Below are 68,561 nucleotides of genomic sequence, written 5' to 3' on the forward strand. Positions count from 1 at the left end.
ACTTTCTGGCTGCTTTCTCAAGCCTGAGGTCTGCCTGCCTGCACAGTCCTCTCTGATGTGCTTTCACCCTTCCTCCGTGACAGCACAGTATTGGGACATTGGTGTGGATGTTGTCAATGTGAATCTGTATCGTGTTGGGCTGATGTAAATTACATGAGACTCATTCTCAGTATGGTCTCCACTGCCCTGGGGTTCCTGTCCTCTGCACAGGCTTTACTGAGACAAGCCCTGACATTTACTTTGAAGCAGGTTTTGTGACCCAGAGCAGACAACTGTTTGCAGTGGGAGGTTTGCTGCGTTTATAGGAACTTCTTGCCTGTGTATGTGCCCAAAGTATTTAGAAATGGGCCAGACGTGGTCGGGGGGAGGCCTCTGGCTGGGACCCCGCAGCCCCTGGTTGGGGGTGGGCCCAGCCGGGCCGCTGGGTGGGCGACCCAGCATGGCAAAGAAGGGAGCCCTCTCTTCCCACCCCCAAGGGTGCCCTTAGGCTGCAAGGGGGAGCGAAACGGGCTGCTCTGGGCTCGGTTCCTGCAGCACCAGGGCTTGGGCTGCCGGGGAGCGACAGCGCTGCGCTCAGCGCCGCCTCAGCCCAGACTTTGGGGGTCGGCAGTCACAAACAGCACCCTGCACATCTAGCAGTGCCCGTGCCCCCCAGCATGACCGGTGCTCCCAGCAGGGCCAGCACCTGCCCCCAGGCGGGTCCTCGGCGTTTGAAACCGCCCTCAGCCGCACTTTCCACATTGCCACCAGACTGTGGCTCCCCGTGACTCAAAATGAAGCGTCGGTCGCTTTCTTCCTCAAAACGTTTTAGCTCATACTCACAAGATTGCTATCTGTGTCACGGTGTGTGTGTGTGTGTGTGTGTGTGTGTGCACACGTGTGTGTATATACGCAGGGTCGTGTGTGCGTGTAGGTGTGCGGGGCAGGCGTGGGGAGCGTGCGTGTGGGCCTGGGTGTGTGAGGCGAGGGGCTCCCTCCTGCCCCGGGGCCCCGGCCCGGCCCCGGCTGCGGCTCCTGCAGGCAGTTCCCCTTTCTGGCGCCGCCTCGCCGTGGCACCATGGCGGCCCTCATCTCGGTGCGCGACTTCGTGCAGCAGGTGCAGGAGGACCTCAGCTCGCCCACCACCTCCGCCTTCGTCAGCCACATGGGCCGCTGCAAGGCCGCGGCCAGCAGCCTGGAGGAGGTGAGCCGGGGGCCGGCGGCTGCCGCAGGGGCTGAGGCCCGGCCCTGCCCCCCAGCGGGCTCCCTGTGGGTGAGGCCGGGCCGCGACACCCCGTGCCCACCAGGGACGCGGTGGGGTCCTGCCCGTGGGGCCCTCGGCCTGGCCAGGGCGCCCAGCACACCCCAGCGAGGGCTGTTGCGCCCCAGCAGGGCGGGCGGCAGGGTGGCCTTGGGGAGGGCAGGGTGGCTGCAGGGGTGGCAGGGTGGCTGCGGGGACAGCAGGGTGGCCACAGGGGTGGCAGGGTGGCCATGAGGACAGCAGGGCAGCTACAGGGATGGCAGGGTGGCTGCAGGAGTGGCAGGGTGGCCACAGTGATGACAGCGTAGCTGCGGGGGTGGCAGGGTGGCCGTGGGGGCAGCAGGGTGGCCATGGGGATGGCAGGGTGGCCAGGGGGGGTGGCAGGGTGGCCATGGGGATGGCAGGGTGGCCACATGGGTAGCAGGGTGGCCATGGGGACAGCAGGGTGGCCATGGGGGCGGCAGGGTGGCCGCAGGGGCGGCAGGCTGCGGGAGCGCTCGGCCAGGCCCTGCTTCCCTCCGAGCTGCGAGGAGCAAAGGGTCCCTTTGGGGGCTGTCTCCGGTGGGGAGTTGGCGTGGGTGGCAGGCACGTCTTTGCGGCACGGGAGGACGCTGCTGGTGCGGTCCTGCAGGATTTGCGCTGGCTCGGGTGCCAGCGTGTCGTTTGGTGTAACGCGTGAGCGCCCTGGGGGACCCTGCTGCGCTGTGCAGGAGGATCCAAGGCAAAGCTGGCTGCAAAGGTGTGTGAAAGGGTCTAGCAGTATCAAGAGGCTTGGTGGGAGGTTGACAGCTGTCAATCAGTGGCAATAAGTGCAAAGGAGGAGAGGTTCATGAGGAAGGGTTGTATATCTTACTAGGCTGACGCAGAACTGTAAAAAGAGTATTGATTTTATTTTATTTTTGCCTGGACAAGCATCAAGCTAAAAACAAAACAAAAAATTAAAGGAAGTTCTTTGTGGGGGGTAGGTTATTTGCTTACTTTTCCCAAGTTAAACTGTGGGATTCACTGATGTGGGCCATTTGGAAGCCAAATGTATAAACGGTTCAAAAAATTCCCAAAGACTAGATCAGAGCTGGCTACTAAATGCAGTGGCCAACACAAAGCTACTTACTCATGCCGAATGCCTTCTTTGTTTCTCCACCAATGACGAAAAGCAAAAGACCCCAATACTCACTGTCAGTCTGCTGTGCGAGAGGGGAAGGGTTTGCTGCATGCTGCCAACATGCACGAAAGAGAGTGAGAAACAGTGCTTCGTGCCCCCCAGGAAAACCCAGGGAAGGGATGAGCAAGGGAAGGACCCCGGTTCAGCAGAGGGTCTGGCTTTCAGCAGCTTGCTGGCCATGCTCAGCATCTCTTTGCCCAGCTCGAGCTGCCTTTACATTCGTGGCTTCTGAGGACTCAACTGAAAACTGAGACAAGTACAATGTAATCACCATGCTGGCCTGCTCCCAGGCTGATCAAGGTCCTGCTCCCTCACAACAGAGAGATTTTTGCTGCTGTCTTGGGGGAGAACGGGATTATTCATGGTTGGCTACCCACATTGGCTGACTTTCCATATGGCTGGGTGGTCTAGAGGGCCCCAAGCCCCCTTGGTGCCTCCTCCTGCTAGGTCTAATAAATATGCTGGGAGCAACCGAACAGCATCCTCTCCATGCCACATTCCTCTTTATTTTGTAGTTTCAGCACAGAAGGGGAAGGTACCCAGGACTTCACCAGGATCTGTTGGTGGGCTCTGACCACTGCACTGTACTGAAGTCCTCCAGAGCTTGGGATCAGCTAGCAGACCTCTGCAGGCTTTGAGTGGTGTGTGGAGCCTGTAGATCGTTTTGTCAGAGATGGTCACTGTGTTTTCTGTACAAGTCCTCAGGTCTCTGGAGGCCAGAACTTGCTCATGAGCCCTAGACGTGGGGCAATTTCCTTGTGTTGCTTAATTTTCAACTGTTACTCTATTACCTCTACCCAAAGAAAAGCTAAAACTTCAGTCATTCAAAATAGAGCTGCTACATCAGGAAGCTGTGGTTAGAGAGAAAAGTGCATACTACCAAGTTTGTTCAAGTCTGCAGGGCTCTCAGCTTGGGACTTATCTGTCAGAGTGGACAATAAGCTCAAGATAAAAAAAATCCTGCTGCTGTGTTGTAGCCCTTGGCTGAGCAAGGAGAGCCCCAGCATGGTGTGAATTGAGCCTGGGAAGTGTGGGCCAACAGGGTAAAAGAGAACTGAGCTGTAGGGAGTTTAGCTGCAGGAGAAGGAGGTCAGCAGCTTTTCCACTGCTGACTCTGGAAGCAGATCCTCAAAGGAGAAGGCATGCAGCTCAGCTGAATGCAGAACCAAATCCATGCCTTCAAGGCAAACTAATGCAGGTAAAAATACAGCCAAGGAAGGGAATTTGGGGATTCCTGCACTGAGTGCCAGATATATAATTTTGTGCCTTGTGGTCAGCTGCTGTGTGCAATTTAAGCAGTTCATGATCCTTGGAGAAAGTGCTGCTCTTGAAGCTGGGCTGACTGAACTGGGGGAGCTCAGAGAGGTGGAGCTGCTGATTGGTGAGAGCTTCAGGGTTGTCATGGAGCAGCCTCACTGCTGAGGCAGACACCCTGGTGCTGCTCCTTAGAGGGAGGAGAGCTTCCTGGCCTGAAAGCATCAATCTAGCAAGCAGAGAATGGTCCCAAAGGTGGGGCTGAGTCACTTTCGGAGTTAGGTTATACCTTCAGGGAGGGGATTGTCAGGAGAAAGGAGGAGGCAGGCCCAGATGTGGGAGATCAGAGCATCTGTGTGGAGAGCTGAACTTCTGATAACAGATGACATGTAAAGATGAGTGGCATCACAAGGGACCTGGACAGGCTCTTGCAACAGCTTGGGGAAGAGGTAGCAGGAGGGAGTGAAGGGGGAGAGAGAGAGAGAGAGAGAGAGAGAGAGACTCTGGAGGCTATTAGGAAGTTGAAGACCAGGGTTTCCAAAATGCCCCCTCCCAGTGCCAAGCGCAAGGCCAAACAGAGTCTGATTGATTGTGTGGCTAAAAATCTGGTTTACGGTGGAGGAGATCAGAGATATTTGGAACTGGGAAAACTGCCCAGGTGGAGCCTCTGCAAGAGAGACACACTTCGTCTAAGCTGAATGGGAGCTGACAAATACAGAAGAGTGCTTGGTTCAGAAGTGTGTGCTCTGAGCAGGAGCAGCTCGCTCCCTTCAAGTAAAGGAAAGGGCAGGTGGCGACCAGAGTGAAATTGGAGCTGACAAAGAACTGTTGGGACAAGTAAAGTCTCATTTAAACAAGGAACAGAAAACGAAACCCACCCTGCTGCAGGTCTCTATGCAAATGCTCGAAGTCCAAGAATATAAGGAGAAAACTGTTGTGTCTAGCTGTAAAGATGGATATTGACATAATAGGAGTACCAAAACTTTGTGGAGGGACAGCAGGACATGATAGTGCCAGGGTATGAAGTGTTCACGAAAGACAGAGTAAGCAGCGTTAACAGAAGAGGGGTGCGGTAGGATCACTAAAAGGCTCACTAAGGATTTTTTTTTTAACCTCCATCTGAGTAAAAGCCACACTGGTGTAGGATGCTTAGACTGAAGATGTAGCTCTATACATTGCTCTGTAAAGTATCCATGGACAATCAGGCATCCACAAGAGAAGGAAAACTTGACTTAGTCCTGAGCATATAGAAATGACCACAATGTCATTAGAATTGACTTTGTTGCTGGAGCAAGGGAAAACCAAAATACTCACCATTATTGTACTTAACTTTGAAAAGGAAAACAGTATAAAAGTTAAGAAGCTAGAAAGAACTTAAAAGAAACATGCAGAAGGGAAAAATGTCTCCAGCTGGCATGGAGACCTTTTGAAAACACCACCTGGAAGGCTCAAAGCAAACATTTTCCACTTATCAAAAGAGACTTTAGAAGGATTCCCCTCTTCCCTCCATAAAAAAGAAAGAAAAGTTGTGATGGGTAAATATTGGAAATAAAAATGAGTGTTCACTTGAGGAATGGTATGTCCAAATGAGAAAAACCAGAAAGAATCATAGACTAGCAGAAAGATGTGGAAGCACAAATATGACTGTCCAAAAAAACTTTGAGGAACAATTTTTAAAAGGGATGGAAATTACTATTACTAATTACTAATCAGTAATCCTTTTCAAACACAGGCAGGAGCAGGAACCTCATCAAAGAGGCAGTAGGTCTAATGGATATTCAGGGCATATAGGTCTGTTGGAGGAGAGGCAGCATGGCTTTTACAGGGGGAAATCAGGACTCACCAATGTGTTGCAGGTTTATGAAAAAATCTGCAAACTTCAGAGCAAAGGATATAGCTGGCTGGTGTTGTCCACTTGGATTTCCAGAGGTGTTCAGTTGGATCCCTCATCAAAGGCTTTTAAAAGAACTCAGCTGCCACAGGATAGGAGGGAAGGAATTCCCATGGTTAAATATTTGGTTAAAAGACAAATCGGAGAGTAGGAATAAATGATGCATTTAGAGGGAGTGGCCCGTGGAGTATGAGACATAAAGAGGTGAGGGAGACTGCAGCAATGTCAGGCTGGCAGGCTGCTGAGAGGGGCATGGATCACACAGACATGCAGGCTCCTGATAAGATGGAAAGAATGACATTTCCCAGTAACCTAGGGGGTTGTGCAGGATTTGCTACAGTCCAACAAGTAACTGGTTATTGGCCTGAGAGCAAGGAAAGTAGCACCCTGCAACACCAGAGTGGGAAGGGAAGGGATGTTTCACAAACTCTGTTATTTCCGATCTGAGTTTTCTCTGTTTCAAAAGTTCCTTATTCCAGGTTTGTATAAGACTTGGCCTTCAAGGTTCAAGCCCTCGTCTTCCTACCAGCCCTCATTTACCTTGCTACTCTTGTCCGGCTTTACTACCAGAGAAGGCCCTCTGGTCCATGTTCCTCCTCTGCATCCTCCCCTGCATCATGTAGTACCCAGCAATGCCCAGTACTGTGGCGAGCTCCTCTGGATCGCAGTCTGATGGACGGTTCAGCTCCAGAGGCAGTTGTGTGGTTATTCCTGTGTGAGAAGCTAACAGCATTAGTGAGCTCTATGGCCTCCTCACATCTTGCCTCCACAGTCTGTGCCCATATCATTGTCCCCTGGCACATCCCTATACTAGGAACTATGTTGAAGGTGGCATTGGAGTCTCGCACTGAAACTTTTGGAAACAGATCACGGCCAACTCTTAACATCTTTGCCAGCTCTGTCTGTGAACTGGCTATTGCCAGGAAGCGCTTGGTGAACTTACGGCCCCCACAAGGTGCCTGAGCTTCTGGGAGGAGGCGGGGGGGGGGGCATGTGTCTGGAGGATCTGGAGAAAAGTCCAGGTGTCAAAGAGGCACCACAGCAAGTTGAGCACACAGCTCAGCTGTAAGTATTGTGCCTCTTTTGCTGCCTCTGCTGCACAAAGCAGAGCTGAGAGGGGGTTTGTGGCATGTGTTTCCTCCTGCTTGTTTTTACATTAAAGCCAGGTTTTATTTAGACTCTTTGGGCAGTGATCTGGCTGGGAGGAAGGCACCTGTGCAGGACATTAAAGCAAAAGGGACTCTCTGGTGGCACCTTGTAACTCCTCTGGTTGGTATACTGGGAAAGTAGCCAGTGCTTTGAAGGGTCCAGGTGATAATCTCAGCTTTTGTCCCCTTGGCTTTCTTCAGATGCTGTTTTATCTCAAATGCTCCATGAGGCTCCAGTGCTCCTCTGTACAGGGTCAGAACATTCCCAGGCTGCCCTCACACTCCCACTCAACCTTGCTGCAAAACTAATGACATTTCTGACTGCTCCACCTCCAGGAAAGGAGCATGATCACTCCAGGCTGCCTTTCTCCTTCATGAACAGGAGAGAAAAGCATGAGCTGCATTTTGTGCCCCCAGCTGAAGGAGGAAATCAATAACTGAAAGGTTATTTTTTTGCGTCAAGACTTTTCAGGAGATTAGACTATGTTTGTGACAGTTCATCTGACTTCTGATGCAGGGATTTCCCATCAAGAGTGTGCATGAGTGAGAGAGATTGGGGTGTGCAGCACCTGCAGGCCTGCATGACATGGGCCCCTGCATGCGTGAGAATGGAGGGTGAGCTCCCTCAGCACGTGTGATAGTGCCAGCTTGCCCCTTTGCCACACGCAGTCCTTCTGAGGTTGCCGCTTTTCCCCTGTGTGGCGCCGGGGACTGGAGGGTCCACAGGCACCATCACTGTCAACCGCCACCAGTGTGTATAAAGATCTGGAGATAAAGTCTGTGTTCTTGCCTTTCTGTGCTGCTAATGTCTAAAGATAGCCTAGAGGTTTCTCTGAGGTGTTGATCTTCTTGTAGCCCTTCACAAAATGGTTGAGGTTGGAAGGGACCTCTGGAGATCACCTAGTTCTCCCCCCCCGCACACACACACTCAAGCAGGGTAAATGCTATGGTATTTGAGGGGCCTGTGGTTGGAGGCCTGAGGGCCAGAGAAAGCAATACAAAGAGGAGGTCAGGGATGGCTCAACCAGAGCTTGGTAATACTGGCCCCGAGGGCAGAAATGTGAGAATAGAGTCATCAGTCTTCAAAGGTGTAATGAAACCCATTGTCTAGATGTGTAAGACGTTTCTGATTTCTAAACAGATTAGAAATGAGGTGCACAATTTTAACAGGAAATGTCATTAATCACAGAGACAATATACCAAAAGATGAGATGGAGTCTCCACCAATATAAATTTAAATCCAGAGCACATGTTTTTCTGGCGTTATATCCTCCCAGCAACTGCCCCACTCCCCAGCATGGCAGGAGCAGCAGCAGGAAGCACTGTTCTGGATTCCCGTTGGCATCTCTCTGCAGGTCAGGGTGGCTGGTCACGGTGGTCCCCACTGGCTGCCGATGCTCTAGTGCTCCTCCAGATGCACCACTGAGTGGGGCAGTGTTTCTCCCACCATTACCCAGGGGAGAGCCCCCAGGGCACGGTTCATGTCCCTGAATTTGAAAGTCTGCAGTGGATGCCCTTTGCCTGGGCTGGTCCTCCCTTGACTGTTTGTGCAATTGCTGGAGAGAAACATTGGACCAGCAGTACCGCCCATTGTAAGCTTGTGCTGTCTGAAAGAGGCCATAAGAATTGTGTTGGAGACATGCCTGTTTGCTTCTGTTGCCTGTGAAGCAAGCCCTGGGTGACATGGTTGGGGGCTGTCTAAGGTTAGTGAGATGAATCCCACAAGCTGTGGCTCAAACAACTGCAGCGAGCTGCAGCCCGGCAGGGGACTGTGCCTGCCCTGTGGTGGCACTCACAATAACCATGTGGTTGTGCTGGGATGTTAGTCCTTGAGATCTTGGTTTAGTTTAAACTGATTTTCCAAACACAGGGATGAGTCCCTCCAACATCATTGCCAAAGAGCAATGGTCAAACATGTCAGGTGCCTTATCCCACCTTTTCCTTTCTTACCTTAACTCACCGGGATTTCTCTGAAACATAACACTGAGTTCCCTGGATTTGTAATGCTTGGTGTGAGCACAGTCAAGCTGGCCCTAGAGGTGTCTTGCATTAATTACCCCAGGAGTCTCAGTCCTGGAGCCTGAGTGTTTGGCTAGAAACCTCAGTCCCATAACTGGACTGGACAAAAAGGTGCAAGTGCAAAGGGTCATGGATGGCAGCTCTTGCCTGGCTAGCTCTAAGCTCTGCAGGGAGATGCAGCAGAAAGTCTGGTAACCCCTATTTGGGGATTTAAGTCCATAATTCAAGATCTCAGCATCTCTGCTTCACTGCATTGAGCTCTGGAAACATGCAGTTAAGTTTCCAGCACTAATGGTCCCTGGGTACTTATATGTTTGTTTATGGCGAAGTCCCAAAAATGCCATGGTCTTGACACTGCTGTTCAACAAAGAGCCTGACTCATGTCCACCTGTTACAGGGGTTCACCCATGTGGCTTGGCTGATGTAGTGCTGTCAGTGAGGCGTCAGACCATGCTTTGCACAAGGGAGTACAAAGACAGCTGTGGTATCTTTCCCCTGGGTGCTTATCCGACACCTCCTTCCATTCAGTTGTTAAATGGCCTTAACTGTAGCATGAAACTCCACCCTTAGTTTTTCTTTGTGTTACCAAATTGCTGTAAAACCATTTGTATGCAAATATCAATGTTTCTGGTTTTTAAAAGCTGGGCCCTGTCTTCCAGCTCTGGCAGTAAGGCCCATATGCAGAGCAAAGTCCTGTCAATCCCCACAATGCCAGTCTGGCCAAGGAGCTGTCAGGACTCACATCAGTCTGGTGAATAGGCCACACCTGAAACACTGCTCTGGAAATCAGGAGGGATGTGGAGAAATTGGAGAGGGGCCAGTGGATGGTGATAAATAAGCAGAGGTAGAAGTAGCTGGGCTGATTTAGCCAAGCAAAAAGGAGACTGGGCAGGTTGGGGGGGGGGGGGGGCTGATAACCTACAGCTCATCAAAAGGCAATTACAGAGGCAATAGTGCCAAGCTCTTTTTGGCAGTGTCAGATGGTATAACAAGGAGCAACAGCTACAAATTGTGGCTCAGGAGGTTCAGACTGGACGTTTGGAAAAATTGCTTCCACAGAGGGTGGGGCACCCCTGCAAAAGGACACCAGAGAATTGGGGAATCTCCGTCCTTGGAGGGTTTCAAAACTCAAATAGGCAAAGTGTGGCCAACCTGATCTAATATTGGCAATAGTCCTGCTCCAAACAAGAGATTGCATTAGAGCCCTACCAACCAGCACTTCTGTGAATAGCATCTGTCTCATTCAGTCTCTGATAAGCAGAGAGTTTAAATGCCTCCAAACCCTTCCCCTCAGCCACCCATGCTTCCTCCTTCCAGCCCCAGAAATGGCTTGGACAGTGATAGAAACACAATTTGTGGCTAACAGATTTTCTTGTCTCTTAAACCCCCTGCTCTACAGTCCTTTTTCTGATATATTTTCCAATTTGCTCTTTATGCTTGATCACTTCTTCCAGAAGACCATCAGGAAGGCTTGTTGGCATTTATGATACATATGGATTGCTACCACTAGGCCATCATCCACCTGCTGGCAGGGCAGTCAGGCATGGGGATGTTGAGACTTGTGCTGAACTCTGTGGGTTATGGAAGTGTCTGCATGGATGTAGGCAGTGACTGTCTTTTCTGTGTTTCTAGGCCTTGGATGCAGACCGAGTTGTGCTGCAGAAGATGAGGAAAGCAGCGAAGGCAGAGCATGCCTGTGGACAAGGTCAGGACAGAACAGAGACCAGGGAGTGGGGAGATGGGTGACAGGGGGCTGAGGGGAGTCCTCACAGCAGATTGGATTGATGGCAGCTGGGAAGTTGGGTGTGGGAAATGTGTCCACTGTCTGAGGTGTGTGTATCTCCCCAGGCCTGCAGCTCTCAGGTCTCTGTAGCTGCTTTTGTTCATGCCCTTTGCCAGCTGGCAGCAGAGCGAGCCGCAGTGCCCATGGGAGCTGGGCAGTGGCTGCAGGTAGTAGGATGGTAGGCAGTGGAAGGCAGCAGGAGCCACATGCTCTGGTCCTAGAGCAGAGCCAGGCATGGTGACTCTTGGGAGGGAGGCGGGGGGGGGGAGGGGTGGGCATTCATCCGGGCCTTCCCTCTGGGCGCACTCGGGACTGTCCACATTCCTCCAGATCTCATCAGCCACATCGAAGCCCACATCGCTGCCCAGGAGAAATTCTCAGCCAACTACCAGCTGGAGGGTGAGGAGCAGCTGGCCAACGCCTTTAGCACATTCGCAGCCTTCTCCCAGGAGCTGCTGACCTCTGTCAGGAGCCTGGTAGGCAACCCTGTCCTCCACATGTGCATCTAAGCAGGGTCCCATCACAGGCACCCCAATTCACAGGGGTCAGGAGGACACTGGTGGGGGCCTGCCTCTGACACACACCCCAGGAAGAGTGGGAGGCACTGGTCTGCAGTCTGGATGGCTGAGCTCATCTCCTTCCTGAGAGAGAGGTAGGAGTGTGTAGTGTGCTGTTTTAGAGCAGGTGATACAGCCTATATGGCTGAAGCCATCTTTGCTGACTGGCAGCTAACCTCTGATGCTGCTCAGAAGAGGCAAGTTCACATGGTGGCCGGCCAGGAAGGAGGCTGGGTGTTTCCCGTTCTGCACACAGTGCTTACAGGAGCCCAATGGGAGTCCCAAGGAATCATGCCCATTGATCAGAGCCAAGGTTTGGGCCAGGTAAACGACAGGCAATGCTTATTACATGGTGGTGAGTCAGTCTTGAAGGGCTTTGGGGGATGCGGTGCAAAGCCTCTTCCAAGGAGCCGGGATATATCTCCTGCACCAATTTCCAGAGGTTCAGGGTGAGCTGGGGTACCTCTTGAGCTCTTCAGAAATAGTTACAGGAGCTTTCAGGAGAAAGCAAACTTTGCTGCAGTGACACATTTGATTAAACCTGGCCCTTCAGCTATGTTGAAATGTCTGGCTGGGGATTAGCAAGGAGCTGGGCAGTGCCTGGGGGAATCGCAGAAGAGCTGGCTCTTGAAGCCATGCTATCACCAACACTAGATCAGGCTAGCTGTGGCTTTGCCCAGCTCAGTGTTGAAAATCTCCAGGGGTGGTTTTTGGGTGACTGTTTTCTAAAGTGGTTTGTTTCACAGCCTCCCAAACAGCTCCGCTTCCTCAACACAGGGAGTGGCGCAGGTGCTGGCACCAGGCCTGGGACTCAAGCCACTGAAGCAGGATATGTCCGATGACACCCTTAGGTGGCCTGGATGTAGCTATCAGTAGGGAGCAGCGGTCTGGAAGAGGGATAGAGCTACTGCAAGTAGGTCTCAGGGCAGCAGGAATGCACTGAGTCCACAAATGTTTTTTGTGGCCCTGGGTCTCACTCCCCCTCATGCAGTATTAGCACAAAACACTCTTCCCCCACGCAGGGCTGGGGGGGCTGAACATTTTGAGACATAGAGCTGAGGGCTGCATCAACAGCTGGATCCAGCTTGGCATTTCCAGGGGATCTCATGCTAGTCTGACCAGCCTGGGCAGTGCTGGCTACATAATCTCTCTCTCCTTTTCAGTTGCAGAGCTTGTACCACAACATTAACTTTTCCCTGGAGTCACTAATAAAGGGCGACTTGAAAGAGCTCAAAGGGGTAAGCAGAGACTGAAAGGACTGCAAAAAAAAAAAATGGTGCTAGCAAGCCGGGGGATGGAGACAGAGAGGGTGGCAGCTGTGGGGTCTCATCCCTGGCCCACGTCCCACTCTCTGGCAGGGTGTTGCAAGGATATGTGTTGGCCTGCCTGAGCCACCTGTGCGCCAGGTCCTGCTCGCTCTCCCGAGGCTGGGGCCTCACACCAGAAGTCAGGCTAGCAATGCCCCTTAGCTGGTCCCTCTGCTTGTTTTGCAGCTGAACACACAGCTGAACTCAAAGGAGTCTGGAAGAGTTCACTACACTGGGAAAAACAAAACTGTTGTACACCAAATAGTTACAGTTTCCAGGTGCACAGACTCCCCCACTGTCTCTCAGTGAGGTCCATCCCTTGCAGGCCCACCTGTGGTTCCTGCACATACATGTGTTAGGATACAGGTGTTTGTGTGAATCTGAACATGCATGTGTATATCCACATATGTCTCAGAGATTACAAGATTGCAAGTATTAAAGTGAATGTATAATTTGCTTTTCCACATTGTAGAACATTCATAGAACTTCTCAGTATTAATCAGTGTAGATTTTAGGAAAAGCATCAAATGCTTATTTAATTTTGTTTTTTTTTAACCAATGGAAAGGTCATGGTGATCCTTGGTTCTTGCACGTACCTGTCTCTGTGACTGTACTCAGGTCTTCAGCTCTGTGTGTTTGTCGCTGTGTGTATCTGAGCAAATCAGTGCAAGTGCCTGTGGATGTTTTAGGGCGGAGAAGGCTGTATGAATGAACTGACTCTGATTGCTATTCTGGAACTAGGTCACTGTAGAGGGATTGCTGGTTCATAGCTTGCATCTAACATGATCAAGCAGCTGCCAGTTGTGATCTGCTACCATTGCTCTTTGGGTCACTTTGTTCAGGTACTTTTAGCCTTGGGCACAGGGTCTCTACAAGCAGAATATGTACAACTTGCTGCTATAGAGCAATTATTTATTAGCTAAAATGTACAAAAGATAGCTAGGATTTAATGAGCTACTAGACTAAGCATTAATGTGCTTACCACCCTGATAAGACACCCGAGGAGTCTGTGCTGGCCAGGCAGATCATGTCAGGAGGAGCAAGGTCAGCTCTGCTGCTCCCTGGAGCAGATTCTTGGTATTGCTGAGTTGCTGTCTTCCACCGAACCCGACACTGATGACCCTGACAACACTGACAAACTCTCTGTTTTTTCTTCCTTTAGGATTTTATACCTTTCCATGTTAGTTTTTTTTCTCTTGAATCCTTGATCCTGTTTCAACAACCCAGACTCTGTAATTTTATTTTTCTTATTTTGGACTCTATGGACTTTCTCACAGCTTTTCCCCCAACTTATCAATTGCCTCAGAAGTCTGTGCCAAAGTTATACAGCTCAGTTGTATCAGAGCTGGGCCTGGGACCCTTGGAACGGGCAGTTGAACCTCTGGGAAAGCTTGGGAAGACTATCGGCAGGATTATGAAAAGAGAGGGTTGAGACCTGTGACAGAACTTGGGGACTTCCAAAGGACTAATGGCCAAATATGGAGAAAAATTAGGAGCATTTAGGCAGAAAATTGGGAACTAGCACTATATAGGAACATGAAAGTGGAAGGAGAGAGCAAGTGGAGTGTAGTAAGTTGATAAAAGAATATAAATATGTGAAGGAAAAATCCTCTATTTGCATTGTTATAGACAATGTCAAGAAGATAGAGAGCCAAGAAAATCTGGCAGAGAGAGATGAAAACAGCTGTCCACAAGAAGTCATGATCAAGCTGATGATATTTCTAATGGTGTCCCACAGGAATCAGTGCTTGATCTGAATCTATTTGGTATTTTCATCAGAAGGGAGAATTTGTCCTGGCAAGGTTCTGCTTTGACATAAAGAAAAAAAAAAATCACCTTGAGGAACAGTGGAGCATTGGAACAGACATCTAGAGAGGCTATGAGAGATCCATCTTTAGGGCTTTCAAGGTCTGCCTGGACAATGCCCTGAGCAACCTGGTCTGAATTCAATATTGCTCCTTCTTTGAGGAGGAGGGTGGACTAGAGACCTCCTGAAGTACCTTCCAACTTGAATTAGTCTGTGTTTCTATGACACAGAGGTTTGCAGAGCAGTAAACAGTGAGGAAAAGGGCAGAACGTGGGTGATCTGAGTAAACAAATACATTTGAACATAGCAAAATAGTAACCACTGAAGAGAAGCTAAAGCCATCCAGTCAAATTAGAAACAGATTATGGCTTTTTAACAGCAAGATTAATTCACCATTAAATGAATACATAGAAGAATAATTGGATTCTCTTGATGCTGTCAGGTTTAGACACGTTTCTGATGTCTTTGTGGGAGGTGTTTTAGTCAAACACAGTGTTCTGGCTTCAACAAATGAGACACTGGTAGGTACTTTCTGACTTGGGTGTTTCAGACCAGATGTCTTAGTGATTCCTTCTTCCCTTAAAAATGTGAGTCTGTGAAATCTGAGTGTAGGTATGTACATGTCTACCTGATGCACATGTGTATGATATATGTTGTGGTGCCTATGCATGTGTGTATTTGCATGCCTAGTGCCTATTTGCACGTGTATTAGTGTGTATGCAAGCAAGTACGTAGTGCCTGTGAGTAAACCTGCGCTGGAGTGGATACTTGTTTGCTGTATATGTAGGTGCAGAGACATGTGAGGATACTTTTCTGGGGAGGGACAGTCTTATGGACAGTCATGTACTAGTCTGCAAGGCCCTTTCTGCTAGGGTGACCCAGTGGGAACTCAGTATGTTAAGGCTCAAGAAGAGCCTGTCCTGGACACAGTCATTAAGTGGTGCCTTTGGCTCTCCCTAGGAATTCAAAAAACCATTTGAGAAGGCCTGCAAAGACTATGAGAGCAAACTGTAAGTTGTCATGCTTCCTTGCCCCAAGGTCATACTTGGAGGCTTGTTTTTATCCGACTTCACCAAAGAACAGTCAGATGGAGTCTTTCATGTATCCTTCCTCTTTCTTTGAGTGCAAAAATTGAGAAGGAGAAGCGAGACCTGGCAAAGCAACATGGGATGGTGAGGAGTGAGGTGAGCGGAGGTGAGATCGCAGAGGAGATGGAGAAGGAGCGCAGGACCTTCCAGTTAAACATGTGTGAGGTAATGCAGGACGGGGCGGGTTGGAGCAGCAGCAACACAGCACAGGACCCTGGGAGTCTGCCCAACTCCTCCCTGTCCCTGTTCTTTACACTCTGCCTGTGTAGTTCCTCTGTGCCAGTGTCACTGCTCATGTCACCGAATAGCCTCGGCTGTCACAGGTGCCTCCTGCATCTCCCTGCTTGCTCCCCAAAAGGCTGAGCTGTGGCCATTGGCTCAGAGTCCAGGCTAACATGCCCCATTTCCAGAGATGAGTGAAGCTGTGATCCCAATGCTGTGCTCCCCGTTTCTTCCTGCCTGAAGCTAGGCATTGCCTCAGTCATCTCCTGGATTACCTTTACTGTAACCTGACTTGCCCTGTACTCTGCTTGCAGTCCTTGGACACCAGACTCTGAGTTTTGCAGTCCTCCCTTGGGGTTCCAGGACAGTGCTGGTTGCTGGTGCTCAAGTCTGCTCCTGGAGCTGTTTCAGAGTCACTGTATTGGCATTCAAGGAACGAGTTTTCCTTCCTTTGGCACACAGCAGCCACATCATAGCCCTGGGAAACCCCAGGCTGGAGCATGCAGACATCAGCAGTGATTCCCATGGTGGCGATTCTCACTTGTCTTCTGACCTGGGCTTGTTCTCAAGTTGCTTTGTTGTCTGAATACACACTGATTTTTCATTTGTGACTATCTTCTATCCCTGATCAGTCGTGCTTGTGTCTGTGGTATGGCTGGTGTTTTTCTGCCTTTCTGAGATGCTGAAGCACCCTGGGGCCCAAGGCTCTGCCTGGAGAACTGGCAGCATTGCTCTGCTCTGCCTCTGGGGAGCAGTACTGAGGTGGGCTGCAAATCTCCAGACCCCACTGCTCAGCAGGTGGAGTCCATTGTGCTGGGCCCATTCCCTCAGCTGGTGAGCTGCTCTGGGTGAGAGGGGCTGATGAAGCAGTTTATCTGAAGCCTGAACCTATATTAACCTGGTAGTAGAGATGCAGATTGAGAAAAATCCCACAAAGCCCTTGGATTGAGGCTTCTTACCAGCTGCTTCTTCTTGATCCTGGCCTTGGGGTTGCTGCAGATCCTGACCACTTAAAGCAAAGATATGAGCAATGGCTAGAAAATGCCTCTGCAGAGGAGAAAAGGGGGAGGATTAGCCAGGGTACATCTTCCCCAGCTGCTTCTCTTCTGCCAGGCACTAAGGATTTTGGTGCCGAGGCCCTGGCAGGCTCTGGGAGAAGGATGTTCCCGGTGGGAAGCACCCCCTACGTGCTGGTCCCCACTTCAGCCATGTCTGAGCACTTCTGGGCAGCTTGGCGGATGACTCTCATTCCCCCTGTTCCCTTCTGTCCCTCTTCCTCCCGTTTTGGAAGTGGTTACTGTGTCCATACCAAAACTACTGTTCTACTGCAAATATCAGAACTCCTTGTCTTACAGAGCTGCACTGTCCTTAGAAAGAGCTCGCAGATCATGGGAAGGTTTCGTTCTGTGTTGATGTGAGTCCATGTGTGGCATTCAGGTTTCTAATTCAACATGTAGGCCATTTCTGAGGGGCTATCTTCTAGGAAACACTTCTGATGGATGGAGGTTGTTTTGAATAATGCCCTCAGAATAAATACAGGGAAGTTTGAGGTTGGCCAGCGTAGCCTGTATATATTTAGAAGCTAGCTTGCTATATTGCCCTGTGGATCTTCTGTACGTGGTAATTTGTACGTTGTCTTTTCTATGGTAGTTGTAATGTCTAGAAAGCTGATGCTGTTGTAAGAGTATTCCAGACACTGATGGAGAAATACACAGAACAGAAATTTTCCTCATTGTCAGCCCACCGACTGAAAAGGCCATCTCTGTATCTTAGATATAGCACAGGTTGAGAACTAGTTATTTTGAATCACTTCCTCATGGTGGGCCACAAATAGGTGGGTATATTGTGTGGCCATTTTTCTGCCTACAGCCACACTTTTATTTTGGAAAAAGTGTTTGTTTTTGAATGTGAAGTTGTTATGGGTGAGAACAGACTTTGTGAGGTGGCAGATAATTTTGGGCTGCAAATCTGAGTGTCAGCTTGCTTCTGAAGGTCCTCAAGATAGGCTGAGATGCCAGCCACATATAGGATGTAGGGAGGCAGGTTGGCAGCACTGGCGGTAGCAGTAGGGTCAGGCTGTGTATGGGTGAAGTCAAGTGTGTCTTGAAGGAATCTGGCTCTTGAGTGATGAGGTTTGAAGGTTTATAGCAATGCTGGCAGTTCTTCCGTGAAAGCACCACGGCTCTTGTGTTGGGTTGCCTTTTGGTGAATCTTTTTAGGGTGTATAAACTGAGTGTTTGTCCCAATAAAGAAAGCCCAGAAAGCCCACCTCCGAGTGTCCACCACTCTATTGTCCAGATCTCAACTGGTGCTGAGAAGGGTAGTGAAGTGCTGGAGTGTTGATGATAGGCCATGGGAGAGCTGCTGGCAGGGTGCTTTTAAACCCTTGTCAAAGCACTTGTGTTCATGGCTCTGCCTGCCACCAGCTTCTCACCCCATAAAAGCCACGTGAGGCGCTCACATCAGGACAAGACTGCCAGAAAGGGCCACAATGCACTGCTCTTCACTGGCAGTGGGGGGGGAACATGAAAAAGTACATAAAAAGCATCTCCTCTCTAAGCTACAAATTCAGTCCCTGTGTCCTTTTCTCTTCAGTATCTAATCAAAGTGAATGAGATCAAGACCAAGAAGGGGATCGGCTTGCTGCAAAACCACATCAAGCACTGCAACTCACAGTTCAAGTAAGAGCAACCGGTAACCTTTCTTCACTCCCTTTCATTCCAGAAGCACTAGTTTTTAGAGGGGATCTGGGAGGTAATCTAACTTGAAGGACCTAGAGTTCCTTTGGTTAGCTCTGCCTGGCTTGTAATATGCTTAAATTCCTCTTTTCCTGGAGGTGATGGAGGCAAGGATCTGAATGAGATGTGTTTATTTTCTTTAGTCTGACATTTTTGTAAGCCAGACAATTTGTGTATAAAGCACACCACAGAAACCTGGGATGTGAGGGAGGCAGAGTGCTGAGCATTCTGCCTGAATTTAACTGTCTCCAAGTGTTGTTAAAATATGTTTCCTAACAAAATTTTTGTACTACAACTATAAAGGAAAAGTGCTAGCTGCTGAAGACACGATGGGTACTGAGGGAGGAGTTCAGGAGGACCTGGAGTGTGTATGGTTTACAGTCACTGCTAATAGCAGGATTTCAGAATATATTCCTACGTTAGCTTCTCCTATCAGTTTTTTCCAGGAATGTTTAAACACAACAATAAAACTTAAGAAGTTTACAGAGAAGCTCATCCCAGAGCTGCAGAGTGTGAGTATGCATCTTAACTTCAGTGCTCCAAGTGGGATGCAGAGATAACTATCCCCGGGCCTCTTCTTCCTCTACAGAAGCAGAGCTGAGGGCTTACGCAGTTCTTTGCATCTATTAATCATTATTTCTGAGGCTCTAACATGTAGTGGCCCCACTGCAGGAAAACTTAGCCATCAGTGTGAATGGGGAAATTATGGTGCCTGTGCCCCAGGGCACAGAAGGGGAAGAACAAGCATAAAAGAAGCACTAACATGTTCATCTGTCAAAGCCCTTGTTGCTTTTCAGGCTTTCTGGTTTTTCATTTGTGCTCTTAGTTTTCTCTGTCCATTGCTGCCAACTCAAGCTCTTAATGTTTTTCTTCGAAGACTTTATTGAGCTCTAGAGGCCATTCTTAGAGGGCTGTGTAAGCCTTGTGACCTCTAGCTTTTGACTTTGGGCTCTGTCAGTCATATATGGCCTGGAGACAAAAAGAGTTTTTCAAAATGGCAAGGCATAGGGTGTGTTTTCAGAGATAGTCTAAATGCTCAGGTCCCAGATGGCATGAAGTCCACCAAGTGCAGCAGAAAGTTTATGTTGGTTTCCCAGTATTTCTAGATCTGAGTTCCAGTTTGCCTGGGCTTGCTAGGCCTTCCCCATACGTCCATGAAAAGTCATAATTTGCAGAGAGGCCTGGGATGTGTTCATCACACAGATACTGTGTGTCACTTGTACTCATCTCCCCTGGTTCTGTAGCATAGGTCTCCTTTGGGCATTTGATATTTTGTTTGAATCCATTTGCTTTATCAGAGTTACCCTGTTTGCTCCATAATTTATGATCATTCATACTAAAATTAAAATTCAGTACATAACGATCAAAAAGAAAGGAGATGCCAGCCCACAGCCAAGGTGAGGTAACTGAGCACAGCAAGCAATGTCTTACAGATTCCTCATATAGACAAAACCCCAGGTTCCATTTCAGGGCCACATTCCTCCTCCAAGCTCCCTGATGGAAATAAACTTTTTGATGACTTGGAGTCCTTTTAATTATTTTAATTACTGATGCTACCAAAGTTAAAAAGAACAACTACAGTGAACGTCAAGCTTTTTGTTGCTTTTACACTGTGGAGAGCTGAAAACAGCTACTTTCTCAGAAAATAACATGGTTTCTAGAATGCAGGAAGCTCTCCCTGTGGTCCAGGGTTGCAAGAGAGTGCTCCAGGCCCTGGGGACATGCCTGCTTCCCTCCCTTTGTAGCTGTTTCTGTTGAAGTACTTTTGCACATGCTGCATACCATGGAATAGGCCTCGGTGCATCCCACAGAAACAGGAAGTCATTGAGGGCAGAAGGTTGCATGGAGGCACCTCCGCTTCTCCCAAGAGAATGAGTGGGATGTGGCAGCTGAGGCAGAGGCCTCCTCCTCCCATGCAAGGGGCTCACTGTGCTCTGGCGCCTTTCAGATGAAGATTGGGCAGGATGAGGAGAAGAAGCAGCTGTGCTCCCTTCGGGATCAACTGAAAACAGCATTGCAGCTGGAGCAGAAAGAGGTAAAGTCTAATTCTTCTTCCAAGGGAACATGAGACAGTTGCACTGCAGTGTCCTTGAGGACAGGACACGGCAGTTGCTTATCTCTGCCCTCTGATGTAGGAAGTTGTGGGGTTTCTAGTCAGCTATGGGGGGGCACAGGGACCCTGGCAGTCCCACAAGGGCATGCTCTTCATTGGGAGTGGTGGGGCAGGTGTAGCCATCAGGCTAGCATGCTCCTGGGGCGCCTGTAGCTGGGTATTATCTGGTTACTTCCTCCCTTCTGCCCTAGGCAGTCTCTGTCCCAAAGCAGCTTTATCAGAGCAGCTGCCACCTTGTGTCACCCTGGCAGCGTATCCCAGACATGCGCAGGCCTGGTTGCCGCATCCCTGGGAGACACCCAGACTGCCAAGGCACCAGCGGGGCGATCCCCTGAGAGGGGGAGGAGCAGGGAGCAGGGGGACAGAGCTGGCATCTCCCATCCCCAGCACAGTAGCAGCTGCCCTGCTCCTGTCTTTGCCTCTCTCCCCAGGGGCACTTGTGGGGATGAGATGGAGACTTGCTGCTTTTTCTCTTCTGCCAGGATTCTGGGAGCAAACAGGCAGGGTACAACATGCACCAGCTGCAAGGGAACAAGCAGTACGGCACAGAGAAATCAGGGACCCTCTTTAAGAAAAGTGATGGGTAAGTTAGGATCCTGTGTGCCCCTTTTGATGCTTCTTTGAGCAGGTAGAATGGCTGAGCCACAAACCTGGCCTGACTTCTGCACCCACCTCCCCCTCGTGGGAAGGAAGAACCACCTCCCTCTGTTTGCTTTGAGTGGGGCTCCCACCACCTTCATCCGATGCCCCAAGTTCTTGTGCTCGGAGGGACAGGGAACAGTTGATGCCTCTCCCCCTCTCTCTTGACATCTCATGACTTTTCAGACCTCCCGCCATCGTCTTTTCCAGGCTGAAGAGCCCTGACCCCTGCAGCCGTTGCTTGTGTGGGAGCCATTTCACACCTCGGGCTCTGCTTGTTACTCTTCCCTGTGCCTCTCCCTGCCTGCTACGGCTCTCTGCTGTGAGGGCGGACTCGGGGTGGCTGCACTGGGGATTTATGCACTGGCCTGGTGATGTTTTCTGCTCTCTTCTCATTTCCTTTCCTCCCCAGTCCTGACTCGTCCTTTGCCTTTCCATCCTTTGCCTCTGCCCTCATAGTTCATGTATTGGGCTCAGCTGTCTGCACAGTGAGAATTAGGGGAAGGAGCGGAAATGCGGGGTGGATTAGACACAGTGTGGGTCAGTGTTTCCTTGGAGAAGGTATCATGGACCAGAAGGGAGAGAGAGCCGGCAGAGAGGCCAGGTTCCTGTCACACTCCTTTGGACCAGCTGTAGCACTGCCTGTCCTGCGCTCATCTCCCAGGAGCTATATCGTGAGCTGCTGGAAACTGCTCTGCTGCCTTTGGAGAGAGGATGTTCTCCCAGTGAGTGGGAGCATGGTGGCAGGGAATTGCAGGGTCCTGCACTGGGAGATTTGCTCACATGGAAAGGACCAGGAACGGTCCTACAAAGACCTGAAACTGGGCAGAAAATAGTGAACTGGGCTTATGAGTCATGTTCACCTCAGATTAAAGTTCAGTGTCTTTTACCTTTCAGGCGGATCTTTTCAAACTCTTCCCTGTATTTTGGTCTGCTCAGCGTGACAGTCCCAGAAAAGCCAACCTGGGCAGCCCAGCATGTAGCAGTTCAAATGTAATGGTTATGGGTGTCTGCTGAGGACTCCTGGCAGGACGAGGGTGAGCTGTATGCTCTCCTAGCAGGTTCTGTTCCTCTGAGGGATGCTGTGTGCCTGTATCACCTCCACAACAGCTGTGCTGCCCACCTGTACAAGCCTCTCCTTATGCCCTTTGCCATATGCCAGGATCTTCTCAGCTCAGAGCAGACCAAGAGTGACAGATCCCATCTGTGGCAGCCAAGCCAGCATGCCTAATGAGGAGCTGTGGCCCCCCGCTGTCCCTTACATGGCTCTTGTGCTCACCGATGCTGCACAGGGCTGTACAGCATGGTCAGCTCCTCTGCACAGTGGGACTCCGTGTGGGTCCTCTCGATTCATCCTCTGTTCATTTCCAGGTTGAGAAAAATCTGGCAGAAGAGGAAATGCACCATCAGCAATGGCTACCTGACCATCTCCCACAGCACGGTAGGAACCGCTTTTTCCAACCCCATGCTGTTGCTGCCTGGGAGCTGCTGCCCACCACTGCAGCAGCCTCACAGAATGCTGGTGGCTTCCTGAGAGCCTGGCAGAGCCCTTGTGCCTGTTGCTTGCCATGCTGGGCTGCCCCAATGTAGCATCTGTGGGGGTCTTTCCACTAAGACCTAAGTCCCTGGGACCTGAGAGAGTTTTAGACAAACACAGGAGGGCCTTTCCTGCCTCTGTACATGGAAGAGTGTGAGCCTGGGGACTGGGTGCTCCAAGTATGGGGTGGCAGTCCAGTAAGAAAAGGTCGGTGTTGCTATTTCTTGTATTGCTCTTGAGAGCGGAGCCAAGGGTGAAGTGCTGGGCACAAGAGAGATTCACTGCTCTTCCACCTGTGCAGTGGTCTGAACCACTACAGAGCCAGGTGGTGATAGTTAATGCTGGGCCACAGCCCTGTGATGCTGGGAGCATTGAGTCTTCTTCCTTCCGCTCATAGCTCAACCGCCCACCAACCAGGCTGAATTTACTGACATGTCAAGTGAAGCCGAATATGGATGACAGGAAATGCTTTGATCTGATTTCACGTGAGTCCTGGTGCCTGTTCTGTGGTTCCTCTGGGAAGAGTCCAGAGAAGTGGCAGCAAGTTGTGTTCAGAGTCAGCGTAGGCTGAGGCGAGGTGAAGCTCTGCAACTCTGAGCCAGCTGGGAGGTTTACCCTGGGAAATTGTGTTGAGAGGCAGCTCTGCTCACAAGCAGCAGTGCATATGCCAGGTGTGAGATGAACAGCACTGCCATTGCAGCACAGCATTGTGGGGGGGGCACATGTGGACCATGCAAGCATAGCTCCTGAGCAGAAGCTTAGCTAACATGAGCGTCCCTCTTTCCTGATATGGGAACAGGTCCCTTTGCCTGGGGTGCACCATGGAGGGACTGGGACCAGCAGAGTCATAGGCGGTGGTCACCCCAGGTGCCTGGGCTGGAGTTTTCTATCCGCTGTGCCTGGCCTTGCTGAGCCCAGCTCAGGCTTGTCCTGCTGTGAGCCTGCTGGATGAGATGGAAGTGCAGGGCGGCTAGCTCCCTGCAGTCCTTCCAGGCAGCCCTGTGCTACTCTCACTAAAGTCAAGCCCTTTTGGACCCAGGTTCTTCAAGGCCTAGAGGAAAATGGCTCTGTGTTTTTCAGATAACCGCACGTACCACTTCCTGGCAGAGGATGAACAGGAATGTGTTGTGTAAGTACTGCAGGCAAAGAATGCTCACTGGGGACAAAAAGTGGTCCTCTGGCTGTTGATGAGGAGCCAGATCTTTGGCTAATGAAGCAGCACCTCACTGCCCCTTGTTTGATGCCCTTCCCATCCTCACTGTGTCCAGTCACCCTGGGGGACTGGTCAGCTGGCAAGCAGGGCACAGGGCCCAACTGAAGCCTTTGGCACCCAATTTGCTGCTGGATTCACCTTCAGGAGCTTTGTGTTCAGTCGTTCTGGGCAATGTGGGCTTCCACCCTTCCTTGCAGTGCCTGCCCTGGCTGTGCAACAGTGGGACAAGCCCTGCTGCCGTCCTTGCTCAGCTCCCTGTAGCCTGAGCATGTTGGTGCAGGGCCCCACCCCTAAGAGCAGCTTTCTGCCCATGCAGCTGGGTGTCTGTCCTCAGCAACAGTAAGGAGGAGGCGCTGAACGTGGCCTTCAGCAAGGCACAAGGCGGTGGGGAGAGCAGCAGGGAGGAGCTGACCCGGGCCATCATTGAGGAGGTTAAATGCATGCCCGGGAACAGAGAATGCTGTGACTGCTCAGCGCCAGGTGAGAGCCAGCTCAGGACTGTGGTGGCCATTGCACAGGCTGCCTATGTTTCCTCTGCCTGGGGACAGGCAGAGCTCTGCTCTTCCCTCTGCAGCATCCAGCTCTGTTGCAGCCCAGCCTGTAGACACCCTCAGGTCTGGGCCCTTGCCCTTCGCCATCATGCTCCCACAGCTCTTTGTTGACAGTTTGGTACCAAAAGCAGTCCTGCTGCGCACATGTGTGCCTTGTGCCCCTGTGCCCTGAGGCTGCAGGGAGGGCCAGCGGGTGGGAGAGACAGGAGATACACACTAGCCCAGCAGTGTTATTTCTACAGATCCCACTTGGCTCTCCATTAACTTGGGCATCCTGATCTGCATCGAGTGCTCTGGAATTCACAGAGAGATGGGTGTGCATCTTTCCCGCATCCAGTCACTATCTCTGGACAAGCTAGCAACCTCTGAATTGCTGGTAGGATGCTGCCACAAGTGTGCTCTGTCCCTATGCCTTCCCCCCTCCTGTGGCCCTCCTGAATCCAGGTGGAAGCGAATTCACTGCATTTTTCCCTTGTGAAATGGGCCCATCCTCAGCTGCAATTCTGGGGGTTTAGTGGTCATTGCGTCAGGAAGTGTCATCTTCAAAGAGAAGAGGAGGGTGCCATTTCACCTTTCCTGGGTCATCCATCTCCCACGCTCAGTCCCTTCCCCCTGCTATGGCATCTCATGCAGGGGAGCTGCAGGGCAAGCCCAAGCCCAAACTGGGGTAGAGCAGAGTGTGGGAAGGGCAAGGGGAGGGAGGATTTGCAAAGGGCTGTGATGGTCTGGGTGCTCATGAATGACATGGATGTAGGTAGGTCTGTGATGAAGGCTGGCTGGGAATCTGCTGGCAGCTGGTAAGTGTCAGGTCAAGGAATGAGAGTGTTTGGCAATGATCATTCCTTGCCTGGATATAAGCCCAGGAGTTGGCTCTGGGGTTACACTGCTGGGGTTGGCAGATCTCAGCAGTATGTGGGGCAGAGTCTCTATGCCATTGGGCGTACTCATCCTGGGAGCCATTCACTGCCCCTTGGCACATTGTCCAGCTGAAAATAAAGTGCTGAAGGTCAGGATCTCTCACCCTGAGCTCCCTCTCCTGCTGCCAAGCATGTAGTGCTGCATGTCCTATGCCACCTGTAGCTTGGTTGTTTTGCAGCTGGCAAGGAATATTGGCAACTCCGGCTTCAATATCATCATGGAAGTGAATATCCCCAGCTCTTCAACGAAACCCACAGAGCACAGTGATATGTAAGTTGCACTGCAAGAGCTGTTCTTTGTGGGAGGTTAGGTATGGGGCCCTTGTCTGTGTGCACATGCTCCATGGGTCTCTTATTTCCCCATGATAACCAGGCACATGGAGGCTGCCTATTCTCCCTGCCCAGATGGTAACTTCTGTTTAGAAGCAATTTCATCAAGCCCAGCAGAAAGGGTCTGATAAAGGAGAGTGGAGGGGCAAGGAAGAAACAGCAGGATGGCACAAGGGGTGACTTCAAGGTCAGGACAGGGATCAAAAAAACAGCACTAGAAAGGGAAAAACATGAAGAGAAACAAAAAAGAAATGAAGCTACCAAGCAGGATGACCCTGGCCGCACACATTAGCCAGGCAGGAAAGGACAGAGTGATGCAGTGGGATGGAGGAAAATGAATTGCATGGTGCAGAGCAGTTCACACCGTCCAGGTTCAGCGGGTTTAGTGTAGGCATCTAGCAAAAGGGAAGAGAAAACAAGAAGCTTGTGGGCATGATAACATGTGTGGCCAAGTTACTTGTGATATAAGTGCAGAGAGACAGAAGTCTCTGAAGACTTGCAGTCTGTGTTAGGTGCCAGCTTCTTTCACCGAGTGTGTGGGAACTTATCGCTTGGTACATTAACTGTGGATGCAGGCCACAAAGCCCTCTTCATCTCGGAAAGCACTCCAGCCTCTAGGTTCTGCAGAGGATGGGTGAGAGCTTGGACAGCATAGCTGGTGCCAGGAATAACTCTGGGCTTCTCCAGGACTTAGCACTGCAAAGCTGGGGTGCAGCAGAGCTCTTGGGAAAGCAGGTATTGCCAGGTGCTGAGGGGACTTTCAGGAGGCTGGAAAGCAGGCAGAGCAGGCACAGTCGGGGACTTAGGCTCCATTACAGGCATTTAAGTCCGGACTAGGGCAGCATTTAGACAGATGGGACCCACACTGTGGTAAATAGATGGGTAAGGAAGAGGCTTGGATGATGAATGTGCAGAACTGAAACTGGATGAAATGAATAATTCAGTTCTTCTGTGGCAACCTTTTCTGCTTGGAGTGCTCCTTTACACCCTGGGCATCTGCCCCATAGATCGTCCAACAGGTCACTGCTTCTGCTTTCCTTGAATTCTTCTCTTCTCCAGCTGGAGGTTCCCAGCTTACTAAGTCATTCCTTGTCTGGAAGCCGTTCCCTTTCCTTGATTGTTCTTGTCTAGTCTGTACCATGTGGTGCTTCTCACTCCTTGTTATTTCTGCTCCTTCCCCTAATTCTCACTGTGCAGACAGCTGAGCCCAATACATGAACTATGAGGGCAGAGGCAAAGGATGGAAAGGCAAAGGACGAGTCAGGACTGGGGAGGAAAGGAAATGAGAAGAGAGCAGAAAACATCACCAGGCCAGTGCATAAATCCCCAGTGCAGCCACCCCGAGTCCGCCCTCACAGCAGAGAGCCGTAGCAGGCAGGGAGAGGCACAGGGAAGAGTAACAAGCAGAGCCCGAGGTGTGAAATGGCTCCCACACAAGCAACGGCTGCAGGGGTCAGGGCTCTTCAGCCTGGAAAAGACGATGGCGGGAGGTCTGAAAAGTCATGAGATGTCAAGAGAGAGGGGGAGAGGCATCAACTGTTCCCTGTCCCTCCGAGCACAAGAACTTGGGGCATCGGATGAAGGTGGTGGGAGCCCCACTCAAAGCAAACAGAGGGAGGTGGTTCTTCCTTCCCACGAGGGGGAGGTGGGTGCAGAAGTTCCCCTGTCCCAGCACTGCAGACATGCACAGTTAAAATGTATGCAAGTCAAGATCTCATTTAATTATGTAACTCCAGGAGAAGAAGCTTTAAGAAAACCACAGTGTTTTATAAGTTATGAATGCTGTTATAGAGGAGTCTGGGGAATGGAGCAGAGACAGGAAAGGTGTGAAACTGCCTAGCAGGTCTGAAGGAGAGAGAGAAAGTAGCTGAGGCAGTAGAAAAGGAGGAGGAGTCACTGTGCCACTAGATGCTTGCTCAGTCTCTGTGTGGATCCTAACTTTTGTTCTGTTGGTCTCTGCCAGGGCCTTTCGGAAAAATTTCATCATTTCCAAATATGTTGAAAAGAAATATGCAAAGAGGAGCCCTGCTGCTCACCGTCCAGGCCTCCCAGAAGCCGTCATGTACAAGGACATATTTTCTTTGCTCCAAGCTTATGCTGAGAATGTGGATTTGAGCAAGCCTGTGCTGGCACCTCTGCAGGTACAGCTTCCTCTCTCTAGTGCAACAGAGGGCACAGGAGCAGTCCTGGCACCTTCATTGAATGGGGAGACTGGAGGCATCCAAAAAGGAGGTACTCACAGGGAGCAGAAAAGCAGTCCTGCTCCCCTGATGGGAGCCCTGACTCCAGGGGAGGCTGAATTGCCAGGCTCCATGGTCAGAGCACCCAGCACCTCTGCCCTCTTATTCCCAGCTCTAGCTGGCAGGTACCACCAGGAAAAGGGTGTTTTGGGGGGCTGGCAGGTTCTTCACCATCTGTTTCATCTTTCTTCCTGCAGCAGCTTTGACTGGGAAGGCAGGCAATTAGACTGTTCTGGGGAGCTGGACACATACTGTGGCACAGCTGCCACTGTGAGGGATGCCAGCATGCAGCGTCCGGACCGTAATTCTATTGACTACTGAATCATCCAAGCAATATTAAAACAATCCTTTGCTTGCTTAAAGCAAAGATGAATGTAACAGGGATCCTGCCCTTCATGAGCCTCCCTGCCTGCCCTGCCTCAGCAGTGTCCTCCTTAGTCCTCCTCTCCCTGTGAGCCTGCTGTCCCCCTTGCAGACACCGGGCAGTCCTATGGACCTATATGAGAAACAGCTTTGCTCTATTCTCTCCAACCTGTCCACAAAGGTCCCTGTGCTTGTGAGGGAACAGAGTTTGCCAGGGAAAATGTTGCTTTCTGTGGTCTGAGTGTAACAGGTAGATTTGAAGGGGGTAAGTAATGTCACAACAGAGGATAGTGTTTTAACCTAGCGAACTGACTGTGTCAGCAGAGTCCTCCCCACTGTCTGCCTGCTGGGGACCAAAAGTCATAACCAGAAACCCAAGATTTTTTAAAGGCCAATTTGTAACCAGCTGTTACTTGTAAACTTCTGAACAGATTTCAGATGCTCAAAATGTCCAAGTCTTACTTGGAAATTGTAGGTTGAAAATTCAGGATAACATTTTTTTTCTGAAACCAAAGTGTAAATCCTTGCTGTAAGTGCAACCCTATTTCTGGAGGTGTTTGCTATCTGCATCTATGGGAATGCTGCTGTTTCATCCCCTTTCCCAGCAAGGATGCTTGTGGGTATTGCCCAGAGAAAAGCTGAAGGAGCAAAATGCTGGAATGAGCAAGAAACACTGTCAGAATTGGAGGTCCTGGGGCAAACTGGCAAGCGAGAAGCAGCTCTACAGAGAGCGGCTGTTGCACATCTTGGAGCACTCAGTGGCAGCCGATGAGATTGTGAACTCAGCCAAGTTCTGCTGCTGACATGGAAAAAAATCACCTCTGGTTGCCTCAGTTTCTAAATGTGAAAAGGAGATGGTTAATCCTTCTTCATGAAGCTATCAGAAATGAAAATGAAAGGTACCAGCAAAAGGGCAGATGTTAAGAAAATAAGTGGCTCAGCCCCTAATAAAAAGGTGTCAGTTGCTTAAAAAGGACATAAGAGAGGATGAGAAGAGTGTGATTAGAAAAAGTTTCCTAGAGAAATGTGGCTCCATGGATCTACCTCATGTTAAGACTGCACTGGAGTTCTAGTTGACCTTGCTGGATGTGGCTCTGAAAAGGCACAGTCAAACCTGTTTCTGTTCATCCCTTGGAGGCTGTTAGGGATGTTGTATGTGTAAAGACACCAATGCAGATGGGGGAACTGGCTGATTTAACTTTTTGTTTTGTAAGCAAGCAGCTCCTACTCCTGCCTGTGGCATCTGCTTAGTATTGAATTGCACATGCTCATGGAATTTCCAAAAGCCTTTGACTAATTGTTCATGAGAAGTTCCTAGTGGAAACCAGCAGCCAGTGTCTCTCATGTTTGCAGAGTGTCTGATAGGTTGGATGCTGGCTAGGCGGTCCTCAGAACTCCTCTAGTATCATGCAGTTCCTAAAGCACAGGAAGGACAGAGCTCTGTTTGTGATGGAGATGCTGGCAGACACAGTCTCATCCTGTTGCTTGCTGTATTTTTCTTGTTTGCAGGAACCTGGAGAGACCATTCTCCACCTGGCAGTGCTGTTGTCTGATCGAACCTCTTTGCATATCGTTGATTTTCTTGTGCAGAACAGGTAAGCTCATGACACCTGGTCAGCTTGTCATGATGCCAGTGCTAGTGAAAGGTGCAAGACTGATGGTTTTGGAGATTTCTTCTACATGCTCCCAGTGAAAAAGCTCTGGGGCAGGCATCCCAACAAATGTGCCTTGGGCTAAACTTGGGATGACTATCCCTATATCAGAGTTCCTTAGGTTCTCTCATCTCCTCTGGGTCTTTGTTGAGGTGTAGCAGTGGTGGTGATCCTCCAGCCCTCTCCAGATGAGGTGGGAAGAAACACACATGTGCAAACACCAAGTGGTGTTTGTTATGGCTGGGGCAAGCTGCTCTTCCTAGACACGCTGAGACTATTTATCCTCTGCTGCAGCGGGAGCCTGGCAAAGCAGACTGCAAAGGGGAACACGCCGCTTCACTACTGCTGCTCTCACAACAAGCCCGAGTGTGTCAAGCTGCTACTGAAGGCCAAAGCCAGCATCGCCATCAGTAAGTGGCTGGGGGAACCCCCACTTTGTGGGTGCAGGGAGTGCTCAGGAAGCCAGATTATGGATCTGGTCATTTATACTGCACATGAATCCTTATCTCCTCTTCAAAACTTTGAATTGAGCTTTAAAACTGGAATCCTTGTTGAAACGGGAGATCACAGATATCATCATCATTAGGTGTCAGCTGAGTTTGTAGGTACATTGAGCCACTCTTCAGATGCTCCTTCCCATTTTACGCTGCAGATAGCGCAGTGTCAACACCTAGGAGAACAGAGAAAATGCTGCAGGGTGGCAGGGACCTGCATGCACCTTCCGCAGTCTCACAGTGATTCAGCAGCCAAACTTCTCATGGCCCAAGGCACGCCAGGCGCAGTGGCACCTGCCCCATCTCTGCTGACTCCCCCCAGTACATCAAGCTTCTGGAGTCCCCAGCATGGACCCTGCACCAGTTTGGGCTGCCCTGCGGACCCTTGGATGCCGATCCCGGAGGCAGGAATGTGTCCTCCAGCCGCTTGCCCTCTCCCTTCACCTGAGTCCCCTAGATGCCCCGTCTTCCCAGCCTGCCTGGGGACCACCCGGATTCAGAGGGCTGGTAGGAAACAAGGTTGCAAAATTACAGCAACAGCGTAGCAGATCTCAACATGAGCCCTCATAGGCTCTGAATCCGCTTTTGCACCCTTTAGGCTCTGGCAGTGACTGTGATCCTTTGTCTCTCTATCCTGTCCCGTCTCTGCAAGTCACCAGGATTTACTCGCTGTCCTTTCTCTCCTTATCTGGGTGTCTCATTGCTCCTGTCCTTTTTTAGGCCGTCCCTTCTTTTAGGCTGGTCCCTGTTTGCCCGGAGCTGTGTGTCCTGAGAAGCTGCCTGTAGATATGTTAGGATGTGAATGACCTGTTAACCTTGGTGCCATCAAATTGTGCCTCTCTCACAGCCCTTCTTCTGCCCTTTCTTCCTTTTGGTCCTCCCACATCAGGCATTCCCACTCCTCCTTTCACATTAACCTTAACATTTTTGTTGCAATTCTCTACAGTCTCCAGGGACATATAGGCAGGCTTTGCGTAGGGTCCCTGTAAACAGCATTACTCTTTGCTTAGTAAAGCACAGAAAGGGCTCATAAAGTTCAAGACTGCCATTTTTCCCACAGCTAATGAAGCAGGTGAGACGGCCCTGGATGTTGCCAGGAGGATGAGACATCCCCTGTGTGAAGAACTGGTAAGAAATCATGTCTCACTCCCTCTGCTTTCAGGACGTCCCAGCGGCACGGAGTGAAGCCCTGGAAGGGCACCCACGTGGACATGTCAGGTCAATGCCAGTGCAGGGCTGCACTGAGCTGTGAGGGAGAGAGCTGAGCTGGGGTGGGGGAGGGAACCGTACGGCTTCCCGCTGTGAGGGAGGGAGCTGAGAGGGGGGAACTGCACAACTTCACACCACGCAGGCAGCACCACCTCAGCCTGCTGCAGTCCTGTGGCCCTGCTTGGTGGCTGGAGGCTGCACGGACAAGTGAGTCTGTCCCTCAGAACCTCTGGTGTCTGTGTGGGATGTGGAGGAGGAGGCAGTGGGGGTTTAGGGAGGAGATGGCCCAGCAGTTGTCGGATCCCTCAGGGCAGGAGAGTTTGGGATAGGCCAGACCAGAGCAGTCCAGAGGTCATGCTGTGCTGTGAGGAGTGAGAGCAAGCATCTACTTGTGCGGTCCAAGAAAATAGACCTGCTAGCTTCATAAGTCCTGTTTTTGCCACATCTCAAATTGGAAATCTTTGCAAAACCCTTGTGCTCCCTGCTTGCCAGGCAGGAAATATTGCTGCTTGCCAGGCAGGAAATATTGCTCGCAGCTCACAGATGTTTCTCTGATAATGAATGGTCGGAGCTGGGGGCAGCTGTGGCCTTGGGTGCCAGCTGGGGGTAGGAAAGGGCTGAGTCTTCAGGGAGCTCCTCTGTGTCTCAGCTGCTGCAGGCCCAAAACAATCAGTTCAACCAGCACGTCCACGTGGAGTACGAGTGGTGGCTGGGCCAAGATGACATGTATGAGAGTGATGAAGACCTGGATGAGAAGGTGAGGTCCCTTTGCGTGGCCAGGCAAGGCATGTACAGCCTGGTGTGGGCCTTGGAGGATGTGCCTCTTGCCTGACACTGAGCCACTCTTTGCTCACGGCTGATAGACTCTTGTTGTCTTTCCCTGGTAATGTGTCCCATGTGAAACTGTCCACTGAGCGTTTCCCTGTAAATGAGGAAAACATGAATCCTTTTTTTTTCTTTTTTTCTTTTTTCTCAAGTGAACTTACTCCTGTCTTGGAGAGGAGTGAGAATCTGGCTCTGCCACCCAGTCCCTTGTCTGTCCTCTGTCTCCTTGTTGAGGGGGCTGTTCAAATCTGTCCTTGTGTCTTCTGAGGCCTGTGTTCGGGGGCCAGGCCTTGTGGTGTTGGGGGTAGTTCAGGAGCCAGGTCTGTCACTGTCCCACAGCCCCAGGCAGCTTCGATGGCCTGTGCTGGTGGTCCCAGCTGCCCTGTGATGGCAGTGTGACACTGCCATTGCATTCTGTCTCCCTGCCAGCCCCATGTGGCAAGTATGGCCTGTAGCCCTGGAGAAGGGCTAAGGGCCATGAGTATCACTGCTGCCTCCTGTTCTCATCACTCTGGAGTGGTCTAAGACTCCTGTACTTGCTGATCACCCTAGCCTTTCTCTCCTTCTGTATGCTCCATTTAACGTGCAAATATCTGTTTTCCAGCTGGGCGCTTTGAAGAAAGAACGTGTTGTGCGTCCTCAGAGCTGCTACTATCCACCTGCTCCTGCCTCCAAGCAACAGGCAGCAGGGGCAGTGCCCCAGGGGAAGTGGCCAGACACCTGTATGTCACCCACCCACCTCCGCAGCCTGGACATACCACCAGCCCCCTCCTACCCGCCTCCCCTCCCACCCCAGTGGGCAAGCTCAGGTAAGAGCATGATGTAGGAAGCTTGCATGGGCTGGCAGAGTCAGGACCTGGAGCCTGTGCAGCATGACTCCATCAGATGAGGATCACTTGGGCTGCAGCTGGGCCCCTGGTGATGTGTGAGGGGTTGTCCTGTGCCATAAGGTGCCATTCTGTTCTCTGCTCCTTGTGGGAGGAAGGCTAGTTGGTGTTGACTGGTCTTTCCCAGCACTGACCCCCATGTGGGTCTTTGCAGACCAGTGTGGAGCATGCTCACCCTCTGGTGCTCTTAGGATGCACACTGTACCCTCTTGAACTTTGCTGTTACTGGGAAAGGCTGAAGGGCAGATGTTTAGAGACAGGACTGGAAACACAAAGCTGCTAGTAAGCAGCAACATTGCAATTCTGGTCCTTAGCAAGATTCATCCTGCTGTCCTTGCCCAGCCTTTCTTTGGTAAGCCCAGGCATCCTGCTTTCCAGGAGACTTGCCAAGTCCTGCCTGACTTCCCCTCCATCTGCCCCAGTTGTGTTTCCAACTTGATGCATTTCTCAAGTCAGACCTGCAAGCAAAGAAATGAATATTGCTGTCAATTTATCTGCTGATTTCTGTCTGGAGCTTCGCTCCCAGGAGCCTTGCTCAGTGTCAGCTTGCTTTTGACTCATGATTTGTTCCTGTTCTGTGTTTAGCTCCCCAGGAGGCCCATCCACTCCTTCTTACCAGCACATCTGTCTTTGCTGAGGGCATAAAAACTGGGAAGATACCACCCCTGCCTCTGAGCACCAAGCACAAGCGCACATCCTCCGAACCAGTGCCTTGGGTACCGCTTAGCCCTGAGCAGCCCAGCCAAGTCAACCTGATTTCAGGTAATGAAAGAACTGGCTCAGGAAGAGCAAGGAGCCACGTTGTGCCTTGGGGATTGGCCTTGCTGGGGGGAAGGACCCTCTGGAGGTCTCCATTCCATCACCCGCTCAGAACAGGGCAATCACCAACACTAGGTCAGGTTGACTGTGGCTTTGTCTAGCTGAGCCTTGAAACCTCCTAAGGATAGAGGTCCAGGCTAAGGATAGACTGGTACCATGACTCAGCTGGCTCCCAGTCCAGCTGCAGGTGAGGAGGGCTAGAGGCCAAACCCAGAGCTACTCTGTGCTTCAGTGTGAGCTGTGCACTAGGCTGGGCCAGTGGGGAAACGCTGCACTGGGCTTTTTACTCTAGACTAAAGGACCAGTTGGCTGCTTCCAGAGGGCTCTGGCAATATAGGATCTCTTCAATATGTCAGTGGTTCATTCTTCCTGTTTAGAGACTGGATTTTTCTTGCCTGTGGGTTCTTTGGCGAGGGAAGGTTCTCCAGAAGTCAAAGGTAATTTTCACTGCTGCTGCAAGGCCTGAGGGCCTTGTTCATGGATTAGGCCTGTGAGGCCTCTTGCTTGGACTCTGGGTTGGGAGAAAAGTGTGAGGTAGCACTGAACTGTGTGCACACAGCTGAGACACAGGAGGGGCTCCCCGCACCCAGGAGGTTAGATGCAACTCAGGCTCTTCTATGGGTCACAGGGCTGTTGGAGATGCTGAATTTGGAGAAGTGAATGACCCTGTCCTGGTCTTTCAGCCAGTGGATTTGTTTTCATAGGTGCCCGTGGCAGAGCGATGGCCCCTCTCTGCACCCCAGGCAGGGTGGCAGGTTGGGGGCTGAGGCAGTGGCTCTCAAAATGCAAGCTCTTCAATAAAGGGGCTGAGCACCATCAGGCACAGCTCAGGGGACTCCAGGCTGTGGGTCTGGCCTGCTGGAGCCCCCAGGTACCAGGCCCTCTCCTCTGGGAAATAGCCTCTTCCCAGCAGAGCTCAGCCACATGGAGAGTGCTGGGCGCAGAGGGTGCCAAGCACTCATCCCACAACAGCCACCCCCTTCCCCTGGTGCTGGCAGCTCTCAGGGCACCTTGGAGCTGTGCGGCCCAGCTTCCAGCACAGCTGTGTCCTTACGCTGCTCTGGGAGCAGCCCCCCTGCACACCCAGCCAGCAGCGTGGCAGTTCCCTGGAGAGCCAGAACAGCCACCCCTGCATGCCTTTCTGGCTTTGCTGCTGTCGCTAAAGCTCCTCTGCATTTTGCCCTCAGCACTAGCTCATGCCAGCCCATGGGCCTGTATGCTTTACCAGATGCAGCCAGGCAAGGTAAGCACGCACTGCACAGCCTTTCCTTTTGTCCACCACATGGGGCCCCTCAGGCCCTATGTCTCAGGCCAGATGGCCCTGCCTGGTAATGCTCGTCTCACCCTAACCTCCACTCTTATTCCTTCTGCTTCCTCACCACATCCTCTTTCCCTGCTGCCCCTCTCTGCCCCCTCTCCAGTCCCTCTGCTCCATTCTTGCTTTCCAGTTCCCAGTCAGATGGGGATACTGTTGCCCATGCTGTGTCACGGAGCAGGACCGTGCTGCATAGTGGTGGTTGCTATTGTCCATCTTGTGATGAAAGGTGGGAGGAGATGATCAGTCTGCTTATGTCCTAGGTGCCCTGAAGGCAACAGGCTCCCTCTGCATGTCTGGCCCTAGGAAAGTGGGACAACCTGGCCCACACCAGTCCCTCCAGGAGCCAGATCCATGCTCTGTCCATGCTGAGGATGCTCCACCCCCTCTTCCTCGGAGGAGCAGTCTGGTAGGTGGTCAGTGGCTAGGATCAGCTCAGTTCAGCTCCCACGTTTGCCCAGATTTATCACCTTTGTCTTTGAACTGAGCTGGAGTCTGACCTAGTAAACTCTCTTCCCACCACTTCTCCCATGACTCCCCAGCTTTGACAGCTCTTTACTAGGTGCTGGGAATGCTACGCACAGAAATGACTAGGTCCTCCTAATGAATGCTAGACCTATGGAGATTGCTGTTATTTACTACTAGCCAAAATCCCCACAGGCTCTTTGGAGAAAAGACACACGGATGATTTCAGGTTGCTGGCAAGTTAGGTGTGCTTTTGGACTTGGAGGAGGGTGCGGTGTCCACGTTGACTTTGCCTCTCTGTGATCCAGGTGACATCCTTCTCCCTGTGAACACCAAGATGCAAAGTCCTCTTGTTGGGAGCTTGTTTGTGTTACTTGTTCTGGGGGTTGTGCTTAGCAGCACCCCCTATCTTCAAACAGAGCTGCTGAGAGGGAACCGCGGCCCCAGATAGCACAACTGCAAATGCTCCTGGGAGAGAGGGGCGGATGCCTCTGGAAGGATGTTCCAGTGGAGGGAGATCTCTTCTGGATCCCTGTCCCACTCAGACTCTCAGGAACTGCTCCACTGCCTCTGTCTTCCCTTTACATAGTAAAGCTCCCTGGCTCTTAGCCTTGCTATTCATACATCCTTGCCAGCGGCTTTGTAATCAAGACACTGAAGCTATTTTAGTTCATTTCTGATGAAGCTGATGGCAGAAGGGATTGGGCTTAATGATGTTCTTTCTGCTGCTTGCAGAACAGACTGCTGCTCCGCAGGGTCCGAGCTCTCTATGATTGCAACGCTGACCGGGAAGATGAGCTGACTTTCCGCACAGGCGAGATCATTGTGGTGTCTGAAAAAGAGGACAGCAACTGGTGGGTGAGTGAACCTGCATGTGCTGAATGGCTCTGGGATTTGCATCTGATTGTCTCCCCTCCGCATCTGTCTCTTGCATCTGTCTCATACGTGCTACACTGATTGTTATCTCCTGCTCTGCCTTCCATCTTCCGTCTTTTCCTTGGCACAAACTCCTCGTTGTACCTGGGCAACCTGCTCCCTGTGCGGACACCACATCCCACCATTTCCCTTCTCTGCAGTCTGGACAGATGCCACTATGTTTGCCTCCCACTGCTCATGGTCTGGCTGTTCCCCTTTGTCTATGGCAGCTTGCTTGCCCACCCCAGCCAGCCACCCTCCTCAGGGGCTTTGGAGACCACTCACTTATCATCCATTTTTGGCTCTCTCCAAGGAAGGCAGGTCCTCAGCCCTGGCATTAACAGCAGGGGAGCAAGGAAGATTAAGGACCTTAAAATTGTCATATCCTCTGCCGCAAGCAACAGCTGGGCACCAGGTCTTCCTCAGTACTGGGTAGGCTGGTATCCCCAAAGCAAGACTTCCCTGGGCAGTCACAGCCACTCCTGCAGGCTGTGACTGATACGGTCCGGAGCATTGTTCAGCAAAACTAAAGACCAGAAGGACCTCACTGTGTTTCAAACTTCTTGCAAACCTGAGTTTTCACTCAGGAATGCTAGTGCAACCCTGCTGACCAGGACCTTTGCTGGCAGCAGCACAGTTTCCCCAGGGCAAGGAGGAGGGTTAAAAATGGATGCAAATGCACCCTTCCCCTACCTCCCTGGAAGATTTAAACAGCAATCAGTAACTGCAGTTAAAGTTTTCCTGGTCATTCAAATATTTGCAAACAGCAATTACAGCCCTTTATCTCCTGCCCTGGATGAGTTGATTTGTCTCAGTAAATCAAAATAACTTTGATTTTATTGTTTTTCTTCTGAAGTTGTATTTTTTTTGTAATTAATGTAATTAGTTTTAGAAATAATAATTTTAAATTGTTGTAAGTATTTTTAAAATTCTCAAGGGGAGTTACAAACTACTCTGAATCTGCCTCTGACTCCTTGGGCAAGTCTCAGCCTGTGGATCGCGAATGTGAGCCTCAGGCAAGAGCCTATGTGGAAAGGAAATCTCCATCCTGAGTCCCATACTGAGCCCAAGTGCAGAGATGAACGAGGTTTTCAGAAAGAGAAGCACATCTGAGGATTTCACCACATGCTAACTGTCACCAGTAGCTGATCAACCTTATTTTAAAATTGTGCTTAATTTCTACCCCAAATGTATCCAAATTCTCCTTCCGGCCACCAAATCTCTTTCTGTATCGGCTGCTAGATTGAAGAGCCCTTTCTACCAGAAATGAATCTTAGCCAGTGTTTACACACCATGATCAGATCTCCTCTTGAGTTTCTCTTCCATAAACTAGGTAGAAATCTCTTTTATCTCCTTCCGTAACATCAGTTTTCACAGTTTGTATTTTTTCCCTTTTCCAGCTTTTGACCAGCCTTTCTAAAGTGCAGGTGACTCCTGCCAGGGGTGGTCTCAGTGCTGTGTGCATGCACAGCTTTGTTCCCTCTTGCTGCATGAAATTTCTCTCTGCTCATTCTTCCTTTTCTTCCAGCAGCCACAGCATCCTGCTGGGCATTTGTATTCAGTCCTGCCAACTGCTGCTCTGGCTTACTTCTGGCTGTGATGCTCAAGGGGGTCTGCAGTTGCTTTATTTTTCTATGGCTCCGTAGGGCAAGAATAACCTCTAAAGACTGACCATACAGCAAACTAGACACCTGCTTGACTCAGATGATGATGTAGAGAGCACCTCCGATCCTGGCTTTCATTCTGCCCATCCTGTGTCAAGGTTACAGGCAGAGCATCCTTGCCAGGCCCTCGTGGCAGAGTAACCGGCTGCAGAATAGGGGATCTGTGAAGATTTTCCTTTGTAGGGCTGTCAGATCCACCTTCATGGGGATCTGACTCATGTGAGGTCAAGTGTTTGCCTGGATGTTCCTGCCCTGAGGCAGGGCTATTTGAGCAACCAGATGCAGCTGTTCTGGGCTGGTTTCACATGCCTTTCAAACCTTGTGTCATGTTCACTGCTCCTTTTCTTTCCTTTCTCCCCACAGAAAGGGTGGATTGAAGGACAGCCTCATAGGCGAGGCGTCTTCCCAGCTTCATTCGTTCACGTGCTCAATGAATAGGAACTGCTTCAAGTCAGGAAGAAGGATCTGATCAGCTACATAAAATACAACTCTCCCACATCCCGTCTGCAGAGGGCTCCCAGGGACAAGCAAGCTGGGAGCACCAGCTCACTCGGACTTGCCTCCTTCACCTCTGCTTCCCCCAGCGTGTCCGTTCCCCTGCCAGGCTCTGGCTTCTGGCTTTGGCTCTCTTCTCCGTGGCCTGCCTGCAGTGCTGGGCTGTCACAGAGGATGCCCCCCGGCCAGCAGTGCTGACGGGGGCCCAACACTCCACATAATGTCAATTTAAACAGTGCTTAAGGCCTTGGGGACTTGCCTATGTGTGTGTGATGTGGCCTGACTGTCAGCAAACTCAGGATAGCCAACAGGAGAGGATAAAGCAACCTATGTGCTCCACAGCCATGTTCTGGGTCTAAGCCCAGCTGTCACCACCACCTGAACCCATCCATGTCCCCATGCAGGACACAGCCCTTGTGGGCTCTGCTGTCACTCTGGGGTTTCTGTCACCTGCCCCCATGTTTGGCTCCAAGGCAAAGAACCCCCCAGTTCCTGCCTTACCCTGTCCGTGCTGTGTGTCCTGCAGCGCTTCTCTGCTCTGATAGTACTAATGGAAATGATGGTACGACAGAGCAGAGCTGTGCCCTGCTGTCCAAACCCCTGAGAAATACTCCTGGGGAGCAGCAGCTTATGCTGAGGACAAAATGTGTTAGTAGCTCCACTGTCTGGAAATGCAAGTGAGTCCTGTGGAGTCAGCACCGCTTAGTGTTTGTGCTGTCCTTAATTCCTCCCACCCAGGTTTGACCAATAGTTAGTGCTCCAGAAAATCTGCTCTGTGGCAGTTCAGGGAATTGCTCCATCAGTACCTAGACTTGGAGGACTGCTGGAGAGGGTCCCTGGACCATCACTAATAAATACTGGCTCTTTACTGCTCTGTGCTTTGCAGGACTGTTCTAGTTTGTGTTTCCAGCCTCCTTGCTATTTGCCACTCTCCTTCAGGCACCAAACCTCCTCTCAGATATTAGAGCAAGGAGTCCAAAAGGCCCAACCCCCCCTTCAGGTAAAACTACTCACAGTTTAGCTTGCATGGATTTTTCTCCATGGGCTGTAATTTTCCAATTTCTGAATCACACTTCACATGCTTCCTCTGTCCACTACTGAGTCAAAATCCAGTCCGGGTGTGCAAAAAAGCTGGCTGAGTGTGGTGCTGGTTGGTCAAGGCTATCAAGAGTTCCATGTTGCTGGTATTACCCTCAGCAGAGGCTGAATTGTCCCACCGTGACATACGGGGGCAGGGGAGAAGCTCCACACCAAGCAGCTTCTCCTATCGTCAGAGGAACATTTTTATGTTGAATTTCCTGATTGGAGACCTCGGAACTTCATCATTTTTTGTTGCCTCCATAGGACTGGACTACCTCCTTTTCCACTCAGTGGCTTTTGCCCTGGGCAGAGGCAGTTCTAGGTGCTGCCACTCTCAACTCTGTTAGAGACAGATGGGGGGATGGCAGCTCAGGCCATGCAGGACATCATAGAGCAGGGGAGGACATGGTCTGGAAAGAAGTCAGATGCAATGCAGAGGTGCTCCCTCCTGTTTTTGGGTGGCTGTGTGCCATCTGGGGCCTGGCCATGGGTGGGTCTCAGCAATGCACTGCAGAGACCATATGGCTATGCCAGTTTACCTGGAGCCCCCCCTGTCCAGTCACACTGGGAGGCAGCTCAAAACTGAAGGTCTGGAGAAGATCTGAGTCAAAAATTAAAATTGTGTTTTGGCCACATTTGTCACACAGGTTTGTTTCTATAGAAAGTCAAGGGCCAAAGCGGACAAATCAATGCATTTTGGACTCAGGAGTGCTGACCTTCTCCCATGGGCCTCGTTGCAGTGCTTCAGGCCTAGGCTGCTTTTAGCTTCCAGGTGACACCATGGTCATTCTTCATGGACAAAGGACACAGTGTCTCCCAGGGCTACATAGCCGTGGGGCTCCTCTCTGCTGAGATCTTGGGGTCAGAGCAAGCCCAAGCAAGGGAGAAGGTGCCTACAAGGATGGTCCAGGCTCTCTTCAGGATGGAGTGGTATTGGCCAGAGACACCTCAGCACCCCAAAATGTGAGGTCCAGGGCTTGGCTGGTGTTTGACTGTACCTCAGCAGCCCACAGCTGGCTGGGCACCAGCAGCACTGGGTGTCAGCACCCACTGAGATGCCAGGATAGCACCTGCCCCAAGCCCCACTCCAGACCCGGCAGACACTGGGCAGGGGGAATGGCACCCGGCTCTGACGGGGAGCGGCCCGCTGTGCCCCTAGGTGCTGAGAGGCCCTGCTGTGCAGGGTAGCCGGGTCAGGCCCTGGGCTCAGCCTGGGGGCGGCAGGAAATGCCAGGGGAGGGACAAGCAGCCCTGAGCTGACACCACAGCACGTCAGGAGGCACAGATTTCCTCCTTGTCTCGGGGCAGCACTTCCTCTTCTTGCTGCTGCTCATTTTGTCTAGTGACAGCACACGGATGCTGGCGAGGCTGCCGAGCCCTGCCCACCCGGCCTGGGACCGTCTTCGTCACCCGTCCCTCCTCGGCAGCGCTTCCCCCGAGAAGGTGAGGGCCACAGGGCAGGCTCTGGGGCTGGCCTGCTCTGGGCCGGGGGGCCATGGTGCCCTTGGGGCCTGTTTCTCGGCCGAGGGAGGCTGGGGAGCTCCCGGCAGCATCTCTTGGGGCAGCTGCGCAGAGCGAGGTCGGACCCAGGTCTCAGGCAGCTAGATGCACCCAGTGCCTCTGCAGTGGCCCCGTGGCTGTGACGGGGCGGCTCAGGGAGCCGCAGCCCATGGCCACGGTGCTCCTGACCGAAGAGCACCTCTGGGTGCACGATTTGGGCGGGTGCTTCAGCTGCTGTGGGTGAGTGGCTCCTCCTTGGAGTGGTGTGGGCTCGGCAGGCACGGGTGGCAGCAGTCCTCTTTTTGGCTCCTCCAGCCTGGCTGGGGCCAGGGCTGGGCTGCTGTCTTGGTGGCGCGGGCAGAGAGCAGAGGGTGAACCAGGCATCTGCCTTGGTGCCCCATCTGCTCCAGGGCTGTGTCAGTCTAGGGCCACAGGTGGGAGATGGGGCAGTTCGTTTGCTTCCTATTGCCAGTCTGTGCCCCTCCAGAGCCCTGCCGGGAGCAGCCACCTCACCCTGGTTTCAGGCAACTGGAAAAAGCTTCATGCAATATTCACTGCGCTGCCCTCGTCCCCCGGCTCTTGGCTTAATGGAGCTCCCGGCGCTGGCTGTGCAGCCGCCAGCTGGCTCTTCCCCCTCTCCGCGGGCTGCGGGTTTAATAGCCTCAGAGGCTCTGTAAGTTCCCGAAACAGCCTTCTCCCCTCGCCCGGGGGATCACTGGCTCCTCGCCTGATGGACACGACAGACGCATGCTTTTTGCCTCCATTACAGCAAAAGCTGGTAGTTGCCAGTGGAGGATAAAAGATTAAATCAGAGATCTGTGGCTACGAGCAAGAAAAGCGTCGGGGAGCTTCTGGGTCCTGCTTTCCACCTTTGTGCCCGTGCTTGGGGGTTAGGAGCTGGCCTGTTCCTGGCTTCCCAGCCAAGCTCTTCCTGTGTGTGAGCACAGACCTGCCTGCGATTGCATTTCCGGTGTGCTGATGGTGGCTTTTTTCCCCCCCCGCTTCAACAAGAAGTGACATAGTCAGTTTTGAAAGGGCAGATTTGCAGAGGGATGGTGTAATGGTCTCCCCAGCTGGGACTGTTCAGTCTGCTCCCGTCTCCTTTTGCTGACTCTGCTCTTTGCTCCAGCACTGTCTCCGCTTGGACCCCGAGGAGTGGCAGTTGTGGCATTAGAGCATGCATCTTCCGGGCCAGTTTTGAGGCCAGCTGGTTGGATACCACAGCGAGCAGGTACGTCAGCGCTGTAGAAGGTGCAGAAAATGTTTAAGGTGGAGAAATGAACCTAGTGCTTATCTGTGGGGTCCAGCATCTGGTCTGCTTTGGCCTCATGGTCTGAGGTGGGTTCAGCTTTGTCCCCAGTTCAGGTGAGTCCTGAGAGGAAAGGAGGAGATGCAGGGGCTGTGTGAAAGACCAAGCGTTCCTATGAAGGACAGGATGTATTTTCTGTCCTTCAGCTTTTCAAACGCAGAGCTGAGGCCCAAGCCTGCTGTGGCAGCGAGCTGTGAGCTGCTTCTGAACCCAAGGCGGAGGGGGTCCCGCATGGTTCTGCCCTTCAGGCTCTCCTTGGCCCACTGGAGCCAGGTCCTGTTCCAGGGCTCACCTGCAAAAGGCAGGCTGAGCACTTTATAAACTCTGTGAGGCCGAGACAACCCTTTTCCCTCTGACTTTAGGTTTATGTGTGTGTGTTTGGGGCCAGACAGAAGAAGGGAAGGGCAATATTTCACTCTCAAATGCACATATTTAAGAAAAGTTGATGCACATGTACACACACACACACACACACACACACACACACAGAGCTATTGCTCCTTCTTGGTTCTTCACCATGGCAATGATTAATTGTCTGTTAAACTGCAAAACCTCAGGGGTAGCGGGTAATGCATAAGCCATCGGATGCTGCGGAGCTGTGAGGCGCTCCAGGCGCGGTGGCCTGGCTCCTGCACTCCAATGGCGCTATGCAACCCTTGCGTGCGTGCAGAGGTGGCAGCTTAGCGTGTCATCGAGCAGAGAAAGCAGGGTGGACATCAAGCTGATTTGCTTTTTTGTGGCTGCTGTTCCAGAGAGAAGCTGCAGTTTGGCTCAAGGCTGAAGCAAAAAGAAGCTTAACCACTGGTTTGCAAACTTTTTTTTTGTTTTCGATGTGCAGATCTTAAAGTTTTGCAGTCAGAGAGTAACTCCTTGTACAGCAAATATTGCCAACTGGCCATATCTTGTCCCAAGTAACTTTGACAGTGTCAGAAGTAGACCAGGGTCTCCTGGGGGCCTACAGGGCCTGAAGAGCCCAATGGGACTGCCTTTGCTATCTCACATTTTTCCATATTGCACCACCTGCAGAGCATGTCTGGGGTGGGCAGCGCTGACATCCTGCTGCAGGGACTCCCTGCAAAAGCCAGCCTCAAAAATGGCTCAAGGGATCTGTTTTGGTTTTCCTGGTGTTTTAATGACCAGAACAATAAAGCCATTGAATGGTTTTTAAAAGGAAAACCTTACTGGGATATTTCAGTTCCCTGCCAGTCAGGGGAGCAGTGGGGGCTGGAGTTGCCTTTTTTTTTTTTTTTTTTTTTTTTTTTTTTTTAGTATTTATTGAGGGTGGGAGGAGGGGACAGGAGCTTGAGGCTGTCACAGACCCACATCCGGGGTCCCTGGAGGCTGGGCAGGGACGGAGGGAGGGAGGAAGGGGGCCTGCTCTTGCCTGCAGTGCCACTGCCACGGTGCCTTGAAATGTCTTGTTGCAGGTGGTATGAGGGATGATGTGCCGGAAGCGTGCTCAGGTGCTCGTGGCCTTGTGCCTCGTGCTCTTTCTATGGCAGTATTTCCGAGCCCCCACAGCCAGCATTGGCCGCTTCTTCTGGTCTCCATCTCTCCTCAATGCCCGCCTTGAGCCCCTGGTCACTGCCCACTGCACCGTCAGCGTCAACAGCTCAGCCTGGTTTAAGGCCCGCTACGATGCAGCCGTGGGGCCCCTGCTGACGGTGCAAGCCCAGGACCTCTCCCCTGATGTTATTCGGTGGTGGCTGGTGAGTGGGAGCGTTGTCGAGTGCTCGGGGCTCTTCCCTGGCACCTGAAACCTGTTTGCAGCAGGGCAGGCCCAGGACGAGGCGCAGTCAGAAGCACACGTGTGTGGAGGGGAAGGGGGTGCAGAGACCCCAGGCAGGGTCCGGAGGCTGCCTGTCTCTCCGGGGTGAGGGGCAGCGGCAACCAGCGCTGGCAGGAGAGGAGCTGTGGCCCAAGCGCCAGGGACAGAGGAGGGCAGCCACCGGGACATCCCTCTGTTGGTTGTCTGCCTTGCTGCTCCTCTCGCCAGCTTGCGGGAGCCCCTGTGGCCACTCAGCTCCAGGCAGAGCCCCAGGAGGCTGGGGGTCCCTGCGCCTCGTCGCAGGGTGCTCTGGGGGCAGCAATTCACAGCCAGTTGCAACCTTGACCCCCGGTGCTCCCTCTGCGCAGGCAGGTCCCCGCTCCCCAAATGCGCCCACTTGGCCACCACGCGCTTCCCCAGCCTGGCTGGCTCTGGCTGCTGGTGCAGGCTGGTGGGGAAGGCAGCCTCTCACTGGCGAAGAAGCGGGGTGCAGAGACACAGGGAGTTGAGCAGGTACCAGGGATGCTGAGCGCAGCCTCCCAGCCCGGTGTCGTCTCTATCTGCCCCCCCTCTAAAAGCCAAGCCAGCTTTGACATCAGATCAGAGGCCTTGCTCAAGGCCTCCTCTGGACAAGTTTTGAGTATTCCTGTGCCCCTCTCCCTCCCCTGGGCTGTACTACCCTCACCATGAAACGCTTTTCCTAATACCCAAGAGGGCTTTTTGTCTGTGACTTGTGCTTTCGCTGGGCACCTCTGGGAAGGATTGGGCTCCATGAGCTCTCCCCTAGGAGCCCTGTGGGGCTGATGCCAACCTGTTTCTGCCCTTGCCCCGCTAGAAGCTACAGGGCTCCCAGAGCGGAGCCCAGCTCCAGGCGACAATCCAGAGCCTCTTCGCCATCCTCCCATCCCCAACCAGCAGCACCTGGGCTGCAGCCCAGTGCAGGACTTGCGCTGTGGTGGGAAATTCGGGGCGGCTAAAAGGATCCAGTCACGGGCCACAGATCGACTCCCATGACTGGGTGCTGAGGTGAGTGTACCCAAGGGGGCTTGGGCTGGCCCAGCCCTGGGCCCTGCTCTGTCCCCTCCAGGAGCCTGGCGGACCACGGGCAGCCCCACAAAAGCCTAGGCACAGAGACAAACCCCATGTGTCCCCAGGCAGAGGCACAGGGCCCTTGGGCTGGGTGATTAATGATGCTGCCCCTGCTGTCTGGAGCCCCCCCAGCCCATGCTGGCACCACAAGGGTGAGAAGTGCCCCAGCACGTCACTTCCCAGGGGATAGCAGCCCTCTGGGTAAATAGGAGGGCCCATGCCCAGGTCCTGCCCTGCTCCTTGCTCCCGTGATGGCCAAGACGAAGCCAGGGCCTGCTCCCTGCACACAGCCCAGAGCACACACCAGCCCCACGTTGGCCAAGCTCTCCTTCCCTTGCTTTCTAGCCAGGGCAGACCAGAGTTCCTGCCTGGCAAGACCAGCACCTCAGGACCCAAATGGTCCCACATGGCATGTGGCTTCATTTTGGGACTCCTTTTGGCCCCCTCCCCTAGGATGAACAGAGCAAAGATAGCGGGCTTCGAGGTGGATGTTGGCATGAGAACAACCCATCACTTCATGTACCCAGAAAGTGCAGTGAACCTCTGGCCTGGTGTCCACCTTGTCCTTGTCCCCTTTAAGCCACTGGACCTGAAGTGGGTGGCCAGCGCCTTTTCGACAGGAGAACTCACACAGTGCGTAGCCTCCCACTGTCGCGTGTGGCCTGGGTCTTCAGGGGGGGCGGGTGGGGGCATGTTGCTTGTGCCAGAAACACTGGGGCATGAAGCGAGGTGGCCCATTCGCCTTGGGGAACCTGGCCCCTCTACAGGCTCCACTCTTCTGGCTGAAGAAAGGGCTCAGAGCCCCCTGGGGACAGGCCTGGCATCTCTGTGCTGTGTTTTGGGGAAGCTGGTGCCAACCCTTCCCTGCAGGGCTCAGGTGTCCCGTGGCAGCATGGTTGGGATGGAGGTTGTCCCAGCTGTGTGGCTGTGGATTTGACGTGAGCCTTCCTAGCTGGCTCCTCGGGGCGGCTGCCTCCCTATGTTCTGGCAGGGGGCATGGAGGGAGCACAATGCAGGGCTGTGCCCTGCCTCAAATGGTGCTGGAGCCTTTTGGGAGCCAGACCAGGTCATGGCCACACTGTGGGGCAAGCCTGGAAGGCTGCGGGGTTGCCATGTGCCCTGGCGCTGGTCATCACAGCAGTCCTCTAAAGACCATGTGCCTCTGAAGGAGAGGCCCCCGGGGAAGCTGCTTTCCTCCTGAGATGGTGCAGGTTGGCCTCCAGCTCACCAGTGTCCTGTCACTTTTACAGCACGTACACGAGAGTCAAACAGTTCATCAAAGCTGACCGAAACAAGGTAAGAGCTGGGTGGGCTTCCAGGGAGCACCCCTGCCTGCAGCCTCTGGTGGGGGCCTGGGCCAGCGGGGGTGGACGCCTGGCTGCCCCATGTGCTGGGGCTGTCGAGTCAACAGGGAGGAAGGGGCTGGTGGTCACCAGTGAACCTGCATGGCTATAAGATGTGGCACAACCTAAAAGGGTTTGCAAGGCAGCACAGGAGCCTGCTGCCTTCCCTTCCTGGCCAGCGCAGGGGGAGGCAGGGTTCCTTCAGCCAAGGCTGGTCTGGTCCCTTGGGCAGGCAGCAGCAAGTGGGATGTGGAAGAGAGGGGCTGGGAAGGCTGATGTCCACTCTAGCATCGCCCTGGTGGTGGCAGGGGTTGGCTGTCCTGCTTGTAGCGCTGTGGCAAACTGACTGCTGGGGCTGTGCTCTGCTCCCCTGCTCAGGTGCTGATCCTGAGCCCTGCTTTTCTCAAGTACATTCATGACAACTGGACACAGCACCACGGGAAGTACCCCTCCACTGGCTTCACCGCGCTGTTCTTCGCCTTGCACGCCTGCCAGCAGGTGAGTGTGGCCAGCGGGCCCAGGTGCAGCCCTGAAATGCAGTGAGGGCAGCTGAGCCCCAGCGCCTGGCTGTGTCACCATCACGTGCGGCTCTGTGGCCTTGTGGCTCTGTGAGGTGCTATGGGCTCAGCCTCGTGCTCTCTGTGGGCACAAAGCACAGAAAGGACCTTGGGGTGTCCCTAGTCCAGCTCTCCACTCACGCCAGGGCTAAATTCAAGACAGGTTGCTCAGGGTCTTGTGCAGCCAAATTTTGAAAATCCTGCAGGATGGAGAACCCTGCACCTCTCTGGACCCTCAACCCAAGATGGCTGCACCACTCATGGGGAAGAGGTTGTCTTTTTGGCCAAAGAGCATTTCCTTTGCTGCCTGTCATCCTTTTGCAGCTGTCAGAAGGGCTTGGCTCCAGCTTCACTGTAGCTTCTGCTTTGGTAGTTTGTTGACAGCTCTCAGGTACTGGGGTGCTCAAACCGGATGCCACATGCAGCCCCAGCCTTCCCAGTGTCATGTGCAGGTCACGGCTCTCGTCCTGCTGGCTATGCTTTTGCCAGTGTAGGCCGGGATGCGGTCAGCCTTGCTGCAAAGGCACACCCAAGTCCTTTGCTGTAGTGGTGCTTCCCTGGTGGTCAGCCTCCAGCCTGCCCCAGTGCCAGGGTTGTTCTGGCCCAGCTGCAGAACAGCCGTGCAGGCAGAAGGCTGCGGCTGTGCCTCACGCCGGCTGTGCTACAAGAAGCCCCTCTGGCCATGGCCCTGCTCCTGTTGGTACCTACGTTACCCACAGCTGAATGTTGCTGTTTGGAGTAACAACACCATGCAAAAAGAAACTCCTGCATGCAGCATGCAGCCTGCTGGCACCACGTGCTGAGCTCTGTACCCCATGTCTCAGGCTGTGGCAGGAGCTGGCCACCACTACAGGCTATGAGTTGAGCTTTGTCCCATTTCCATGAGCAGGGTGATCCTGCAGGAGGGCTAGGATGTTCCTCCGAGGAGCTGCTGCCCTTGCCTGCCTCACTCACCTTGTTTCCCCTGAAATCTGCATCAAACCCCCAGCTTCCTAATGACCGGCTAGGGACGTGAGCAACCCCGTTACTGGTGGCCACAGTCCCAGGCTCTTGTGCTTCATGCCAAGAGATGACTTCTCCCACTCTGGCCTCAGTAGACCAGAAGCTGCACAAAGATTTGGTAAAGGGCAGGCATGGTCTGCATGCTCTTGGGCCGATGGAGTGCCCATGTAGCAATGATTCTTGCTGATGTGTGTGCAGGTCTCTGTGTTTGGCTTTGGAGCAGACACTAAAGGGAACTGGCATCACTACTGGGAAGAAAACCGCTACTCTGGAGCCTTCCGCAGGACAAAGGTCCACGATGCTGATGTCGAATTCAGCATCATCAAGAGACTGGCAGCTGAAGGCAGGATTTTTTTCTACGAATGACAGATTTCCAAGAAACTGAAGCCAGGGTGTTAGCACAGGAACTGGCAGACACCTGCACCTGCTGACACCTGCATCAGCTCTTTAGCTTGCTTCTCCCACCAGTGCTGCTGCAAGCCAGTAGCCCTTGGTCCTACACCTGATTGTTCCTGCCACCCTCCCAGCCTGCTGCTTCAGGGTTGGTTGAGCTGGTCCCACCAGCTCGGTACTGCAGACAGGGATTAGCATGGGCTGCGGCAGCAGCTTAGTTTGCCTAGGAGATGTCTGCTGTAGGTCCTGCTTCTTCACCAAAGAAGACACCAAGGGTGAGGAGCTGAGGCTAACCTCTAGCTTCTGGAGTCCTCAAATTGGTGAGTTCCATCCCAGGCAGCTGTGAGCTTAACTTAGGACACATTCAAGTACATGGGAGAGTTATGCTAGGTCTGAGCTGGTTGTTGCTGCAGGGGGAAATGCGCACAGAAAGAAGGGCACAACCTCAGGGGCTCAGGCCCTGGGCTGGGTGGGAAGGATGGGGGGAGGTGACAGGCCTCCTGCGGCACAGGGGACACTGCCTTTTGGTGGAAACAGGGTGGGCATGGCCGGGCAGGGACACAGCTGGGCTGGAGGGAGAGCCCAGGGCTCTGCCTCTGCCTGCTGGGAGGCAGTGGGGGCAGGACAGAGCTTGTGAGCTGCTGCACGTGGCCCTCTGTGACCCACGCAGCAGATGACTGCTCTGAATCAGGCGAGAAGAGGGCACGCTGGCAAAGTTCAAACCCGAGCTCTGCAAACTAGCCCCCAGCCATCTACATGGCAACATATTACTACTACTTCCCTTCATGGCATTTGCACAGATCTGTCTGTGCGATGGAACCAAAGTTTCCACCCACTGGTGATGTTTGGGGAGGTTTCACATTGGTTCGTCGGGCAGGTGGAGGGAGGGGCATCTTCCGTTCCTGTTTTTTTATAACTAGGGAAGTATTTAAAAATGATTTTAAAGAACAGTAAGAAAGGAAAAATCAAGTGTGCAAAAGTCGGACGATGGCAGAATTAAATACTGTTGAAAGGATCTTACGTTAAATACACTTGGAAACTATGTGTGAATCTAACTCGTTAACATTCGTTTTACTCATTTTTTGAGCTCTTACTCTGCTTGGAAAATACAGTATAATTGATCTCAGCCCTGGCCTGTACAAAGAGATTCCAGACCATGGAGCCCAAAAGGAGGTTTTCTCCTCCAGAGCAAGGCAGGTTTACCTGATGGCTCTGCCATCCTTACAGGGAACAGAAAGAGGCAAGTAGCAGCTTGCTCTGGCGAGGTCACTTTCAGGACACTGAGCACCTCCCCACACCTGTGCTTGTGAAAGGTGCTTTGCTGACACGTCAGATGGCGCCCGCTTCCTTTTGCCCATAGCCTGCAAAATCCAAGAGCTTAAGCAGTGCAGCCGGATTCTTTCAGAACAGCTGCAAAGAAAAGAAACAGCTTTTCAGACGTGCTCTGAAAAACCTGCCAACCATGGAACGACCCAGGCTGCCGTGGTTCCGTCCTCTCCTTGGGATGGAATTACCACGGCAGCGGCTTGTAGTTTCCTGCTTTAAATTGCAAACGTGAACACCCTTGAACCAGACTGAGCTTTTCGTGGCTACATCACATTAGCAACTTAGTCTTTCAGGCAGTCTGTTAAAATTGCCAGATCTCTTTCTTACTTAAAAGCTCCCATCCTGTAATAAAAATCCGTGTTACTCCCTGCATGAACTATTAAGTTTCATCTAATTTCTACCTCTCCAGGTAGAATCTTCATTTCTGTATGAGTTTTCTGTTTCCCCTTTAAGGCTCTGTCAGCACTTTATCTGGAAAACACTGAGTAAGATTAAACTGCCCTGTCTCTGCTCTGAGAATTTCCTTTCTGAACAGCCAGCTGTGGTTTCCTTTTTATTCGGTTCCCCTCCACAGCGTGCAATTCTTGTGCTTACTCTTTCATCTCTCCTTTCTTTTCTCACAGTGCTGAGGAGAGTTCAGTGTGATGCTCTCTAATGCTCTTCTGAGGTCTGACAAGTAACTGGCTTTTCTTACTAAAGACAAGCAATTAGCTGGAAATTGCTTAACTGTGGGTTAAACCCTTAGTACATTATTTCCATTATCTTCACACTCTTTTTTATCCTTTAAAATTTAATTATAAAGTCATATGCTCTGCTGAGTGACAAAGGGGCTAGAGCTGTTCAGACCACTTTTTGCTCCTTATAATAAATACAGGTACTATATGCTCTCTTTCCTCAAACCAGAGTAGTCAGGATCACCTGGTGGATTTATTAAATTCTTGTTTCAAATGTATTCTTTTACAAACCCATTTTTTTCTGTATTCTAGGATGGAGATAAGTCAGTCTCCTTACCCACACCTCAAATAGCTTCTGTTTGAAAAGCTTCTATATTCATTGTTTTGAAGGTAAATTCAAATAATTAAGCAAATACTACTTTCAAATTAATTATATTTATTCTCAAAGTTTTAAAATAACTTCCCCTCTGCATCATTTGACCCTGTGCCTGTCTCTGCACTGTAAAGGCCAAATTGGTTCAATTGCTTGGACTAAGTTTAGAGTAAATACAAGAATCTCAGCTAAACCGGAGCTGAATTTTCACAGCAATGAGTCTGTTTTGCCTCAGAATGAGGCAGGGATTCACAATTTTTTCTTTTTCCTCATTATTTTCCAAATTCTCACAATTTAATGTCTTCTGCCAGCCTCAGCACTAAGCATTTTACTTGCTTGCATAGACCATTAAAAAGAAAAAAAAAATCTTCAGCATCATGATATCTACATACTTTGCCACATTACAGGAATTCTCTGATTCAGTACCAATTTAGTACCAGGACTGATTCAAATAAATTAATTTAATTGTTCTTCTAAATGCTTTACCAAAACCCACAGAGGTTTAACTTTATTACAAAAGATAAACAGGGGAAGTGAAAAACACAATCCAATTTAAAAATTAATTAAAACTGTAAACAGTTTTTTTTTTTTTACTGAAACATCAACTTGCATCTTCCATAAAAACAGCAGTTTGGAGCAGCCAGAGAACACTGCAATGCCCCATGGTGTTGTAAGCACATCTTGTGTGCCAGCTCTTGCCACATTGCTCAGCCCAGTTGAAAGGAAAGCACGAGGGATCCAGCACATTTTCACAGAGATGTGGCATACAGCATGAGCACATTCAGAAACATTTTTAACAAAAAGAAAAAAAGATAGGTGGTGTTGCCAGAAAGTTTATTTCATGGCAACTTCAATCCGCTCCAGGTTTCATGACAATATAGTACCTTATTCCTGGAGATGAACACCATGCAGTATCTCCAGCAGCTCTTTTGGGAAGCAAATTTGATGAACATGGACAGACACAAAAGGGTTTATACAGTAGGGTCTGCACAGCCAGACAAGATGGCTAATGAATCTTTACAGCAGCAAGGTTCAAGCAGTTCCATCCACAAATTAATGCCAAACAAAGAATGATGAGACAGTAATGTAAGAGCGGTTGGGGCCATCTGGTAATTCCAAGCCTCTTCTCTTGTGCACACACAAGATCACATGTATTTTGAAAAAATCTGTTTAGCTCTGCTTAGAGTTTTTTGTGGAGTGAGGTCATTGTTTATTTATGTTGTCTTCCCAAGTTCAATTTTTTTCTGGATGGCACGTGCTGAGTGATAAATCAAGGAGTCAATGAATCCTGCAACTAAAAGGAGAAAACAGATTGATCAATCCAGACATTTCCCAAAGAGAGCACAGCTCCAAGGAAAGAAAACACAAACCCTTCTGTCAGTGGAAAAAAGAGAAAACAGCTGCGGCTGCTCAGAGGAATAAAGGTCCCCATCGCATTAGGAGAAACAAAATCCAGATCCAGGGGCAGACATGGCCATGCTTCTCCAGAAAAAGATTTCTCTTACAGTAGTAGAGATGAGACAAGCCAAGCTGCATGTGCTTACTGATGAGTGAGAAGAATTTGGAGAGGAAGTTCAATCTGGGAAGTTTATGCTGTTCCATTGCTCTGACATAGCTGGCCAAGGCAATGTTTCCCATTTCATGCTCATTTCGGTTACCTTAAAAGTAAGCCAGTCTATGCAATAAAGGGCATACTGCCCTTTATGGGAGACTGCAATGTGTACCAACCAAGGACACAAAACATAAAATAAAGTGATGCCTTTAGTTCTTTATGCAGTATTTTCCCCCAAAATCTCTCCAGCCAGGGCACTGAAAGAGTCTATTAATTCGTTACTTGCTTGGGACCAAGAAAAATCTGAGAATGGGTTTACTGTTCCACAAAACTGCTACTCCAGACAACCCTGCTTCTATCAAGACAGCTTTCACAGGACAAGCTCCTGCTTGCCTAGCTCCCTCATTTTTATCTGAGGGAACACAGTGTGCCAGAAAGTGAAGACATTTTTAATGCCTTTGAGGCTTCCGTTTCTTTTTTCTTTCATTCAGCACTTCTAACCTAGGGAACAAGTAAGTGGTTTCTTGACCCTACACAAAGACAGACATTGTGATACTGCTTAAACTCACAGAGTAGCAGCTAAGAATTGATTCTTCTTTCTATTACTGAAAAATATGTAATTTTTGGTCTTGCTTTCTGGTCTTTCGGTTAACTCCCCAGATGACTGTCATTTGTGGCTGTTTTACCTTGAAAATATTTCTACTTGTGGGATGAGTTTGATGCTGTAACACAAAAACTGTTACACAGCTGATTTATCTGTCCCCTAGAAAACAGAAAGTCTAAACATGACATTCGGCAGCAAACACTATGAACTGGATGTCACTGCTTGAGGACACTTGCCTTTGTCATAAAAATAATTTTTGAAATTATGAGCTTCTTGGGTCCAACAAGGTCTGCTAACTAGATCTCAAGGCTGGCCATTCACAACCACTTGAACATCTCCGACCACACTTCGGAGCACCCTGGGTTACTAGCTGGAGTGCAAGGCTGGACTAAGGCTGGGCCCTGCCACATGCATGGAGCTAAGTGTGTGCTAATCAGCTATTGCAGAAACCAGTGTTGGGAGTCAAGTCCAGAGACTCAAATGGCTCTGCAGGAGCCAGTCTCCCATTACAGGACTCAGGCTAATCGGGAAGGCTACATTTAGTCCCTGCAGAGCACTCAATGGAGCTTCTGTGTCCAGGAACACAGTTTGAGACCTCCTAGCTGGCTCTGCCCATGGCAGCTTGGGTTCATGGATTTTATCAGCTTAGGTTCCACATGAAAGCAACTATCTGCTTGTAGACCCTGGCTGGCCAAGAAAACAGTACAGCTGCATTCATATGGATATGAAAGACTGCATTATTTGAAAACAAAATGTTTTGTAGAGCAAAAAGAAATACTATGATAGGTCTACTTTTGTTGTGTCTTGGAAGTCTGCAGTGCTAATAGCATTTTGATGCCTCTCCCATAGCTCTGCAGAACATGCCATACCCCCTCCTGAAGGTGGAAATCATCTTACCTGAGAAAACATGGGCTTATCACCAACCATGCAGACTTAAGGAACAGTAAGATGGCAAATGTTTGCACTTTAGAGAGAAAAAAAGATTTAAAGGTGCAATACCTGTAAATATGCCTCCAACGATAGCGCAAACTCCCGTAAGAAAGTGTGTAAAGGGCCTAGAATGAGGAAAACAATTTGAACAATCAGCATGACTTCAAATATCAAAAAGATAAATAAGAATTGACTAATACAAACTAATTCATAAATACAAAAATATTAATTATACTACATATATATACACCATATAAATATTAATAACTTACAATTAACAAATTTAACAATCAAATAACCCCTATCAGCAATGAGATGGAGTCCATATTTTTCCCATCCATATTTTTACTGAACAACAGCACTGTATGCATAATAAGCTAAACTGCAACCTTGGGAGGACTGAATTTACAGAGCTGAAGGATGGACTTTTCATTCCTAAGATTTTAGCCACTCCTGCTCAGACAGAATTCACAACAGGCTGGTATAACGCAGAAACAAAATCTCCAAGCATTTGTTAATGCTAATACATTTTAAGGTGTTGAATTTAGCCCTGTCTCATTATGATCCTAAAAGATCTGACAGCCACAACCCATTCTGTTTCCCTGTAATCACAAGCCTGTGATTAACTAAGGACTCTGAAAGAAGAAACAGGTTCCACTCTGACTACAACATACAGAAAAGTTACAGGAAATGCAAAAAAACACATTGGGTCGGTGTGAGTGCCACTGTAGGTGCTGGTAAGATGTTCTCTGGACAGTGAAAAATATAAGAAATTGCAGTTTTATCAATTGGTCATATTAATTATGCTACATAAAACCAGGAGATTCTAGTCTTCCTATTAAGAGAATTCACAAGTTGTTTAGCTCTGGATACAGAGATACCTTCATAACTTTCTCCAAAATGTGGAATTTCAGACTGGCGTCTTAAGCTTGCAAGACTTTTTGGAAAAGGAAAGAAAAGACTTGGGACACCTTTTTCTCTTCATCAAAAGAGAGAGCTTCCACACTTGTTTCTCAGGAGAACTGCGCCATCAGAGCCAGTCCTCAGGCTACCACAGGAGAAGCCTGCCAGAAGGTGTAGTGGGACAGTAGTACAAAGAGATGGTTCTTATGATTTGCAAAAGGCTTTGAGGAAATTAGTCTGAACTATGAACCAGTATATCAGACTTCTGCTCACTGAACCAATTTACTTCTTCGTCTTGATACTGAATTCAGATGCTTCAGGTAATAACAGAAAACCCAAAATCCACTTTAGGTGTTTACACTGAGAGGAATTGCATCTAGGAGTGCCCCTTCATCTCTGCTGACTGTGAAGGGGGCTTGGATGACTTTCAGGTGTCTGTACTGTAGTGTCTAAGTGAGGCTGGTGTTTTAAGCTATGCAAAAAGACAAAATCAATATAGGGTGAATGAAAAAAATCAAAAGGTCTCTTACCTGTGTTTCTCTGTCAGCTTCACCATCATGGGAGAAAGCTCATAGAGCACAAATACACCAGGCAGACCTTGGTCTCCTATTAGCCCATTGGCTATTTTCTCATGCCGTGTAACTGAAAACTGGTTTGTCCTCACCACCTAGTGGGAAACAAACAGGGCGAGCATAGCTTTGTTAACAAGGAAGAGAAAAGGCTACTGAAACATGAGCTCAGTGGACCAACCCTGTACAATCATTTGTGTGAGACCTGAGTTTAATCACAGTTTTAAGGACTGTAAGGAGCACCACCAATATGAGGTCTACTTTTACTACAGGGCCACATCTAGTCCAACGAATGAACTCTGGATCACTCTCCAGGCTTGACTATTTTGTTGTCTGCTGGCCAGCACAAGCTTTTCTTCTTGATCTCAATCCCAACCCCCCTCAACACCTGTAGAGCACCAGTCTGGAGGCCTCCTTGCAGCTCCCCTATGGCAGAGGCCTGCAGTGCACCTTTCTGCAGGGCTGACCCTGCATGGTTCTCCTCTCAGCTTACCAGCTTTGCCCACAGTAAAAATATTCCCATTATGTTCTTTCTGCCGTTCGCATTTTTGATGCCTAGGCTACTATTGCATTTGTCCTTGGTAGAGGTCTGAGTCGTTATATTTGACACCAACTCAAGATCTTTGCTTCAGTACTTCAAAGTCCTTCTGTTTTGAGCCATCAGCTTTTGTCCATTTTTGTCCTTTTAAAACTAATTGTCTCAAATATTTTCTTCCTTGTATACCAAGTCCATGTCATTCTCTGCCAATCTGCGGTCCACCTAGAGTGGTTGAGGAGACAGGACAGACGTACAGTTTGCAAGTGGTTTAGATTCCAGAGGCACAGACCTACTTGACTTCCTAAGCCTCCTGGCTTAGCTTCACCCTGCTACTGTCACTCTCATGAGTCAGAGCCATGAACTCCGCAACACAATCACTTCCTAAGACCCTCTAAGACTTGACACTTGAAGCTTGCAGTACTGAGCTTCCACACAATAAAATGAAAAATCATCTCCCCACATGAAGCATCAGGAGCCAATGCTCAGATACCACTTTGTGTAGAATAAATGGAATCTGGAAGAAAGGGTATCATACAACCCTCTGATAGCTGCAGTTTGAGAAGGCTACACACATCCAAGAGTGTGAAAAAAGGAAATAACAGGCAAAGACAGGAGAATTTCAGGACTGCAGAAGCTTCAGGACTCCCATCTTTGGGCAAATCAAAGATAACTGATCACCCTGCAGTAGTATTCCGTGCCTTGTGATTCTTCTACATGTTGTTCATACCAGTCCTATTCTTAGAGCAAATAAATTGGGTTTATATAAAATGAAATTATATTCTATCATCCCTAGTAACTTATCTGTCAAAAATCATGATTCAAGCTGAAAATATACTATTCAGTTTCTTTAAAAAATTCCAGGCTTTGGGGTTCCAAGTACTGAATATGTAAGACAGGCCATGGAATAAGTTTGGCAGCACAGTGTGATCCACAGTTACCATAGTTACCATAAGTATAAATGATCATGCCTATTTTGAGTAATGGTCTGCAAGGATTCCTCTCCCACTGACTGAAAAGCAATTCTTTTGACAGGAGAAGACCTTTGAAAAGTGAATGAAAAGTGAAGCAGCTCTACAATAGAATTAGAGATTTCATCTAGAGAAATGTAAGCCATCGTATACTGGGAGGTGGCTATAAGAACAGGGCTCCCATTAATTATCCTTTATACTTCAGGAATTTCAACCATCCACAGAAACTGCAGAGGGATCCTGAATCCAAGTAGAATGTGCTCTGATATGGCCTGGAAGGTTCTACCAATACCACCTCACAGCAAGCAACTTCCATTCAACTTCCAGGAAAAAAGGGTAGGTCCAAGAAAGACAGAGGATTTGAGGAAAAGTGGTCCACATAAGAATTTATCACATGAAAACTGATTCTTGAAAACTGTTTCAGTCTTTGAATGAAGAAATAAAAATTACATCTACCTTGCAAAAGGACACTGTTCCAGCAAGCCATTCTTGGCTTTCATGCCAAGAGTTATGAATTGCTCTGCTCACGTTGCTCTAGAATAGCTTTACTTGAGCATCTATATTATATCCACTGTGGCCATGTGGTTCCTCAGACTTGTGGTTCCTATACAGCCTCTGAGATAATTAATAATTTGCTGGTGATTTTAATTTCAATGTGCCTAAAAGCAACATGAAGGTTGTGTTGACATGCAGTAGTATGTTGCTCTGATTGCAAAGGTATGTGTTGTATGCCTGAGTATGGCATGAGTCTGGGTGAAGAGTCAGTCTATGGGTTCCCAGTATTGTGGAGTTTGTACAGGGTTGTAAGACTCTGTAGGACATGGGAATTAAATTCTGCCATAGATACATCCATGTATAAATCAGTCCCTGCACTGAATAAGCCCCAGAATCACACTTGGGTTTCATCTTAGAGGAAACTGGTTTGTTCAACAAGAGAACCTGGGCATGAACTATCCATGCAGTGCAGGTGATATGTAACCAAAATCTGGGAGCCAGCTACCGAGCTAAGCCATCTCGTATGTGAATGTACTCAGAGGTATTGGTGCATGTGGAACCTCTGTCTCTTCCTGCCAGGGTTAGATAAGCACATCTGGGGTGCCACTGGTGTTGAAGTCAGCACAGCAGTAGAGCTGCTGCCTCTACTGGTGTTTACAATAGAAACAAATGATTTCCATCATTCTGCTGCCCCAGACAATCACACTTGATGGTTTTGTGAAAGGAGAGGGAGAAATGGAGAGGGAAAAACGGAGAAGTCCCCCATAGCTCCTGAGAGCCCCTGCAGAATACTAACAACCAAAAAGGAAGCTTCATGATGGATGAAAGAAGCAACAGTTCTTCCTGCTCTCTCAAGAGGTCTTAAGAACAGAGCATAAGTTTGTCTCTGTTCTCAGGATCTTCATCTCACCCTGGTATTTTCTGGGTAATTTGTTTATCATATCTGTCCAGAAAGAAGGACATATTCTGAGAGGAGGCCTGAAATCTAGCTAGACTCTTTCGGAGGCTAATGAAGAAGTTCTTAAATTGGAGACATGCTGATCTTGGGTCATTCTTCAAAGAACACTTTTAGGATATCCTTGCTGCTTTGACTTCCCCTGAGCATGGATTATGAGGGATGCAAACCTGAACATGAGGAAAATGGCACAGTAACTTTGAACTAGGTAGGATGGAGGCTGAAATATGCTTATCACTGTAACACACTCCGGATGATGTTACTCCATAGAAATTGTTATTCTTGCTAGGGTTGTTTACATGAAAAAGGTTGAACAGTTTGCATTGCTTCCACCAAGTCAGATAAAGAATATGATCAGAGTCAGAATATGAGGAGAAAGTCTTTGAAGATTTTGCATTTGTTCTAGAGAGTGAGGAAGTGGATTAACTGCTATGTCAAAATAAAAATAAAACCTAAAGAACATTATTCAGAACTGTGAAATGTTGATTATTCCTACTGAATTACTAGTTACACCTAAGAATTGGAGATGAGAGAGTTGAAGCCATCTAATAAAGACATTTGTTTAGAATAAACAGATTTTAAAATATACAAAACTGAAAACAAGAAAGAAGTACTTTTTTGCACAGAATCTCGCTGGGATCCCATCTTGTGCTATAAAAAAGAACCAAGTAACAGTTGAGGCCACTTCACCTCTTACAGCTATGGCACCAGCAGCGAGCGACACAGGTACGACCACAGTAGATACTATTATATTAAGACATAACCTGATCTCATGTGTAAGTCAATGCATGTGCACCAAGAGAAGATAAAAGAATATCATGTAGATTTTGGATTTTTATAAAAACCCAAATCAATAGGAAAAAAAAAAGTACTTACTTCACCATCTACTTTCATATACACTGTGGGGACCACTTTGACAAAATACTGAAACATCATGGAAGCTACAAGCAAAGACAGAGAGACACAATGAATAAACAACTGTATTAAATGGTAGAGCTGTAAAAGTTTAATTGACAGGACAGGTGGGCACGGATTCTGTTTTCTTCAGAGAAATTTCTCAAGAAATATCTTTTTGCACCATAGCTACTAGACATGTTCAATGAGAATGAAGTTAATGTCTGACATTAGTTTTCCTTTTTCCAAAGTGGACCTGGTTCCTTATCCAACCAGAAACAAAATGAGCAGCTCTTTGGCCTTGACTAAATGAAAGAATTTTTTTAAACCAGTTACCTTACTATACTTTTACCCGTTCATCTTCTCTCCAGAAAATTCTTATTCTAACACAGGAAAACTTTTCTATTTAATAGCATAACTGTAAGAAAAGATTCTCAACTCTAAATAAGTATCCTACATCAACTTAATTAACACTATACTTATTTGCGTAGAAACATGGTGTTTATCACATGAGGAGATGAAGAGAAGGCTTGGACCAATGCAGAAAAAATAGGTGAACTCTTTCTGCTATCTGCGAACAGTCTGTTCCTTCAGTTCTCTTAATAATAATGGAAGGTAGCAGTCACTTTGAAAAACTGTTTCGATGAAATTCCCATAGGAGAATATTATTCATCAATTTCTACTGAAGGAGGAATCCTCAAATGTAGCTAGTGTGCAATAAACATAAATTTGCCCTACAATCTTTTACTTTTACTCTTTTTTCAGACTATGTCTTCAGTCCTAATAATTCCTCAAGAATTTGCCAACCAGTTCTCTGTGGCCCAATATGGAAAGCTTTAGCCTACAAAGAGAATTTTATCAGACAGCTGTGGGCTCCCTCTCAGAGAGTTTGTTACTCCACAAAAAGCCAACAGCATCTTGACACCTCTTCATTTCTCTGTATTTTATTTTAAGCACCATCTTTGAGTTTGGGTGTAACAATTAAAAGAGACATTGAAAAAATTTAGAAGAACATTATATACCCTGCCCCTTCCACATTCAGGTAGGATAACAATCCTACCACCATCTCAAAGCAAATGACTTCTTTCTCCAAGCTTTATTATATAACAATAACACAAATGTCTGCAAAGACAAACTTTGCAGACTTTAGAGCATCTAAAAAAATAACTGATCTCTGCAGTGGCATATAAAGTACCATGGTCAGTATCTTTCATGAAAAATGCACACAAGCAGGCTTGTATGAATAAACCAAGATTAAAGTTTGAGCAGCAGTAGCATGCGGAGAGAGATGTCTTTCCTTCTCAAGCAGGCAGATCAGAGCTATCTACAAAAGATCCATAATATTTCAACTTAACTGCAGCTGTTATTGATGGGTAGAGCAATGCCAGACAGACACCATGGCTCTACAGCAAGTATCAGTTAGGCCCTTCTTCTCTATTCTGCATCTTTTGGTTATTTCTTACTACACACAGCAGCTAGGTAGGGCTCTCCCTGAACTAAACATGATGTAGATGTTCAGTAATGATGTGCTGTGCCTTCTGTTGTATCTCCACTAAAACAGAAAAGAGAAATTTTTCAGAAAGGTCACAGAATCAAAACAAAAAACACAGGCAGACTTGTCCCAGATGAATGAAGGGACCTGTTTCCGAAAGAGCACATTGTGGAGGAGTCCAAGTTTTATGCAGTGCTGCCAGGGTTCTTGCTACAGCCTGGGAACTTTGCTCCTGTTCTCTTATAACACTTATTAATTACAAATACTTAAGAAGAGATATCTCTCAGCTGGCTTTTACCTTGCTGTGCAGTGACATCTGTCCCATCCAAAGGGTTCACAATGCCTGGATAATCTCTTCCAAATGAGAGATGTTTGATATAGTGCGTCATATTGATCTGAAACAGAAATACTAATAACTCAAACTGCATAGCAGCCCGGGGGAGGTAAAGAGCCTGAAGTTAATTATTTATATCTTTTTCTGAGAGTAGCTCTGGAATAGAGCCAGGTTCTTCTTTAACTCTGCATTTCCTAACAGTAAACTGAAAAGCATCTGCTCTTCTTGTTATTCACAGGAGATTCCAAAACATGGAATTTCTCCCTTTCCTGTTGGAAATCCCAAGTCCTGGTGCTCTCCCCTCCCATCCACAGAGTAGGCTCCTCCACCCGCTCCTCCCTCTGCCACAGGAGCACCATTCTGTCAAGTGCCTTGGTGGTACAGGTATAGGTAACACCTGCCTTGCTCCCAGGGCAAGGTAAACTCAGATAGATCCAGAAGCAGTTGTGCAAATGGCATCCCTCGGAGACTGGGAAGCACAGGTTCAGAACCAAGGTGGTGGCACTGCGGGGTCTCAGGAAGAGGGAAAGAGGCTGGCCAGGCAACATGATGTCCTGGAACATATTTTGGATTTCTGTGCGAAAACAGGTCCCAGATTCTGCTCAGATTCATAAAGCTTAAAGCCAGCTGGGTTCAATATGCCAGGATCTCAACATGGCAACATGAAGAAAATCCAGAAGGAAAATAAACTGAAAGAATTGGGACACTGTGTCTTGGAAACACTTACATTATCAAGTCCGAAGCTCTGGAGATCGTGAACTGTAACAGAAAAATAGTTTAATAATGTAGTTCAGACAATGATATCAAGCATATCTGTTTACCTTATTTAAGCTTATGAGGGAGCTCCTTTTACTTCCATTGCTAAAATTGCAAGAAACTTGGATTTCTCTCTTATTTGCAGTAGGGCATATGATAGATAAAACCGTTGTAATTCCCCTTCTCACAAAGATTAGCCACTGACAGAGCAAAGGAAAGTACTTTTAATTTAGAGTTAATTCAGATTAGACATTTCAGTCCTCACTGGAATATATTCTTAAGGCAGGGGAAAGAGCAAGCTCCTGGGGTGAGCAAGGATAATTTCACTAGTATCTCAGTTGCTAGCTGATACCCATTTTAGTTTTTGCTTAGCTCCTTTAACTACTGTAGAACACTAGTACAACAGATCTAGACTAACAACTGAGCAGAGCTTCTGCCTTAAACAGTATCACATGAAAGCATGCAGAAGAAATCATCAGCATCTTAGCAACAGAGCACTCCTACAAGCCTTGTTATTGCCACCCAAGGAACACATAGGGAAAAGAAAAGTCTTTGCAGGGACAGCCCGAGCAGGGTTTTGCAAGTCACAGAGAGGGGCTGAGTGCTACCCCTGGGGGGTATCGGCCTGCTCTCTCTCTGCATTTCCTGCATTCATCAGTCTCTTGGTGTTGGCAGCGCTGTGCACCCAGAAGAGACATGGCAAAGATACGGATAACAGGAGGCAAATTTTTAATGGAACTAGTATCTTCTTGTTGGCTACTTAAGTGATTTTATTTAAGGCCAGAAGCATCAGTCTGAGGATGGAAGTATAACTTACATCTAAATTGCTGTATCACTCCTACAGGTGTATCCAAAGTTATATAACCAACCTAAAGCAGCCAGTCTTTTAACAGGCTGTGGCACATTTTAACAGGTAGATTCATGTGCTCAGGAAGCCAGACTTCACCTTTCATTTTAGCAAAGAAAACCACAGTTCAGGAACTGTGGGCTATTAGTTTACAAGCTGATGGAGTCAGGTCACCAAGCACTGCTGTATTATTAATAAAGATTAAGAATGCTGCTCTCTTAAAAGGTTTTTGATATACAATCTAGCACAAGAAAGGCTGCAAAACTAAAGAATTGATGGAAACTAACCTCTCCTTTAAAACAAATATTTCTTTAACATGAGTATACCATACATTTTCTACTAACATCTTTCTATAAAATAACAGAAGGTTTATCTGTGTTTACATAAAACTCACTAAAAATAAAGATACCTGTATGCAAAACACAGGCCATACTGTTAGAACAGGAAATGCTAAGCCTGAACTATATATACTCTTCTTTCTCCTAAGGCTTTGATCTAGGGAAGCCACACTGCATTTCACAACTAAAATATTCAACACTCAGAAACTAAGGCTGCAGTCAGCGGAATTAAGGCAGTGGTTTTGCATTACAGACACAGCATTATGTTAAAAGCTCAGAGCTGCACTGGCTTCAGATGTTTCTGATTCTTTTTCTCCCTGTTCCTCTCTCTGAAGGAAGCGTGCAGACACATCACCACCACGAGCACAGCTGTTTGCGTGGCTGTGCTAGCAGTTGGATCACAGAATCCATTTGTCTTAAAAAAACCCAAAAAACAAAAAAACCCAAACTAACAAAAATTTGGAAATACATGTGAAATCAGCAATAGTGGGAGGGAAAGGAAGGAAAGGAGAAGTGGCAATGGGATTATACTACACTGTTTTTGTTACTGGTTACTAGAAACACCCTGTTTAATGTTGCAGTCAATAAAGTATTATGCACTTAAGTCAAGAGATAAGTGGGTTAGCTGTCAGTGAAGTGTGAAGACTCACTGCCTTTTGTACAGACACCAGTGAGATAATTTTGAGCTAACAACGAAATCCTACAGAGATTCTAGCCACAGCCGATCTGCATTTAAACTGGACTACTAATGAAACAGTCTTTGTCCCCCTGTTCATTCTGTTGATGGCTCGTGGCCATCCCACCACCTTCTCTGTGCTGAACCACATCTGAGAATGTAACAGACTGAAATGTAAGTATTGCTTTATTCGAGGCAATTTTTGCAGCCAGATCAGCTGCTAAATAAGGTTAATGACACAATTGCACAAACGCTTGTGCTAGCACACTGCAGTGATGGATACAAGCAACTGGCACAGAGGGGGGCAGGAATGCTTCTCGGTGACTGTGCTGGTAGGAGACTACACAAGGTTATGGTGTTTTTCAGTTTTAGTGCTTGAGCAGTCACATTCGTTAGCATGGGAAGTGGGAGCTGAGGGCTAGCGAGGTTGAGAAATCTTACAGTAGTAGCAGAGTATGAGAGAAATTCAAGAGAAGCACCTAAGAAAGACCAGTCATTAACTACCATGTTAAACTAGATTTACCTTGTGTATGACCCATTTTAACAGTTGTAGCTATTTAAAATACGATTTCCTCATATTGCTCTGCTATAATTCTCTATATGTAAAATGTTGATTAATATTTTTATAAAATATTTCTCTACTAAATGATTTACAACTCTGTGAAAAAGCATGATCTATACATTCAGTTTCTAAAACAGTTTTCCACCAGACTAAAGATTTATTTATCTTTGATCACTGAGGCTTATGCTAAGGACATGTATAGACACTCTGGGTTGGAGATAAACGTTTAGCTAACCGTAGTTTTCTTAACATAAAACAACAGGCTATTTAGCCTACTTAGGGAAGAAAAACAGCAAGGAAACAGAAGATCTTAAGAAACTATCAGCTAGGACCAGAGACTGTTATTTCTAAGGAAACATAAACACATTCTTTTCTTTCTGTAACTGCACCTAAGTGCTTAGCTAGGTAAAATACAGAAACATCTTAGGTTTGTCAAGGAGTCTATCCATTTTTATATAATCTAGTCTTCTTCAGTGTTTTAGTAACATAATTTTAAGAGCTGCTCTGTCTGAAGAATTCTCCCCATCTTGTTTTTCTGACCTGAACAACCTCAAAGCTTCCTGGGTGACCTTAAAATCTGTGCCTCAGTCCTTTATCTGTAAAACAGGGCTAACAGCACTTCCTGCCACTGAGGATTCTGAAAATAAATACACTAAGATTGCAAGAAACTCAAGACACAGCTACCTAAACATGTTGCTCCAAAGTGTGCTAGGACACCAAGTTTTAAACTGGGGATGAATTTTCTCGAGGAAAATATCTTATAGGAGCACAGCGGTGGGAAGATGGTGAGAGTGGGGTAAGAATGCGTTGTGAAGAGAGGACTGAGGCAGGCAGCAACCCCAAAAGCATTGCAACTTGGGGGAGGGAATGAGCAGAACAGAGAGCCTGAGCCCTCTACCAGACGTTACTGAGCTGAAACATCACATCTAACCTGTAAACACTGTGATTCTCTCACCCTTAAAAAAATGATTTACAACCCCCCAGAAAACCTTCTTTTGAGTATTCTGAAACTAGCAGGTTTGGTGCATGAATTCTCAGCAGAAATTCTCTAGCCTGTTGTACAAATGAGATTAAACAAGATAATTATCCCATCAGACTTCAAAAGACAGAAGTCTCTCCAACTTGTTACCGTGTCCCCCTCAATTATGTTATCTGCACAGAACAACTAATAATCCACCAACACATTATCTCCGACACTGACATATTAAAATCATTTAAGTCAAAGATTCTCAACCTTTTCCAAATGGTGATCTCATTTACCACATAAGAATGACCTGGGATGGTTCTCCTTTTAGCTTTCAGGAAATCTTCTCAAATCCCAGCCTAGATCAACAGCTCCTCCCAAAGGAGATTTATGGGCACAGCAAATATTAGAAATTAGATTAGTTCTGTAGTAAACAGTTTTGAAAAAGAAAGGATATAGCAACACTTACTCTCAACAGCGTGCACTGCAAAAATGAGCAGAGTAGGAGAGAAAAGAGAAATATTCAGATCCTTATAATGAAAAGCAGAGATTCAGATAAAGCAGCATTTAAAACTCATACCAAAAAGAGGAAGAACAATTGCTTTGCTGGTGTGTTTTCCACATATAAAGACTCCCTAGCTATCCAAAGAACTGATAAATGGAGCAGCAACAATTGAAAGAGTAATTGAGAAAAAAAAATGCAGGAATTAATCACTAAAAGAAAAAATACAGTGGGATGCCCATATATTTCAAATAAGCTCCGAAGAAGCATGCCAGACAACACTGATATTTAGATCCCATTTCTTTCAGTCCCTTAGGGTAGTGGAAAGGTTATTTTATGAGCAACCAAAGCTGTTCAGAAGTGTAGCCAAGGTGTACGTTCACAATATATTACCATTCAAAGCTGGATAACACGTTTTTCTCTTAATCAGTCCTATGCTTCTTTCACCATACCTGATGGACAAATAAGGTGGCAAGCCATGAGGTTATTTTTGTTCATTCTCTTGCAAGATCCCAACAAAAGTGAATACCTGGAAGGACTGGGTGTAGGTAAAATGCACATTTGGACTACATATCTCAAAGAATACTCATCATGGTTAAGTAACCTCCATTTTTTTTGTTTCAAAAGACTGTTCACACGTGGTCACACCATGCATGACTAACCAATAACTTCCATAGCTTTATACCTGCTTGGAGATGGGACTCCTTCACCCAGCAACTCCCTATTCACTCTGCCAAATGCTACATGACTGGTGATGCTTCTATGACTGCATGTTTTTTGCTATGGAGAAAGTACGGAGAGCCTCCAGATAGCTGCTTGGCAGATATTAGGCATCCCCAACAACTGATACAACTTGAGGTCTGATGGATTGTAATCTGGTGGCAAACAGAAATGTCAGTTTTGTGATCTTCATACCAGACTTGATACACCTGTAAACAGCTTGTCCATCTACATAGAAATGGGTAAGACCTTGAGTCTTTTAGCACCAACATAAGCAACCTCTGAAAGGAGTTTTCCTACCAGTGTAAAAAGAAAAGTCCTGAATGTTACTGAGGATAAAATAACAATCTCAGCCTCCAGTATTCATTTTGGCGATGAAATCAGTTAATTCTCTGGCAGACACTACTTTGGGATAGAAGTTAGAATGAGCTCACAAAAACACCCACTCTGGAAGGAACACTGTACAGACGATCAACCAGAGGATTTGGATCTCCCCCACTCTGAAATGAAGTGCTTGACAGATGAAGGGTTTGATTCCAAGTTTTATTTCCAAGAACGTTGATGGGCAGAGAAGAGTTCAGATGAAGTACTGGTATTTGTAGAAGGCCTGTGCAATGGTAACAAAGCCATGAGTGACAGGGCTCTGGGACAGAAACAGAGAAGGAGGCTGCAGGCTCTGCAGCAAAAAATTAGTTTGACTTGCTCTTGGTAGTCAACCAGAAGATACCAAGAGATCTAGAAAACAGTAACTGGTCTTCAGTCAAAGGCTGCATGCCCTTTTGCAATCCAGCATTCAAACCACTAGAAGCTACACAAAGTAAGAAAGGTTATTAGGGCTCATCCATAGGGTCCAAGAATGCCTTCAAAGAGATTCTGGCTGTCAAACAAATCTCTATTAGAGAAGGAAATAAGCCCTCCCATGAGTACATGTGCAGAACATTAATGAAGGTGTATCATCATCCAGTGAATTCATGCTCTTAGAGAGCTAACAAAGCTTCGCGGATACCCAGGCACAGCTCAGTGACTCTGAGTAGGCAGCTCATTTTCCAAAAAATCATCATCTCAAAGATGAGACTGTTTTGTTTTTTTTTCTTCCACAGTTGTCATCACAAATGAGGAGGAAAAGAAGCGGCAATCACAAAAATAGTGTCTTCAAAGGTAACTTCATTCCTCTAGTTGAATCTCTAGGGAGATTCACCAAATTTGGATCACATTCAGAATTGCTTCATTCACAGAAATCATCACAGTCATTGAGAATGTACCTTTAGGACAGAGAATGTCCTGAATGTTGTCATCAGTGTCAACTTCTTTTTAAGGGAATTGAAGGAATCTAACAACACATTTTAAGAAATCTTGAAAAGCTCTCTGGTTGTCAATAAAGCATGATGGGCATTGTCTTCCCTAGAAAATATTGATGACAGCACGTCAGGAACAGAATGGTCCCAAGACAATCTAAAAAATGAATGAGAATCCTCAGCTTCCACCTGTCTAATCGGAGCACAGTCAGAAGAAATACAGCAGTGAAGAAGGAAGCAATGTGAGGATCCTCTCTCTCCTGAGGAATCTATCACTAAGCATTTTCCAGCAGCCAGCACAGCTTGAATAGGAGAAAGTGACTACTGTACAGACAGGGGTGGAAATGGCAGCAGCTCTAGAACCACAGACCTCAGGAGGCTAAAAAGCCAGATC

At 49.0% G+C, this 68,561-nt stretch overlaps 4 protein-coding genes across 10 annotated transcripts in view; 3 read left to right on the plus strand and 1 right to left on the minus strand.

Moving 5' to 3' along the window:
- The window catches only part of LOC112961863 (fer-1-like protein 4), a 37,186-nt gene extending 37,058 nt beyond the window's left edge, over positions 1–128 (plus strand). Inside the window, exon 39 of the mRNA XM_026057507.1 lies at positions 1–128. This exon is cut by the window's left edge and continues 867 nt beyond it. The gene's annotated coding sequence lies outside the window, so the exon portion shown is untranslated.
- Positions 129–1,048: 920 nt separating this feature from the next.
- On the plus strand, positions 1,049–39,733 carry LOC112961855 (arf-GAP with SH3 domain, ANK repeat and PH domain-containing protein 2-like). 2 transcript variants are annotated; one of them, XM_026057486.1, is made up of 26 exons: positions 1,049–1,183; positions 10,347–10,419; positions 10,828–10,973; positions 12,218–12,292; positions 15,129–15,178; positions 15,292–15,421; positions 18,074–18,159; positions 18,653–18,728; positions 20,165–20,251; positions 20,812–20,912; positions 22,340–22,409; positions 22,903–22,990; positions 23,586–23,634; positions 24,035–24,198; positions 24,512–24,645; positions 25,366–25,457; positions 27,480–27,657; positions 29,629–29,714; positions 30,066–30,181; positions 31,326–31,393; positions 32,124–32,231; positions 32,904–33,108; positions 33,772–33,948; positions 35,584–35,729; positions 36,521–36,643; positions 38,728–39,733. In XM_026057486.1, exons 1-26 carry the CDS (start codon positions 1,058–1,060, stop codon positions 38,800–38,802), a joined length of 2,829 nt encoding a protein of 942 aa, XP_025913271.1. In that variant the 5' UTR covers positions 1,049–1,057; the 3' UTR covers positions 38,803–39,733. The 2 variants fall into 2 exon arrangements, with proteins under 2 accessions (XP_025913271.1, XP_025913279.1); XM_026057494.1 differs by lacking the exons at positions 15,129–15,178; positions 15,292–15,421.
- Positions 39,734–41,192: 1,459 nt separating this feature from the next.
- On the plus strand, positions 41,193–48,896 carry LOC112965691 (CMP-N-acetylneuraminate-beta-galactosamide-alpha-2,3-sialyltransferase 2-like). The gene is made up of 9 exons (XM_026064956.1): positions 41,193–41,382; positions 42,569–42,670; positions 43,501–43,552; positions 44,176–44,457; positions 45,352–45,542; positions 46,059–46,238; positions 46,856–46,901; positions 47,327–47,446; positions 48,706–48,896. The coding sequence occupies exons 4-9, from the start codon at positions 44,188–44,190 to the stop codon at positions 48,871–48,873; spliced, it is 975 nt and encodes a 324-aa protein (XP_025920741.1). The 5' UTR covers positions 41,193–41,382; positions 42,569–42,670; positions 43,501–43,552; positions 44,176–44,187; the 3' UTR covers positions 48,874–48,896.
- A 1,331-nt stretch (positions 48,897–50,227) lies between these two features.
- ERGIC3 (ERGIC and golgi 3) overlaps positions 50,228–68,561 on the minus strand; it is a 31,920-nt gene continuing 13,586 nt past the window's right edge. Inside the window, exons 7-14 of one of the 6 annotated variants that reach the window (XR_003253305.1) lie at positions 62,235–62,266; positions 61,909–62,061; positions 61,472–61,568; positions 59,664–59,728; positions 55,793–55,929; positions 54,429–54,484; positions 52,158–52,567; positions 50,228–50,310 (exon numbers count right to left, since the gene is read on the minus strand). Coding sequence is in view for 4 of the 6 variants with exons in the window: in XM_026064491.1 (XP_025920276.1) it covers positions 52,488–52,567; positions 54,429–54,484; positions 55,793–55,929; positions 59,664–59,728; positions 61,472–61,568; positions 61,909–62,061; positions 62,235–62,266 (620 nt within the window). In the remaining 2 variants the exon portion in view is untranslated. Of the gene's footprint in view, positions 50,311–51,316; positions 52,568–54,428; positions 54,485–55,792; positions 55,930–56,324; positions 56,592–59,663; positions 59,729–59,770; positions 61,234–61,471; positions 61,569–61,908; positions 62,062–62,234; positions 62,267–68,561 lie in introns of those variants that run through there. The other 5 variants (XM_026064491.1, XM_026064704.1, XM_026064615.1 and 2 more) reach the window with 5 other exon arrangements.

This window comes from Apteryx rowi, unplaced genomic scaffold (assembly GCF_003343035.1).
Source record: "Apteryx rowi isolate R43461 unplaced genomic scaffold, aptRow1 scaffold_0, whole genome shotgun sequence".
NCBI classification, from domain to species: domain Eukaryota; kingdom Metazoa; phylum Chordata; class Aves; order Apterygiformes; family Apterygidae; genus Apteryx; species Apteryx rowi.

What these genes read in the sequence shown, in the direction of transcription:
- LOC112961855 (XM_026057486.1), top strand. Translation starts at nt 1,058, where the DNA reads ATGGCGGCCCTCATCTCGGTGCGCGACTTCGTGCAGCAGGTGCAGGAG. An exon ending in TCATCCCAGAGCTGCAGAGT is followed by an intron (nt 18,729 to 20,164) that starts GTGAGTATGCAT and finishes GGCGCCTTTCAG; the next exon opens with ATGAAGATTGGGCAGGATGA. An exon ending in ATCCCCTGTGTGAAGAACTG is followed by an intron (nt 31,394 to 32,123) that starts GTAAGAAATCAT and finishes TCTGTGTCTCAG; the next exon opens with CTGCTGCAGGCCCAAAACAA.
- LOC112965691 (XM_026064956.1), top strand. Translation starts at nt 44,188, where the DNA reads ATGATGTGCCGGAAGCGTGCTCAGGTGCTCGTGGCCTTGTGCCTCGTG. An exon ending in TCGACAGGAGAACTCACACA is followed by an intron (nt 46,239 to 46,855) that starts GTGCGTAGCCTC and finishes TCACTTTTACAG; the next exon opens with CACGTACACGAGAGTCAAAC. An exon ending in CCTTGCACGCCTGCCAGCAG is followed by an intron (nt 47,447 to 48,705) that starts GTGAGTGTGGCC and finishes ATGTGTGTGCAG; the next exon opens with GTCTCTGTGTTTGGCTTTGG.